At 39.3% G+C, this 72,089-nt stretch overlaps 5 protein-coding genes across 8 annotated transcripts in view; 1 reads left to right on the forward strand and 4 right to left on the reverse strand.

Annotated features, from left to right (window-relative positions):
- etaa1a (ETAA1 activator of ATR kinase a) overlaps positions 1 to 177 on the forward strand; it is a 5,188-nt gene extending 5,011 nt beyond the window's left edge. Inside the window, exon 6 of the mRNA XM_066660501.1 lies at positions 1 to 177. This exon is cut by the window's left edge and continues 374 nt beyond it. The gene's annotated coding sequence lies outside the window, so the exon portion shown is untranslated.
- A 7,367-nt stretch (positions 178 to 7,544) lies between these two features.
- Positions 7,545 to 40,128, reverse strand: ppp3r1b (protein phosphatase 3 (formerly 2B), regulatory s1ubunit B, alpha isoform, b). The gene is made up of 6 exons (XM_066662273.1): positions 39,971 to 40,128; positions 25,990 to 26,029; positions 14,340 to 14,516; positions 14,010 to 14,069; positions 12,804 to 12,988; positions 7,545 to 10,950 (listed from the first exon to the last, which is right to left on the reverse strand). The coding sequence occupies exons 1-6, from the start codon at positions 39,971 to 39,973 to the stop codon at positions 10,903 to 10,905; spliced, it is 513 nt and encodes a 170-aa protein (XP_066518370.1). The 5' UTR covers positions 39,974 to 40,128; the 3' UTR covers positions 7,545 to 10,902.
- Positions 40,129 to 42,163: 2,035 nt separating this feature from the next.
- cnrip1a (cannabinoid receptor interacting protein 1a) lies at positions 42,164 to 47,202 on the reverse strand. The gene is made up of 3 exons (XM_066660974.1): positions 46,758 to 47,202; positions 45,650 to 45,794; positions 42,164 to 44,842 (listed from the first exon to the last, which is right to left on the reverse strand). The coding sequence occupies exons 1-3, from the start codon at positions 46,934 to 46,936 to the stop codon at positions 44,678 to 44,680; spliced, it is 489 nt and encodes a 162-aa protein (XP_066517071.1). The 5' UTR covers positions 46,937 to 47,202; the 3' UTR covers positions 42,164 to 44,677.
- A 2,868-nt stretch (positions 47,203 to 50,070) lies between these two features.
- Positions 50,071 to 56,744, reverse strand: LOC136686127 (class I histocompatibility antigen, F10 alpha chain-like). Of its 4 annotated transcripts, none has more exons than XM_066659683.1 (7): positions 56,434 to 56,744; positions 56,179 to 56,330; positions 54,548 to 54,808; positions 52,449 to 52,727; positions 51,850 to 52,122; positions 51,571 to 51,687; positions 50,071 to 51,033 (listed from the first exon to the last, which is right to left on the reverse strand). In XM_066659683.1, the coding sequence occupies exons 3-7, from the start codon at positions 54,678 to 54,680 to the stop codon at positions 51,020 to 51,022; spliced, it is 816 nt and encodes a 271-aa protein (XP_066515780.1). In that variant the 5' UTR covers positions 54,681 to 54,808; positions 56,179 to 56,330; positions 56,434 to 56,744; the 3' UTR covers positions 50,071 to 51,019. The 4 variants fall into 4 exon arrangements, with proteins under 4 accessions (XP_066515780.1, XP_066515781.1, XP_066515779.1 ...); XM_066659684.1 differs by having other exon boundaries at positions 56,143 to 56,330; XM_066659682.1 differs by lacking the exon at positions 56,179 to 56,330.
- A 4,943-nt stretch (positions 56,745 to 61,687) lies between these two features.
- Positions 61,688 to 72,089, reverse strand: part of LOC136685717 (class I histocompatibility antigen, F10 alpha chain-like) — a 21,707-nt gene continuing 11,305 nt past the window's right edge. The window contains exons 2-6 of the mRNA XM_066659429.1: positions 69,563 to 69,820; positions 68,267 to 68,551; positions 65,855 to 66,127; positions 64,926 to 65,033; positions 61,688 to 64,477 (exon numbers count right to left, since the gene is read on the reverse strand). Of these exons, the coding sequence (XP_066515526.1) occupies positions 64,464 to 64,477; positions 64,926 to 65,033; positions 65,855 to 66,127; positions 68,267 to 68,551; positions 69,563 to 69,820 (938 nt within the window). The 3' untranslated portion in view covers positions 61,688 to 64,463. The remainder of the gene's footprint in view (positions 64,478 to 64,925; positions 65,034 to 65,854; positions 66,128 to 68,266; positions 68,552 to 69,562; positions 69,821 to 72,089) is intronic.

Genomic DNA, 72,089 nt, shown 5'->3' on the forward strand with positions numbered 1-72,089 from the left:
ATGTAGGCTGGATTTTTTTTTTTTAGTTACTTTACTGATAATGTCCTAAATTCTCTAATTTGTTTAAATGTTTTTTCTCTCCCTGTACATATTTGAAAAAAAGAGATGCAAGCCGCAAAATGCACTCATAATGTAATGTATAATTTATATTTCAGTTCAAACTGTTGAACATTTTATGTGCTCTTTATTTTTAAAATAATAAAAAATATATCCTGTGTTCTTCCTGTTCTTTGAAGAACTAAAAATTAATCTTGTGTGAAATGTGGGTGTCTTGTTTTCAAGCTTTGTTTTTGGTATGCAAAGTACACAGTGCATTAAAAATCCTGGGCTTGCAACCACTAGGTTTACTCTAGATGTGTTGATTGTTCATGTGTTGATCAATTACTTGTAAGTGATTTTATCGAAATATTAGGCCTTAAAGGCTAAGCACCAGCTCTATGAAAGTGTCAAACAAATAAATACAGTGGAATTTGAGTTCCTAACTTGTGTTTATTGATAGTTAGAAAACATGTTATTTCTTACTAATTCAAGGAATAAGGTTTAAAAGACTGTTGGTCCCCCTCCCAACGGTGTTCGGAAACTCTAATAGGCGTCTTGCCTGTGACGTAGATGGTGGTGTTAGTTAACGTTAGCTTGTCTTGCTAAACTCGGTGGCTCAGATTATACTCGGCTGCGTAGCTGCATTACGGAGGTTTATAGTGTCGGATGAATTCGAGTTCGACTTCGATCACATTTACAAGAATAACGGTACCTCTACATTTGAGTTTAGCTTATTGCTAGACTATTGTCATGAATAATGTTGGTTATTTAGCTATCAGCTAGATACTGTCATAACAGTCTGTCATAACGGTGTTTAACGCGGCGTTCAGCGGTTGTCCACCAGTGACGTCACACGGCTGCGTCCAAGAAGTTCCGTAGCGAGCTCGGGTTTTTCCGTCAATTTAATAAAATTGTCCGTTTTAAAGCAAATTAAGCTGCTATTTTCATTTTAATTCATACTTATATATGTCAGTAACTAAAATAATGTGAAATATTCATGGAGGTCCATTAAGTGGTGCTTAGCCTTTTAAGTTCATCTTCTAAAATCCTAACTAACTAAGCTTCTATTTGTGTTGGATCAAGGCTTTTGTCAAAATACCACATAGATCGAACACCACAGCAGCATTCTGCCCATGACTAAACAGCCCTGAACGACCAGTTTCAGCACCTGTTCCTTTAAATAATAATGAGCCACAGCTCAGTTCAGTGCAAGAGCCCAGCAGTGAGGAGCCGGGAGCAGAAGCTCTGTTTTTTTTTGTCCTTTTTCTCTTGGTTCTCTTTCTTTTCCATTCTCATTTTCTCCATATTTAATCAATACTCATGCTCCTCCATGATTGTGTTTGTGATTGTTTTGCTCCATTTAACCTGGTCCTTGTGGTCTCACAAACACGATTGCACATTCTCAGTTGAGGAAGTGGCACCTGCTGTTTAGGTAATGTCTGTTTTCTACGGCATGGTTTCTACTCGGCTTGGCTCTGCACTGATTTTTTTTAGTTTTTCCACTAGGCAAATCTTATACCTGATTCCTGACAGTGCATACTTTTTTTTGTTACAGCTTGTTTTGGTTCCAAGCAAACAGGGTAGGGACTAAATGTAATGTGCAAAGCACTAATTGTCCAGTTGTTTTTTCCAAAGCCTGCGGTTCCCATTAGAGACAGTGTTTCGCGACGTCACCAGCTACATTTTGGTGCTGGGGCCATTTTACTGGAAAACCAATCAGGGTCCAAGTGAGTAGAGAGCAGTCAGTGGAAAAATGCCAAAAGCAACGAGCAGCACAAAATCAGACTCGTTTTATCCAGACTTAGTTAGATCACAACAAAATGACAGGGTATGTGTTGGTAGGAGCACCACATTTCCAAATTAATGTGCTAATGCAGCCAAAATATATATTTTTTCTTATATCCCCTTTAATAATTAATAACATTTGGACAGCTATCAAGTCTGCTGCTCTAGACAGCCCGAGGTGGGCCCAGGTGAAGTGTCCTGAGGTAGGTGTGTGTTCTCTGTAACTCACTGACACCTGTGTGACGCTGCAGACTGTGGCACACCTGATCAGACCTGAAAACTGAGCAGCCTTATCAGGACGCAGGAGTGTAACTGTAGCCAACACACAACACTGTCAGGGCAAAAAAATATAAAACACACCGTGTGCTGCGGTCGCTTTCGTGGCCAGGTTGTTCTGTTTGGCCCTGTACAGTGGTGTGTATTATGTTTGCACTGGAGAATGTTGTATGTATTAGTGTAGACTTGGTTTTATTAATTTTTTATGTGCGACATGCTGAGTTGGTGGCATTTGAGGCGAGGTTGTCTGGGACAGTGAGGGCAGTACACAGGGAAATGTACAAACTGCTGTTACATTAATACGACTCAGTGCAAAAGCTGCACCACTTTCTCTTAATTATTATGGATTTATTTTTTAAAGATAAAAAAAGACCCATGGTTTACTCTCAAAATTCAGTGGTAATATGAACATATACATATCACATCATATTCAGAATGTGTCACTATAATATGGTTTGTTGTAGATCTGTATAGACTTGGTTTTCTTCACAGTAGTGTTGATAGTAACTAGGGATATTGATGTGAACAACACACATGGCCGTTTTATTTACTATTCAAAACCTGCACCTCCTCTTCAGATTCTGCAGGTAACAGAATCATCTTTAACTTACAATATTTAGCTTATATTTGGTTTACAAAGTGTTTTCAATTAAAAATTGAAAAATTCTTCTGCTCTTTTGTCATGTTTTGTAACGTTTAGTATTAAAATAAAGCGAAATAACCACCTTTAAAGCATTTAAACAAAAACTCACAGGTACTTTTAGATATGATATAATCCCCAACAACAGAACAGATTAATGAACATGCTTCTGCGCCTCTTTTTTACTTGATGGAGCCCATAACAACTGCAGTGACAAATTCATACTTGCCATATCCAGACTACAAATTTTCTTTTAAAAATTTACTTAAAAAATAATAATTACATCAATCCATCCATTGTCTGTAAGCTCTTACCCAGTTCAGGGTCGTGGTGGGTCCGGAGCCTACCCGGAATCACTGGACACAAGGCAGGAACACACCCTGGAGGGGGCACCAGTCCTTCAAAAAGTAATAACATGATACTTGTAATTTTTAATACTATTGACAATTACCATAAAATGACAAAAAGTGAACATATGAGTTTTGAAGTACAGTTACGATACATGACACAAGAACAGTTATTTGTACAAGATTTTAGTTTAAATTTAAAAGCATCTGATTCCTAAAAACACCACAGTAAAACACTCCTAAACATTTTTAGTGGAGCCTTATACGTCCATCAGAATGTCTACATTTTGACCAGTTAATTTGTCAGAAATCTGACAAATTTGTGGCATTCCCCTTAGATATTCAAAACGGTCCTTGCAGTTAACGGGGGTTAACTTACTTTTCATAGGCTGCATCTGCAAATAGCTTTTGTCGCTAGTTTGTCCCAGTGTGAGGATGACATGGGGTAATTATTTACTCTCAGACTGGACTGAAACCAGAATCTGAAAGAGGCCTAAAATAGCCCTCCCTTATCCCCAGTGTCCCTTTCCTTGGGATGATAAAGCAGCGTTATCAGAGAAATAAAGTCACCTGAGAAAAGGCCTGAACTCAGAGTGAACCCACTCTGAGATCCTCTCACTTTCATCAATGATGGCCACAGATACTGATACTGAACCACAGAGAACCATGATGCCCTGCTACAGTGTGTGGACAAGCGTGTAGAGGTAAAAGTGTATGCCTACATGTATCTACTGCCTTGTGGGAACCGGATGTCCCAGGATGAAGTTTTTTTAAAATATGTCTTAACATAACAAAAGAGTTTGAGGAGCGTGTGAAGATTTGGGTTTGCACAATAATAATTTATGGGCCTTTCCATTATTCTTAGCTACTTAACTTAATGAATATCTTTACCTTATTAATTAGTCGAGAATATGTTCAAAACACATTAGCAATGTAGTCCTACTTTTTTTTTTATCAATTAACAAAATATGTCAAAAAGTGAAAGAAATCACACAAGCAAATCAGAAACCACAGTTTGAAGCAAGTGTTTGATGATTGTATGTGCAGTTAATCGGGTGTTAGCCGTTATTTAGGTGTTTAGCCACATTCTACGCTTGGCTAATTGACTAGTTGTGAGATATGAAGGACATTGTTATTCATTTTGGGGTATTCTTTTCCCAAATATCACTACAGTTAAGCTAAGGTTGAATTAAGTATACCACAACCCCACAAGGACAGGAATACCAGCCACTATGTGTGCGCCTGTTTGTGTATAAGGGATAGCTGTAATTGATAGAGGTTCTAATTTGTCTGTTGTCCCTATAACCTGATGATGACTGATAGGACAGTATCGTGTCTCAGAGAACTGATCCATGTTATCAGCTCAACACTGTCCTTGTTATGGTGTTCACTCGGATATGAAAGAGAAAAACTGACCCTAGATCACTTTTACTGATATGCGTCTGATAAGCTAACATACATAATGTCTAACAGTTTCTGCAGCTAACTACAAGAAAAAATAAACACTATCAGAAAACGTAACCCGTGATATTGTACCCACTGAGCTAAGTTTACCTCCACCATATCACCTACCTCTGATAACCCAGGAAACTGAATTCATGAGGTAGTTGAGTTTAAACTGGTTAGCACTGGGGTAAACTGAACCTTATGCTTTCATTTATATACATTTCCCCCATCCCCCAATGTAGCTAATCGGTACTACCAAGCAGAATTTATGAATATCCTGTTAAACAGATAAAATATCCCTAAGCCTTTTGGCCACTGGACACATTTCATTTGAGGATTAATCTAGTAGAACTGAAAAATCCTGGGATGTGCTTAGTGTTGGAAGTTTGCTTTTTAGTTTTGTACTTGAGTAACAATGCTAATGTAGCTAACTAGCAAAAACATTCATCGTAACCTTTCATGTAAATTAATGTACAGAGATTTAATTACAACTGTTTTTGGACTTTGCTTTAAGCTGATTAAGCTGCTAGAGTTTGCAAAAATATAAAAATAATAATAATAATAATAATAAAATTGAGCCTTGTTTTGACAGTGTCTTGAGCCATATTGAGTAATACTCTGCATGGCATATGTGGTACAAAAAATAGACAAAAGTATGTTAAACATTTAGACATTGGATTTTTACAGTTAACGGTGTAATATAGACTTAGCAACTCTTTCATTTCCATGTCGTTTAGATGGTAGTTATGGCAATTTAGCTCTCCACAATTAGTAATCATTATAGACTGTTGTTCAGGTTTATATTTCTTTACTCCGACTTGCATTCTTTAAACACGTCTGCATTAGAGGCTATAGCATTTCTAAAGCACCACCCCTCTTGCAATGATTTATTGCTGCCTTCGTGTGAAGGATTCTGGGTTAAAATGTAGGCCGTTTAAGGATTTATAAAGTGTTTAAGGGCCAAAGTGAGTTGTTTGGAAATGAAAGTTCTATTTAAAGACTTGTGATAAAGCAGATAAGGAAAATGCTTAGATTAGACTTCACTATGTGGGGAGTTGGTGAAAGAAATGGGGGAGAAGGAAGACAAATTGATCCAAAGCTCCTAGAGCGGGAAACTAATGAGTTGTTTAATTGTCGGTGACGGTTGCAAAAAGCCCGCAGTCTGCAGGAGCACAATTAGGAGGAGTCCGGAAACACTGACTAATGATGTGGGTAATGGAGGAGGCCTCAGTGCAGTGGCTCTGAAGCAGTGGGGATCCTCAGGCCTCTTAGTGAAGGACTCTCTGGAGGCTCCATGTGTTTCTCAGCCCTGTATCAGATACCACTTTAATGAATCTGCAGTCGAGATAGCATCAATATCTTGAGGAATGAAGTTATTTCATATTCTCTGTGAACGCTAGGTCCTTCAGATTCCTGCACAGCTGCTTTGTAAGATTAATGTGGCTAAAGCCAGTGGAATAAGTGACTACACTAAACTCTGTCTTCGGCTGTGTATCTGTAAAATAATTTTCCAAACCCCTTTTTCTCACTTTGATTAAAACAGACTAGTTAATGCCTTTCAGGCCAACATTTATAAAAATTCTCTCTTCTGATTCGCTAACACGTACTGCACATTTTGAAGGCGTTTTTCTTACACTTATTTCATCATGTAAGTTAATGACACTACTGTTGTCCTGTAGATTTATACATGTGAATCACAAAATCAGTTACTGAGATTCACAGCTTTTTTAAAGACTGACCGAGGAGTGTCACATTATACGAACCATTTAAAACTCTGGAGGCAAAGCCAAGCCTTGAATGAACTTGTTAAAAGCCCATTTTTGCTTTTGGAAAGTATGATTTCTGCCCTGTAGTCAAACCCGAGCTTTACGAACACGCGGGACCAAAGCGGTCGGTTAGGTTTTGCTGCCGCCCTGTGGCTGACTTTAGTATTACATTTAAAACCTTACCATTATATGTATTGGAAGTGGATTTATACATTTTCAGTGACAATGATATGCATCCAGATGTTTGTTTTTAAATATGGTAAATTAATTATAAAAAGAGATCACAATGACATCTTAAGACTTTCAAGACAATGGACAGAACCCTGAATCTCTGAGGGCTAACTTCTACTGAAACAGACTGAAGCACTCTTTTGTGAGGGGTGACGTTTGGAATAAGCCTTTCCAGATGTTTGTGGAGGTGTACATCGATTTTAATAACATTTTGTAGGGGTCTGTAGCCTCATGAAGAACAACCTACAAAAAAAATAAAACCAATGAGATACAGGGGTTGGACAATGAAACTGAAACACCTGTCATTGTAGTGTGGGAGGTTTCATGGCTAAATTGGAGCAGCCTGGTGGCCAATCTTCATTAACTGCCCATTGCACCAGTAAGACCATATGCCTCCAATGGTTCAAACACTGTGTCCTGAAGGTGGTGCCGTGTATCAGGACGACAATGCACCAATACACACAGCAAGACTGGTGAAAGATTGGTTTGATGAACATGAAAGTGAAGTTGAACATCTCTCATGGCCTGCAGAGTCACCAGATCTAAATATTATTGAGCCACTTTGGGGTGTTTTGGAGGAGCGAGTCACGAAACGTTTTCCTCCACCAGCATCACGTAGTGACCAGGCCACTATCCTGCAAGAAGAATGGCTTAAAATCCCTCTGACCACTGTGCAGGACTTGTATATGTCATTCCCAAGACGAATTGATGCTGTATTGGCCGCAAAATGAGGCCCTACACCATACTAATAAACTATTGTGGTCTAAAACCAGGTGTTTCAGTTTCATTGTCCAACCCCTGTATGTGTATAACTACATATACAATGTGTATTTGTAGCATATATTTTTCCATAAGCTGTTCTTAATACATCTAAAATGGCCAAATTAACCTCCTCCTTGAGGAAACTTAAGCATGTCCACAATATTCTCTGTAAAAATGTGCCATAATTTATCAGAATAACATTAAAAAAAAAAGCTCAAATAGAACAAAGAGTTTAAAGTATAAAAACAAACATTTTACAAGTTTCAAATGTTTTATTTCTCATCGTCATGAGTGACATTTCAATGGTTCCCACGGCATATGACGCAGCATGCAGAGATGAAGAATAGGCCTAAACAAAAACAGAAAATCCTAAGACTGAAACGTTGTTTTATTTATTTTTAAGTTTTAAAACCTCCCTTTTCTCCCTCCCCCAAAAAAAACCCACCACCATCTCACCATTACCATAGACAGACAAACTGTCCAAACCCCTAACTTAAGTTATACAAAGCACTGAAAATCCAAAGCAAAGAGCACTAATCATACTACATATTAATAACAAAGTCTGTACAAAACAATTCGACCAAATCATGAACAAAACAAAAAAAGAAAAAAAACAAAAACAAAAAACAAAACACAAGAGACCCCCTTTTCAACAGCATGCCGCTTCAAGAGGGGGTGAAGGTGAAGCCTTGCTTAATGTGACACTGATTCAGATTATAATATTCATCTCATTATTATAAGAATTATGGATACATGTAGTGGAGTAAGGTTTTTTTAATAATCATTTCCATATTTAAAACATTTACCAAAAGTTTGGCAACATCCATATATTTATATGTAACTGTCATTCATAGCCTATAATATCAATTGTACAATTCATATGTAAACAAGAGGATCGTTTTCCAAAAGTAGGACCTACATGCACAACAAAAAGAACGAAAATGATTGATAAGATTATTAACAGAGGGAAAAAAAAAAAAAAAAAAACAAACAAAAAAAAAAAACCCCAGAAACACCCTCCCGTTGTCATGCAAAGCACATCACAAGACCTTCAGAGGTCTTATTCGGAAATTGACTTTTATAAGAGCCATCGGTCGTGCAGCAGAGAGAGAGTTAGAGAGAGAGAGAGAGAGAGAGAGAGAGAGAGAGAGTTAGAGAGAGAGAGGAGAGAGAGAGGGGGGAGAGAAAAAGAAAGAAATTACAGTTTTAAGGTGTTTAAAAAAAAAAAAAAAAAAGAGAAACAGGAGATAAATTAAAGGCTGTAAGATTGAGAAAATATTTTCTTTTTTTTCAATTTAAATTCATTACCATTCTAACTTAAAAAAATAAAGAAAAAAAAAAAATAAATAAATAAGACTGCGCTGTGATTGGCTACCATGCTTCCCGTGCTGCGACTGGCTAATAAGAGTGTCTCCCTGTGCTAGGATTGGCTGATAACTTACAGCTGCATCGAGTCATGACGACTCTGACTAAGGTCCACCTCAGAGTTCACACATTGATCTGAGGTTGTTGGGGAGGAGTGGAAGCTTTCAGTAACAAACTCTTGAGTTCTCCTTACACTGGAGCCGCCCTCTTCACACGACATCACAGAACAGCAGCTCAGAAAAGTCAGATCTGGGGTTTGATCCCTGTAGAGCTTCGTAATTTTCCCATACGTTAAAGTATCTTATAGCTCTGGTTTATAACGATCCTTCTCCGCCAAAGTCAGTGCTATTCCTCTCCCTCCAAGAGTCATCTGAACTCACTGGGGCTACAATCAGGTAATAGTTAATAGCCAATCCCAGCAAAGGAGACAGAGGTTCTCCTGAAACAGGTGGAGAGTCCCACAGTGGAGCACTAAGCAAAGGTTGAGAAGCCTATTTGTCAAAGCAATAAAGGCTAAGCAGAGTCGTGTTGTGTTAAATGAAAGTTATGCTCTGTAATTCTCTTTGAATCATCATTCAAGTCGATAAAAATTCACTCACCACTTTCAGTTCGCTTATAAAGCACCATAAAACAACTAGAGGGAAGAGGGAAAGCACTCATTTCGAACAGGCCCTATTCTAAGCCTTTAGTCAGTGTATAGAAACTAACACTTCTCCTTTACTAGCCTGCCATGATGTAGCCACCTACCATACACTTCCCTCACACGCTAATCTCTCCAATTCATCCCTCAATCCCATTTCCTCAAAGTTTCCAATATACAAATATGACTCAATCACATTTTTACAATGCTGCCCGCAGTCGAGTTGGAAAATTAAACGGTTATTTAAAAACAAACAAACAAAAATGAAAACCGTGTCTCACTGTGGGGTATCTGTGTGACAGTAGCCTATGTTTTGATCTTCCATATGTACTTTTTGAAAAATGAGTGGAAAAACAATCTGTTATTATTAGATTATCATAATGCTGCAAAGTGGATTGCAAAATACACACAAAAAAATTGTCGATAGGGAAGCAGATGGCACTATTCCATCCTGTAGCAGTGTATGTGTCACTATCTGACGGTTGGAAAATCTTTGCAGGGAAAAGAAACAAAACAAACAAATAAACAAAAAACCCAGCAACAAAACCTATGTATCATAAAAGTAAACCATAGAGTTTGTGTATGTGCACAACTTCAAATGTTTTTGCATTTTTATCTACTCCACTGGATATCAGAAAGCAAGGACTGCAATTTAACACCCTGACAGTATAAACAGTGCACACATACTAAACACTCGCACACACACTCACTCTCACACACACGCGCGAGTATTACAAAACACTAAACTTCTCTCATTCCATGATATCTGATGCAAAGGTCCAATGAAGAACAACCATCCTGCCTGCATGGGAAACAGCAAAACAACATTATGAACCTGTCAGCAAAGTCATGTTGGTGTATTTCGTGCAGAACGTTTCAGACAGAGCACAATATTATCTCCCAAAAACATTACACAGCTTTAGATAGTAATATTTATGCATGTGTTTTATATATAAGATTCGCCTATTTTTTTTTATAAATCACATATTTACGCTTGATTGGCACTTGATGCTCTATCTGTGCTTTGCGATGATATCAAATACGTGGTGTTGCGTCTTGACATTTCTGCCTGTACACCTCCATCCTCACTTTTAAAAAAAGACAAGACCAAAAATAAATATAAAAAGTCCCCCCTTCAAAAACAAAAAAGAAATAGAAGCAATAACTAACGCACACAAAATATTCAGACACACCGATATAATCAAACACAGACACGCACACACTCACTCGTGTTCTCTCTCCCCCTCCTCCACCAAACTGAAATGCTTGCTCAGTATCAGAAAAGCCATTTTTCCAGCTGTCTTTAACGCCATAACATCGCTAGTAGAAGATGCTCAATAACACTTAGAATGATTGGCGTCTGGAGACTTTTTGTTGGGTGGGTGGGGGGGACACACAAAAATAGGAGTCAAAAATAAAAGGAAACAAAAGGGCAACGCATTAGCTGGACATTCTGAGCTGATTCTCAGATATGGAGGAGAAAGCAGAGAGAGAGAAAGAGAAAGAGAGCTAGAGACAGCTAGTGCGAGAGAGAAAGATAGAGAGAGAGGGATAGAGAGAGACAGAAAGAGAGAGAGGCGTTTGGTGAAGGGGCCGTCTGTCTATTCACACGTCCACGACCATCTTTTTGTGAATGTCTAAACCGCCGACCACCTGAAAGACACAGAGAACAAATTAGTACAATATACACAGAGAGAGAGAGAGAGAAACAAAGAAAATCCCAAACCACATATCCCCAAAAGGGTAACTTAGATTACAACTTAAAGTAGTCTTCTGTAATGTTATTAAAATGTAACAAATTTTCTACCACAGATTTAGCCCTGGACCCTGAGGAAGCCCGAAACTTGTGAACAAATACGGGGAAAACTCTAGCCTGGAAAACTCCTTTGGCCTAGCCATTAAGAGGTGCTGGACAATCTGCGATAGAAAAAGTTTCAGTACCAGTAATAGGATTTTTAATCACATATACGATAACTCCATATACAATGTTTACAGAGGGGCTGGCCCCGAATATTCAGTTCATTGGGTAGGTATTCGGTTTATAACTGAGATTCTCAGATATATTTATAGATATATTTTATTTTTAAAAACGTGGCGATAAAGGCAACCCTCCACTCCACGTGTATTCAGCCTCGTCAACTTAAAAACCGAAACATCCTAAACCATCCCAACACGATACAGCTACCTACTTACAACGATGCGTGGCAAAGCTACAGTTCATTTTGTCAGCTTTACACCTCAAATTACACCTCCAAGAAGCTCTGGTTTATTTGTGTACACTCCGTGCTCTTAGCGGCACCGTGTATGCACAAGTTAGCGAACGTCTCAGCGAGCGGAGCCATAGTGTAGCTTTAATTTTACAGCAGGCGCTGAGAGCCGATTTTCTGAACCCAAAGTATTCTGAGTATTCAGATATTTGTTTATTGTGTATGCATTTGGTTTCTAATTTTGAAACCGATAAACTGGTTAAATTGTGTATACACTGTGCCCTTAGTTACCGAGCTAGTTAGCAGGTTAGCGAGCGAAGTCGCGCTTTGTGCCACGGAGAGAAGGATATTAAACAGGGGTCCGAAGCAGATTTTATTAATAACAACAACAACATACCACCACTCCACTCTCCAAGTATTCGAATATTCACTAATATCCCATTTGAAGCCCAAAAAAAATGGTATTCGGGTCAGCTCAAATTTACAGTGTGTGTTACTGGCTGACATTTAAGGGCTCTTCCGTCAGTTCAGTGTTTCCTCTAGGATCGGTTTCAGCAGTGACGGCAGCTCACACTCCCATCTCCTCCTTCCATCCCACGGTTAAATTCAGAAAGGATGTAGCGTGCATTCAAGGGTTACTCTCATGAGAGAAGCCCCTCTGTGTGCATGTGTATTAGAGAGAGTGTGAGAGAGAGCGATTGTAATTATATTGTATCAACCAAAATTAAGAAAGATACTGTGATATTAAGTTTGATCATCATTAAGCGAGAGCAGTAAGGGAGCTGGGTTCAGTCAGTGTTATGGACTGTTGCTCCACAAACTGGAGTTTATATACAACTCCCAAGGTTGCTGTTCAGGTTCAGCAGAGTGGGAAGCATCCCCTCGTCGAAGGGGAAGTCTGCTTGGTACCTCCAGCATGGTGACTGCCACCCACTGCTTAAGAGCAAGGCCACCACTTTTCTCCTGGTTGGAGTTTCCCCTGTGCAGGGTTCCCCCCCAAACACATTTGAATTCCTCAGGATCTGTGGCAGTGCAAGCAGACCAGTGTTTCCCTTGGTGACGCCACCTTTCAGGAGTTTTGAAACATAGTGTAATACCTTTAATACAACAGGTAGACTACACCTCTCCTCCAGACCTCTTATCAGCCAACCTTAATATTGCAGTAATTCTACACTATATTTCTATACTACGCATCTAGTCATTTTTTTGTGTGATTGGTAATTAAACGTGTAGTAACATACACAAACCTATACCTGAACACTGGGAAAACCGGCCTGAACCCACGCCCTCCTTACTCACCGCACAGAACTCCTCAAAAGATATCCTGCCGTCTCCGTCCTTGTCAGCGTTGATGATAGTCTTGTCGACAATCTGCTGCAGCTGTGTGTCCTTCAAGTTGTTGCCCACCATCATCTTCAGCACCTGGAATAGCTCTCCGTTTGATATGTATCCATCTTTATCCATGTCGTAAATCCGGAACGCAACTGTGGCCACAGGATTAGAGAGAATATACACAAATGAAAGAATGTTACACCTGAGGATACAAAGAAGGTGGTTAAGTTCTTTTTATATTAAAGTTTCTAAACAATACTCTATTATTTACTAATAATGTGGCTTTAAAAGTCTATGTGAATTCAGTATAATAAACAAAACTCGAGACAAGTGGTCAAATTAATCTGTCAAATATGATTATACTAATAGATCCATCATTCTTTCATTTAATTAAACCATCTTCTAGGTGAAACTAGGGCATTATTTCAGTCTTCAGGTAGTAGTAGTAATTTTTCCTAAAGCTGTATTTCTAGACCCTTTTTGGGTGAAATGAAGGAAGCCTCAAGAAGCAACCTTGATATTATGTCGCTTTTCCACCGCATGTGTATGTCTCGGCTCGGCACACTTATAGCTTGCTGCTTTTCCACTGGCGGGGCTCCCCAGCAAAATGAGTCGGTGACATCGCAAAACCCCATCTCTAACAAGAATCATTGGCTTTGAAAACCACAACAACGGCGGCGGCAGTAAAGTTATGCGCAGTTTACTCATCATGTATTCACGTGTTGTTTTTTTCTTTTTGGACTAAACATGGCTTTTACTGGAAATTATCGTTGGCCATCAGCCCAGAAGCGTATAAACCTCTTCAAAACACCTAGAGGTAAAGCTACGAGCTGCCGCTGTGAGTCCGATTAAAAATAAATGTTTAAAAAGCTGCTGTAATTGAAGAGATATTACAAGTGGTGGTTTGTGCTGGATTTGAGTTTAATGATGGGTTTAGGGTCCTCTGCACACCTCTACTCACAAAGCACTGATACATAAACCAAATCCATGTCTGTAAATGTGATTTCTGATTTTATTACAACTAAAATTGTGCATTTTGAATAGGTCGATGATGTCTCAGGAACATGGTGATTCCATTTCATTTCTGTGGAATGTGACTGTTAATTGTACAGTGAATGAAAGTGTTGTGAGATTTTTAGAGTAAGAGAATGCAGTCACAAGGTTTTCACTCACAACGTAATTTCTGCTCCTTGTCTCCTTTGACACTGAATTGAGACACTCCCTCAATAAACTCTGCAAAAAGAGAGGAAGAGAAACACACAGTAAAGGCAGAGTAGGAGAGGGGAAATAAGGTATAAACAAAAAAAAAAAAGGAGCAGAATAATTAAAAATTAATTAAATTAAACTATAAAAAAAGACAAAAATAAGTATACTATGAATGTAAGGTTTGTAAATAAACGCTGTATGGATCATAGCTAGAAACTCTCAAACATACAATTATTAACACAAACATTTTTATGGGCTGCTTATCAACCCTCTGTTATTTATATATAATAAGCCTACCTTTAAAGTCCACTTCGCCGTTCCCATCCGTGTCGAATATGTCGATGACTCGTTGGACTAGCGGGTTCTGCTGTAGCTCGGGCAAGGACATGAACTCCTCCACACTGAGAGAACCCGAGTTATCTAGGTCGAGTTTCTTAAACCTCTTCCCTAGTCTCTTAATCTCATCAGCATCGACTGAAATAGAGAGAGAGGGAGAGTCCTTAATGAGAATTGTCTGTCTACAGAGACCAACAGCCACAAACAAAACAAAAGAAGAGCAGCACATTTGGGAGCAATGAATAAAAACTCACACTCACATCACAGACTCACACACCCAATGCAAAAACATGTATTATGGACTGTGGGAGGAAAGCGGAGCACCTGAAAGAAACCCATGCTGATACAAGGAGAACACACCACACTCCTCACAATGACCTGAGGTGAGTGTCGAAACCAGGACCCCGAGACCCTTGTGCTGTATGGGAGCAACACTACCTTTGTATCATTTTGTTTCCCAATACCTTGCTCTGATGTAGCAAAGAAAGTATCGAGTCGTATAAACATTCACTCCCTGACAGAATGCACTCGGCAGACAAAAATCTTTCAATATCTTAAAATGAATGACTGGCAAGAGGCATTTTTGCTTACTGTCTGATTAATGAACCTTGTTGAAAAGGTACAGGCTCAAAGACTGGCTCTTGCCATAAAACTGCAGAGAAGTTCTAAAGTTGTGTAATTTCATAAGGGCTATCTTTGCTGAAATTGACTTGAGTGGATTCCAGTGGCAGTCCAGCGAATCTTGCATCATTAACTTGTTATTTAGCACATAAACACTTCAGGGTAATAATGGGCGTGCTGTATCTTAAGTGTCATCATCTGCCAGCACTCGAGGAACAGAGAGTGACCACGTCATGGAGTCCGGAACATACCAATATACACAAGACCACATACACTATTCCGCAAATGCAAAGTCATACACTGCAATGCTGCAACTTTCAGTGTAGTTTAATTGTATTTCATTTGATTTGGTTACAAAGCCTTTCATGCAATTTAAAGTCTCAAGTATGCAGAACCAACCTGAGTATTACTCTCTAATATTATAATCCCTTCCTAATCTAACAACAATATCTAATCTTAGCATTGGCAAGACCTTTACTCCACTGTCTGTCATGCTGATACCACCTTAAGTGTAATAGTAATAAAGAAAAAAGGACAGCAGTGCTTTAAGGTATAAGAAGTAATAGTCAAAATAAAAGAAAAACGAATACAACAGACCATTCCGCCCTGTTTTAGTTTGTATGGGTTTGACAGCTGCTGTTTATTCATCAGTTACTCCTATTACCTGCATACACACACACCACATTAACATTCTCTAGACTAACACACTTATATCTGCTGTCATACTCCTCTGCAGTTAACTCTGTGAGGGGATCTCACCTGATTTCTTGTGCCTGGTAGTTGCAGCCATCTCCCAAGAAAATGAGTGTTTGACTAAACTACAGGTGAAACTCAGGGGAAGCCTGTTACTTTACCCCACCCACACCACCACAGGAGTTGCTAAGCTCTCCAGATTTACTCTCACAATCCCACGTGGGAGACGCACACACCTGCATTTAGTAGCAACACAGAACACACTGTGCCACTGAGTTTACAGAGCGGAAGAGACAACAAACAAATGCCTTGTTCAATAGCATGGTGATTTTGATTTTAAAATATTATTATTATTTTTTTTTATTATTATTATATTGTCTACAGAGTACAAGCATAAAAAGCTTAATTCTACTTTTAAAAATATAAGAGCACAATGAATTCAACATTATTGAAAACAATAAACCATGAAAACCTGCCAAAACATCGTTGTCCAATAAATTAAATGCTGGAAATAAACAGCAATTACATGAGCAGGGGTTTGTTCTCAGTAGAGGAGGTTGGTGTTAGACAGCCTTTCTCCCCCAGGGGACCAAAGCCAGTCGGTCCCAAGCCTGCTTCTTTTAAATCCAGGATCACAGCTGCCCTTACATATACAACAAAGCTAAAGCCATTAAACATGAGACTATCCAGGGGGTATATGAATGCGTGTGTATATCGAGTCAGTTAAATGCTGGAAGTGTGTTTATGTGAGAGATGATGTTCATTAGAGTACTAAAATGAATACAAAACAGAAAGACTACTGCAGCAATCTAAGCGATTCCACACACCAGACAAGTAGTGGACTCTTGCGACAGCTACACCATGTAGAAAGCTCTGGCATTTCCTTTGGTTGAAACCAAAATGCTCTCAAACTGGCTTCCATTTTATAAAACGAAGACTGACAGTAAAACAAGACACTTCTTTATTTTCTGGGAGACTGAGAAAGCCTCAAGAGCACTGACTATTCCATATAAAAGTGGAAGTGCAAATCAGAAACGCCCAGCCCTTACACGTATATATATTACTTAATGGCTGAGGCAGTGTGAGGGAGTGTATGCATGTGTGTGAGGTGATTTCTTACTTTGAATGTACACATATGGGTGTGTGTTTAGTGTCAACACATATGTCCACAAAATCAGGGTATGTAGGGCATATGGGTACATGTGTAAATACATAAGTCTATGTACATACCTACAGGAGCTGTGTGTGTGTGTTTACATCTCGAGTTTAATTTAAGCACAGCTTTGAGACACATGCTACTCATGGTGAACACACAGAATAGGCCTAAAATAACTTGGAGATAAATCGTTATCCATTGAATTCCATTGAAAGCTAAGAAGTATTTTCCTTCCCTCCTGTTTATCATTGGACAGTGATAATATATTTATGTAATTCAACTTATCTATAGATGTATCACTTCTAACCAACACAATCTATATTTAAGCATGTGGTCACAATAAATTAAATACATCATGTCTTTTGCAACTGACATATTTGTTACGTGTAACATGAAGTCTGTGGCATTTGGCCTTTCTCACTTTTACAGACACTTTCTCACTTGCTTCAGGTTGATAACCTACACACCACTGCCCTAAGCCCTCATACTCTCACCACCACAGCTGCGGTTTTACATGTGGACATCTCTCAAGCCGTGGAGAGTGTAAAAGAATGTGACGAATGACAAACAACTTCTGTCTAGTGACTGATTCAGCAAACATTAACAGACTTTCTGCTGGTTACTGGACCATCCTCGGTCCTCACTTGACTAATGTGGACACATGGCTAATCTAACAGGCCCCAGTATTATTCAAAACCAACTGTGAGTTTAGACCTCTATTGAAGGAATCAACACCCATACTACATACTTTAACATTCAGAGTAAAGAATAAGCCACTTAAACGTTTGCTATTGTCTTTATACACAATTAACTACATTGTATTGGAAAATCAGTATCTGTAATATATATTTTAAATGTACTGTAAATCTATCAGCAATCCTAACACAGCAGCGTAATCCCAATACTAATGTTCTGTCAGTATGGATTGTTTCAGGGAATGTGTGTGTGTCAGTCTCCATGGCCTCCTTCATACCTGCAGTGGTAATGGAACTATTAAAACTCACAAAATGCTCCTGAGGTCTGGCCTTATCCATTATAACCCAAATCTGTCTCTCTGTTTCTCTCTTTGTCTCTAGTCTGAGACATTCGGCATCGACATCTGACATTCAGCAAATCACCAAACTAACAACAAATCAGAGACATCTTCATGAAGTGTTGAATTTCTAATATTGACGACATTGATTAATTTATCTATTTTTAAAAATAACTAAATTTAGAGAGTTATTCTCAGACGGAATGATTGAAATATATCAACATCAGGTATCCCCACTTCGAAAAAAAACACAATAATAATTACATTTCTTTTTTTTTATAAATTAAAGAGACAGAAACAGCCCAAAAGCTCTATGGCCCACTTTACTGTAATAGACAGCAGAAGGATTAAATGAATGATTTAAATCAGAGTCTGTCATACACAGCTCTTTAGTGATGTAAAAAGGTCTAAAGTAAGACACTATTCAGTCTAAGTCTCCAAGTCCTATTTACAGCTTTTATGAACAGCTCCTGGATTAGCCGAAGGCACATGATGTAACTGGTGAAATTCTCATTATCTATTAATAAAACAAGGATTGACCCTGATAGCACTGAAACCAAATGTTACAGGAAGCCATTTTGGATCTGTTCCAACTGACTAACCAATTCAGTCAAAGGAAGTCTGGTCACTGCATAAAGGGCATCATTTTGGATCTGGAGTAAATTTACTGCAATAGAGAAAAGGCCAAGACCAAGAGAGATGGGTCAGCATTGGTGATCCAGGCCGAACTCAGAATCAGAGCAGTTACTATCACTTATATAGGTGATAGGGTTTGAACACGCTACTGATTAACCTACGGTTAATAGAGTAGCGTGAACTGAGCAAGCAATCTATACACTTAAGATTCACAGAGAAGTTACATTTTATTGCATTTTTTTAAAAAGAAACACTGAATGAGCTTTGTATAGAACAAACTCTGGTTGAAGGTGTCAATATAGTTTTGCAGTGGCAAAAGCACAAAGGCAAATGAAAACCAACCACCCATTCCAGATGTGAAAGAGAGAGAGAGTGAATCCACAGGAGCTTTTTACTGTCTCACTGTGTCTCTCTTTGTCTCTCACACACAGTGAAACCCACTCCTTCAGGGAAACCCCCCCTAGCAACAAGAAAACTCATCTCCTATGAGAGGGAATATGTATGTGTGTGTGTGTGCGCGTGTGTGTGTGTGTGTGTGTGTGTGTAGGTGTTCGCAGAGCCCTGTGCGCTTCTGACAGAGACATGAAATTCTTCACACAGCTTTCATAATAGCTCTCCACTCTTTTTCCTCTGCTCTCCTCCAATCTCTCTCCTCTTGCAGCACTCACACAGCCACAGTTCAACACACATTAAAGTAACAGGGAACACAATGTAAAATAAGGACTGCAGCTTCACTCAGTAAAGTTTAAATAATTAAAAAAAAAAACCACACAACAGAACATCTGATCAAACATTTCTGAACGGTGTGGGAGTGGCCTAACACTCTAATGAACGAGCCTGACTGATATCCATCTTTTTCAGTGTGCAATACTTATCAAGTTAAATTTAACTGTTTTTAAAAAGTGTTTTTCTATGAAATACAAGTTAAATGTTTACTTGTTTTATTTTTATTTGGGACAGCAACTAACTACAGCGTTATGCGTGGAACAGTGGGATGTCCATTGCCTGAAGACCCGAGGGAGCAATCTTCAGCTATTCTGCCATTCCTATATTCCCTTACCCTCTGTTCAGCCGGCGCTCCTGTGTTTTACTCATAACGCAGTGCGAAGTGTTAATGCTCTTCAGCGATTCTGTTCATGAAGATGACAGCACTCGAAAGCTGATTTTCTCCCATGGGTGTTTTTCTGAAGTACCCCAATTGTACTGTGGCCATAGCTGCTAATTGAATGGGGATTAGGGGATGTCCTTGTGGTTGCTAAGCACCCAGCTGACCAACAGGTGGCTCAGTTTCACACCAGCCAGCTGATAATTGCCCTGTTAAAATAATGCATGTTTGATTAGTTTGGTCTGCTGAGGAAAACACATCATCGACAGAATAGGAGCTAATTTAAGCTTATTATCAGCTAATGACGATTAGCACAGAGTGCACACTAAAACCACCTAAAAGCCTTTGAGGACTTGGCATGTACTTCGGTTACTCAACAAGTACTGTCCTCTCCATCCACTCCCACATAGAGAGAGCGAGAGAGAGAGAGAGAGAGAGAGAGAGAGAGAGAGAGAGAGAGATCGATCAGAAGCTTGAGGTAATACTGTTGCCAGGGAGATGTTTCTAAAACAGAGCACAGCACTGTGGGTAATGTAGTCCTTGACAACCACAATAGGAATCATGGCTGTGTTTTTACTTTACCAACAGAGGTTGGATGTGTTACATCACTTTCAACATTCACACATTCAAGCAACAAAGTAAGGAAGGAAACGAATAACACATCAATGTATGCAAGTACTGTGAGCAGCACAGTGAGCAGCGAACGTTAATGAGCGTAAACGTGTATTTATCTGAACGTGTTAAACCTTACTGCCGCATTAAACTCATTATTTTATCTGTACATTCAACTGTGATGATGTGGTCTAAAATTTCTTGAAATGGAAGTGACAAACTAATCATTTAAGTTGAAGAAAGAAGCTTCCTTCTGCTACACACACCATCTAACACATGCACACACACGCCCACATCAAATGCCAGACATAGTTAACCTGATGTTTCATGATAACCCTAAAACATTCACATTCTCTCATTCTCTCTCTCTCTCTCTAGTAGAGGAGAAACAAAATATAGGTTATTAATACAATAGATATAGATTAATATAATATATTTTTCTATATACATTTCAATTCACAGAGCTACAATATGTTAAGGAACAAACAAATACAGTGTCTTTTATGTGCTCTGTGCATCTGGATCAATCATGACTTCTCAGGAGCGTTCCTGCAATTGTTTATAAGTAACAAGGTATTTATGAAATCCAACCAATGCATTAAGGGTATACTTATGTTTTAAACCTTTATTTGTGTAACGTATAATTGAAATATTCTCTTGCTGTTTTGTTATTTTTTAACTGCTGTGTTATTTATAACTTTATTTCTTTGTATTATCTTATAACTGCTGTGGTTATTAAAAACAACATTTGTCATGCAAAAATAAATAAACAAACAAACACACACACTTAAAAGTACATATAAAAATAAAATAATTTGTTATTGCTAACATCGAAATCACCATATTTAAATCGTCGAAACCAAAACTCACTTTCAGATACAAATTTATCCCCAAGAACATTTTTGCACATGTTTTTTCAGCACTTTGTGCTTGAGGGAACTCAAATATAAGGATGAATAAGTCCTTCTCGCCTTGCCATTTCCAAACTACTTTAATTTTTCTGTAATCTTCTGTTGAATAAAGTGACAACTAAAATTTTTAATACCATGCAACAATTACCATAAAATGACAAAAGACTGGAAGAATGTTGAATTCTAAATTACATCTTACACCAAAAAAGGCTTTCAAATTTGTGTGTACACCTAATACATGTAAAAATAAATCAGGCAATGTTTTAATCTCTTTAACACATTGATATGCGTTAAACAACCTGACATATTTCAGTGTTGATATAATACAGGAATAGAAACATAGGTGCTTGCCTTAATATTAATAGGTATTTCCCCAAAGAGTACTCAAATACTCACTCGAAGCCACCCTTGGGGTTTGTTAAGGCTGATGTGGCCAAACCAGTCAGTGTAGAATACAATCTGGGAACTGAGACATTTTAATACACACCGGTCAACTCTGACGACCTCTGGTCTGAGGGCATTAATCCTGAACTTCTGCAAAAAAGCTTACTCAGTAGTGTTTACACACTCCAACTGCAAGGTGGCGAATGTATTAAAAACCATGTGGCCCCTTACAGCCCCACATTTTCTCTCCCTCTCTCTCACACACACACACACACACACACACACACACACACACACACACACACACACACACTAAAAATAAATGAGGCTGTCACTCGTGTGACCTTTACCAGAAAGAAGGCATTTATAGCCTCTGTCACCACACCAACGCCTTTCTGTCACTCAGCCTGGTCAGTGCACATGCTCCAGTTACCCTCCACACCTGCATTTCCTACCGCACACCCACTCTTCTACACTTGCCCTTGTTAAGCTTGGTTTATACTTGACGCATGGAACAAGGGCATGAAGCTGTGTACGCTAAAAGTGACGAACTTGCGGCAACTCGTGGCACATGGTCATACATCTCCAAATTTTCGTAACTTGCCGCCCACTGCGTGCACCGCACTCCATCCATGTAGTGTACTGCCACACCTGTTCTTTTGAAGAATACTCCACCAACGGTGCAGTTAGTTCCGACCTTGCGATGTGATTGGATGTGAGACGTTCCAGGAGCGCCAATATTACACGATAACGGCACTCTGACCGAAGTTCTTCAGGTATCACTCCGCAAAATACATGTAACCTAGCAACGATGCAATCGTTTACAAAGCAGCTGTGCCTGGTCTTTTTCACCCAACGGGGAATCGGTTCATTCGCACACATTAATTTGAACAGAGTAAAAGGTTATGGTGCAGTGGACCGTTATCTGCTTTCTGATTTGTAAACAAAAAGAAAATTAGAATTAAATAAAAAGTACTTGGCTATGTCTATATGGTTTCTGTGATTGTGTTTAACTCGAGTCAAGGTACGTCTTTTTTTCTCCGCTGCTCTCGTTCACCAGCTCAGCAGCACGGATCTGGACCGATACTTCAAGGTACTCACTTTTAATTTAAAGAGAGAGAACCTGGCATCGTTTAGTGTATGATATAAACCATATCATGATATATATCACTACAATCTGAATCTGCTGTAAACAATGATTAAACCATGACATTTTCTTGACTTGATGCATCCATCTCTGCTTCTATCCTGATAATGCAGCCTTGTTTCCCAATCTGGTGTGAACACGGACCGGCCCACTGTTGAGTCCAGATCCAGGGTTTGTTTAAAAAAGCAAAAAGGAATGTGTAATGGAACGGAACGATTCTTCCTTGCAAAAGGTTTATAAAAACAAATAAATTTTCACGTCTTCTTTATCTTATAACCTAATAATAAAAGGGTGATAATGAACTGTGATATAATCGCAATAATCCACTGGAGGTTCGTGCTATAACGTGAGATATTGGTCATAATTATAAAACACTACACTAAAAAAATCTACACTCGCCCTCATTACCTGCCCCCCGCCCACTCCCCTACACTCGCCCTCATTACCTACCGCCCGCCCACTCCCCTACACTCGCCCTCATTACCTGCCCCCCGCCCACTCCCCCTAATTACCTACCGCCCGCCCACTCCCCTACACTCGCACTCATTACCTACCGCCGCACACTCCCCTACACTCGCCCTCATTACCTACCGCCCGCCCACTCCCCTACACTCGCCCTCATTACCTACCGCCGCACACTCCCCTACACTCGCCCTCATTACCTACCGCCGCACACTCCCCTACACTCGCCCTCATTACCTACCGCCGCACACTCCCCTACACTCGCCCTCATTACCTACCGCCGCACACTCCCCTACACTCGCCCTCATTACCTGCCCCCCGCCCACTCCCCCTACACTCGCCCTCATTACCTACCGCCCGCCCACTCCCCTACACTCGCCCTCATTACCTACCGCCGCACACTCCCCTACACTCGCCCTCATTACCTACCGCCGCACACTCCCCTACACTCGCCCTCATTACCTGCCCCCCGCCCACTCCCCCTACACTCGCCCTCATTACCTACCGCCCGCCCACTCCCCTACACTCGCACTCATTACCTTCCGCCGCACACTCCCCTACACTCGCCCTCATTACCTACCGCCCGCCCACTCCCCTACACTCGCCCTCATTACCTACAGCCGCACACTCCCCTACACTCGCCCTCATTACCTACCGCCGCACACTCCCCTACACTCGCCCTCATTACCTACCGCCGCACACTCCCCTACACTCGCCCTCATTACCTGCCCCCCGCCCACTCCCCCTACACTCGCCCTCATTACCTACCGCCCGCCCACTCCCCTACACTCGCACTCATTACCTACCGCCGCACACTCCCCTACACTCGCCCTCATTACCTACCGCCCGCCCACTCCCCTACACTCGCCCTCATTACCTACCGCCGCACACTCCCCTACACTCGCCCTCATTACCTACCGCCGCACACTCCCCTACACTCGCCCTCATTACCTACCGCCGCACACTCCCCTACACTCGCCCTCATTACCAACCACCCGCCCACTCCCCTACACTCGCCCTCATTACCTACCGCCCGCCCACTCCCCTACACTCGCCCTCATTACCTAACCCCCAGCCATTCCCCTACACTCGCCCTCATTACCAACCACCCGCCCACTCCCCTACACTCGCACTCATTACCTACCGCCGCACACTCCCCTACACTCGCCCTCATTACCTACCGCCCGCCCACTCCCCTACACTCGCCCTCATTACCTACCGCCGCACACTCCCCTACACTCGCCCTCATTACCTACCGCCGCACACTCCCCTACACTCGCCCTAATTACCTGCCCCCCGCCCACTCCCCCTACACTCGCCCTCATTACCTACCGCCCGCCCACTCCCCTACACTCGCCCTCATTACCTACCGCCGCACACTCCCCTACACTCGCCCTCATTACCTACCGCCGCACACTCCCCTACACTCGCCCTCATTACCTACCGCCCGCCCACTCCCCTACACTCGCCCTCATTACCTACCGCCGCACACTCCCCTACACTCGCCCTCATTACCTACCGCCCGCCCACTCCCCTACACTCGCCCTCATTACCTACCGCCGCACACTCCCCTACACTCGCCCTCATTACCTACCGCTGCACACTCCCCTACACTCGCCCTCATTACCTACCGCCGCACACTCCCCTACACTCGCCCTCATTACCTGCCCCCCGCCCACTCCCCCTACACTCGCCCTCATTACCTACCGCCCGCCCACTCCCCTACACTCGCCCTCATTACCTACCGCCGCACACTCCCCTACACTCGCCCTCATTACCTACCGCCGCACACTCCCCTACACTCGCCCTCATTACCTACCGCCCGCCCACTCCCCTACACTCGCACTCATTACCTTCCGCCGCACACTCCCCTACACTCGCCCTCATTACCTACCGCCCGCCCACTCCCCTACACTCGCCCTCATTACCTACCGCCGCACACTCCCCTACACTCGCCCTCATTACCTACCGCCGCACACTCCCCTACACTCGCCCTCATTACCTACCGCCGCACACTCCCCTACACTCGCCCTCATTACCTGCCCCCCGCCCACTCCCCCTACACTCACCCTCATTACCTACCGCCCGCCCACTCCCCTACACTCGCACTCATTACCTACCGCCGCACACTCCCCTACACTCGCCCTCATTACCTACCGCCCGCCCACTCCCCTACACTCGCCCTCATTACCTACCGCCGCACACTCCCCTACACTCGCCCTCATTACCTACCGCCGCACACTCCCCTACACTCGCCCTCATTACCTACCGCCCGCCCACTCCCCTACACTGACCCTCATTACCTCCCACTCGTCCATTTCCACTACACTAACCCTCATTACCTACCGTCTGGCCACTCCCCTACACTAACCCTCATTACCTCCCACTCGTTCATTTCCACTACAATCACCTGCATTAAAAACACTTCAGGACAAATAGTTACATACACCTGGGCTAAAGAAAGTATTTCAAAATTCACATATTTCTAAAATTACTGATTAAACAGTTTTTGTATCTCAGCTTCAAATCATTACAAAATATTTTCAGTGGTTCTTTTCAGCCAGTGTCTTTTTCACCTTTGTTACAATGGGAAATTCCAAGCAACCAAGCCAGGACCTCAAAAAGAAAAAGAAAAAAGAAAAAAAAAAAAAGAAAAAAAAAAAAACAAAAAAAAAAAAAACAAAGCGAATATCAACAAGTCTAGTGCTTCCTGTATTTCCTACCACAGGGTCAGTTCTAGACCCCCTGCATTACCTGCTACACACAAGAGTTCTAGCAGCATTTTTTACTCATAACACAACATTAACAAAGGAGTAAATGAAGGTGAAAAAAGACTAGTCTAAATACTTACAGTGCGAGCACATCTCCAAGGGATAACTTGCTTCATTTCCCTAAAAAGTAGGGAAAAAAAGAATATGTTACAAAAATAACAAAAAAACAAAACCAAGTACATTATAATTACTTGAAAGACAAACAAGGTCAACATTCATTCTAACGAATGAAGGGATTAATTGTCTTCATTTATCTGCAGAGAAAACACTGAGTATATTCAGTATTTAAATAAGACTGCCTCACAGCAAGTGCCCTCACATGACCACTAACTGTTAAATGGGACACAGCCAATGGAACACTCTCGAGACAGAAAACTCCTCCATGGCTAACATGGCTTAGCTGACAGGCTAATCAGATTTGGCGACTATTTTCTAAACAGGTCAGAAGAGCTGCACCTGGCCAGGAGAAATAGGATGTGACATCACAGCACTGTGAGTCTCTTTATCAACATGGTTGCCCAAGTGTGACCCACAGAATGTGCCAAAAAACTGCTGGTGATTGTTACAGTTCCCATGGAGCAACCTGGGGTTAAGTGTCTTGCTTTAAGTTACAACAGCAGGAGCCATGAGGCAAACCTGGAGGAGACTAACTCCGTTCCATTTCTGTAAAAACTAGACATTACCGTAAAGGAGAACTCCTATGAAAGAAAAAGAAATTGAGTGCATGTGTACACTGATGGTCCACCAACTGTGAAAAAGACCACCAAGTTTTCTGTGGGTTGCTCAAAAAAAAAAAAAAAAAAGTAAGACTATCACTGCGCTTGACCCACGTTTGTGAGATAAAGACAAGGTTAACCAGAGCAAAACAAACACAATAAGAGCAGAGAGATAAGAGCACTGATTAAATATGGCAAAAACGAGAACAAAGAACAAAGAAACAAAACGAGAACGGAGTGAAAATGGTTAAAATGCAGAGCTTCTACTCATCATTCCTGGACTCACACTGAACTGAGCTGTAGCTCAATCTCATTTAAAAGGAACAGGCACTGAAACCAGCCATTCTGATTGATTCTGATTGTTTAGACAGGGGAAGAATACTTCTGTGGGTTTGATCCTTGTGGGATTTTGACCAAAGGAGATCACAGATGTTTCATTAGGAGCCCAGTACTGTGTCCACTTGTATGAAAAGGGTTAGAATATGTGCACTGTAAGCCTAACAATGAATTGCCACAGTTGTATATTTCATCTTGTGATGATGACGCCTAAAGTGCTTCAGCTAAAAATAGATTTGTATAGATTTACAAAGGTTTTAAATGGGGAAAAAATAACATTAACAATATCTGTATTGGTCTGGAGAAGTTTCAGACAAAACAGTGGTACTGTGCCACTGAGGCATGCTATTTTTAAAAACACTGCCATGTTTTTAACAAATTATTATTATTATTATGCTTTATTGTAATCGTTCAATAATTAAATAAAGAAAAGCCTATATTTATTATTCATTCATTCATTATCTGTAACCGCTTATCCAATTCAGGGTCGCGGTGGGTCCAGAGCCTACCTGGAATCATTGGGCGCAAGGCGGGAATACACCCTGGAGGGGGCGCCAGTCCTTCACAGGGCAACACACACACACACATATATATTCACTCACACCTACGGACACTTTTGAGTCGCCAATCCACCTACCAACGTGTGTTTTTGGACTGTGGGAGGAAACCGGAGCACCCGGAGAAAACCCACGCAGACACGGGGAGAACACACCAACTCCTCACAGACAGTCACCCGGAGCGTGAATTGAACCCACAACCTCCAGGCCCCTGGAGCTGTGTGACTGCGACACTACCTGCTGCACCACCGTACCGCCCCCTATATTTATTATTAATAATAATAATGATAAAATCATTGAGAAACCATGGCAGCTCTGGATTATATCCACAAACCATGATTTTACAAAACACCAAACCCAATAACGAGCATCCTGACATTTCAACCAGCTCTTTAATAGATGTTGCCGGATTGTAAGCATAACCCCCCCAAACCCCAAGAGGCTCCAGTGTGTGTGTGTGTGTGTGTGTGTGTGTCCACAGACGTGCTTATTTCATTATGCATGAGAAAAGCACAACACTCTGCATTTCGCCAGGGAGTGGAAATTAGGCCAACCCACCACCGCCTTACTGCATCTCTCTGGGACAATGCTGAAAATAAGGAAAGAACGACAAAGAAAAAGAAAGAGAAAAGGGACAGAACAGAATGGAGAGAGGAGGGATAGAAGGATTTGATGAAGATGTAGGATAGTTGATAGTGCTGGGGTAAAATTCAAAAACTCATTTTCACAATATTTTCCAATAAAATATAAAAAAAAGTAGCTGTATATTCATAACGTGCCAATATTGCTCTATCAATTCCTGACTGATATTTCATCCTGCACAAGGTGCAGAGAGAGAATACGAGGGAAATGCAATCATAAGAAGATCTTACTCTGATGAGTATGCAGATGACCTCTTCCTGCCATACTCTAGTTAACCCAGACTTATTTAAATAATCCTTTAATGAAAACAACATGTCTTTGCTGCTTCCTCTGACAAGCATTCAAATCTGTTCTCTACAATAACTAGCACCACACTCGACTTCACTTCCTTTCCAAATGCCCTCTGAAAGCTCAAGGTGCCAAAAATTAAATAAAGGATACAGAACTCACCAACACGTTAAAATTATGATCTCACCTTGTTTTTTTTTTGTTTGTTTTTTTTAAATATCATCACAACAGAGAAAAATGTGCCTGATGCTGACAGATTTATACATAAAATACAGCTGATTTCAATATTGGACTATGCTGAATATCCGAGGGCTAATAAACTGCAGAAAAAAACAGGACTGCTAATATCAGTAACAGCATATCTGCGCCTCTAAAGTCTTTGATCTAAAGTCTTTGTTTTTAGCCACAATATGTGGTAACCATACCTTAATGATGTAATTATGGAATGGATGTATATTTATTAATTCATTCATTCACTATCTGTAATTATCCACTTATCCAGTTCAGGGTCACGGTGGGTCCAGAGCCTACCTGGAATCAATGGGCGCAAGGCAGGAAATACAGTCCTTCACAGAGCAACACACACACACACACAACTACGGACACTTGAGTCGCCAATCCACCTACCAACATGTATTTTTTGACTGTGGGAGGAAAACAGACCACCTGGAGGAAACCCACGCGGACAAGGGGAGAACACACCAAACTCCTCACAGACAGTCACCGGGAGCGGGACTTGAACCCACAACCTCCAGGTCCCTGGAGCTGTGTGACTGAGACACTACCTGCTGCACCACCGTGCCGCCCATGGATGTATATATAACATTTAAATGAAAATTACACATTTATAACATCCTGAGAATCCATCCATCCATCCATTGTCTGTAAGCGCTTATCCAGTTCAGGGTCGCGGTGGGTCCAGAGCCTACCTGGAATCATTGGGCGCAAGGCAGAAATACACCAAGGAGGACATCCTGAGAAAGATATGTTTTAATTTCAGGTGGCTTAAATATGGATAAAGTAGCTCAGACCTTGATCTAGTTTTCAATATCCGATTGACGATCATGAACAAAGTGAATTGAACGATAATTTCACTCCTGTTGTATTAAAGTAAAAAGTAGAGCTTGATGGAGATCGTTTTTTTTTTTTTTTAAAGCTTGATGGTTTCTTTTTCCAGAGCAGTGTTTTGAAAGGCCTTGCAACGCTTCAGAAAATCTAGCACCCCTCCCCTTTTTTTTTTTTAAATTAATGTGATTACTCAACTCCTGATATAATTAACAATGACAGCCCTGCTCGGAAGTGGAGACGTAGGATCAGTATTGCCTTTTTGCATATTAACACACTCAACAGCATAGAAACAACACAAACTGCTCAGAGATCAGCCCTTTTATTCAAATATAGCTGATATGTACAAGCCTTGGGCTGTAAACCAGTCACCGAGGATGCTGCAGACACACAACTGTCTCCATACATTGGACATGAGTCTTATCTTCCCTGCCTGTTCTGCTAGATGCTCATCACACCCTAAGGCTTTGTTCTGACAAGAAGAGCAATGCATACAATGTACAGGCTTTTCTGTATTCACAAACTTCATTGTGAAAGTCATTACAATAAAAACAAATACTGATCCCTTATCAGCAAGGTTCAACACACTACCAAATGCTTACTCAGAAGTAGGAAATATTGCTGAATTTAGATTTAGAGATGACACTCATTTAATGTAACTGGCATAAAACAGTGTTCATATTAGGGCTGAACACTTCTGTAAAAAAAAATAAATAAATAAAAAAATAAAAATAAAATATATATATATATAAAATTCTGATTTATCTGGCCATAATTTGGATTTCATAGAATGCTTTTGCTCAGGTATGTTTTTATAAACAAGGAGCCCAAGCAAATCTGGCTCTAATTTTGAACACTAAAAGTCTGTCATGTAGTCTTGTTTGTTAGTGTATAACCAGCACAGTGTTTGGTCTAAAACTGTTATAAAAGCTAAAATCTCCCAACGTGCAACATGTTAAGCCATTGTTTTTGATAGTCCAGGCTAGAAATAAAATTGCAGCTCTGAATATGAAAGTTACACTATTTCGTCATCATCATCTTTTCCGTTGTCCATTTAATGGTCACGGTTGGGTTGCACTATTTCATATCATTATAAATATGAAAAAAAACATACAATACCAGATACCTGGTATAAGATCATTTTTGCTAAATTACTCATTTGCATGGCCTTGTCTCCAGGGATATCAGTCCTACATAGGTCAATGCCACAGTTCAAATGTACTGTGCAGCCTTTATACAGTCACTAAGCATATGTTGAAGTCTGGGTAATGTCCAGGACGAACGTTGCGGTTGTTTGCGTGCATACCTACAGCTCCTCCGCATAGTGTCTAGAACATTTCTGGATTAATGTGCATTGTGTAAAAGGGGCATAAATTGAGATGAGTCTAGTTGCAGTTGGAGCTCCACAGTGCATGTGTGACATAAACTCATCCCTAAGCCCCGGAAATGCACTGTGAAATGCTTTGCTGATGTTGCCATGGCAGCAGACGCTCTGCAACAACTAATCACAGAAGAGGAACAACAGATTTTGTCCTCGTTCATATTTTATTTTGTTAATATGAGTGACATGTGGATATATTAGATGGCAGCCAAAAACACTGAAACTAGACAGTTTATTTAACAATTACTGTCTAACACTGGGGTAGAGCCAGTGCCTGTTCAAAGTGGATACACTGGTCTTTTTATCTGATATTTAATAACGTCTGTCACCAAAACTGACTGAGCAACCACTGAATTCTCTACTGTTTCTGAACATATCTTGGCGCTTCATGTGCACTCACGGCCACTGTTCTAATACTATTAAGTATAGAATGGTGTTTACTGCATCGCTAAAATAGGCTTTGTTTGTTAGCGTCACTGCAGTTAGCATTTACTCTACCTACAATCAGATAAATAATGGGTTAAAGCTCAATCATAAGCTCTTCAAAAAGGTGTTTGCCTCTGAAACAGCCAATTTCATTGGTCACTGACAGTGCATTTTTGGTGCACGGTTGGTGGTGAATTTTAGTAACACATGCACTGCGGATCTCCTACTACAACCAGACACTCGTGCATAAGTCAGAAAACATGAGTTAAAACAGGGACTGGAGCCAAATCAGAATGTACCATGTCAAGTACTGAGACTTCATGATTGCTCCGCCCTGTCTGAGTCTCTCCAATCACAGCGCTGGGACAGTGTAAATGTGAGGGCGCAATGACAAGGTTAAAAGGAGCAATGCAAACAAAAGAATTATGGACAAATAAGAGCACTGAGTAAAACCAAGAACAGAGAAGAAAGAGAACTAAAAAGAAAATGGGTAAAAAACAGAGCTTCTGCTCGCGTTGGTGTGAACATCATGAAATGGTTTTATTTTCAGTTCTGTTCAGCACTAGTCTTTCCCATTACAAGAGAAACAGAATCTCAGTTCAAGTCAGGGTTGAAGAGCCAGCATTGAGTTGCACAAAGCAATCTGGTGCAGCGTTATCCAACGACACCGAACACAGCAAGGTCAAGTATGAGGTTACAATGACAAGTGAGTTTGTTTATGAATGGACTACAGCTTTTTTTTTTTAAAACAGAAAATACATGAAGCCAAAAAAGCTTCTCTTAATGTAATAGAAGGCTCAGAAGTTCAAGCATGTGCTCTGGCGAGGGATAATGAGCTGTAAAGCAACAGAAGATCTAAAGTCACTGGTGTATTTTGGGTTCTGTTAGCATGCGTATATATATGCTGTAGGCGGAGATTGTTCTAAAGTGGGGCATGTGACTTGTGTCACTCCGTCAACAAACTTTACCACAGCTATAATTGTTCTCAGGGTTAGCTGTGCAGTGGTTGGTTGACTTCACTTTAACATGAGCGCCAAATAAAGCATCATGTCGCACAGAGGCCATTTCTTTTGTCATTCTATCACAATTATAGAGTGGTGTTAGTCACAACATAAGGCCACAAATAACTTACAATACATACTAGCGAAGTATGGCATGATAAAACAAACCCATAATCCATCCATCCATCCATCCATTATCTGTAACCGCTTATATGGCATTAATAATAGTGCAATATAGTGACTGAAAATTATTCAGTGAATATCATTAAGAACTGTGTTTTATATTAGAAATGTAAGCGCTCCTGTTAGTGTCTCTAATGTTAGTGTGAGGAAATACTACAGCCTTGCTAACATTAGCCCAGACCAACTGCCTTGTGCTATTTTGACTTTAAGGTTACACAGACAGCAAATTAAGTTAAAGTGGATTGAGGGTTTAGGATTACCTCATCTGAGTATAAGGTCTCAACCAGAAGGGCAGAAAACACCTCTAAGAAGCCTAACCCTCCCCAGAAGGGAAACATAGTCCTGGAGCCTAAAAGTGACAACACCATCCAGTGCAAATGAACACTGTATTCACAGTAGTGCAGCTTATTGTTAAATTATAAATAATATTTAAATTATTAAATTGTTATTTTATAAAATATGACTTTATAACTTATGACCACTTTAGCACAATTTTTTAAAAGCACTCCACAAATATATAATTACTGTCTACATGTATCTTCGTTTTTGTGGATTTTTATGTGTAACTAAAGCTTAGCATAGGTGGTAAAGCAACTGAAAAATGGTTCTGTTCACTAAAATGACTGTATTGAATGCAGCTATGTCCCTGACATGTAATCAAGCAAACTTCCTCTCAAAGCAGTAAAGATTTTGAAAGCTAGCAGGAAGTGGTATGCATTATGCAAAAATAATCATGCCAAATGGTCCTCAATCACAATCAGCCATGTAAGCATTTTGGGTAAAACATGCCTGAGATTTCATACTAAGGCAGTGCCATATCATATCATTCGCAATATTATTGTCATAATTTTTAAAAAGATATTTATAAAAATGAATAGATAACAATATTGTTTATGTAATTACCCATAATATGGCATACATTCTTTACTTGAGTCATTTAGGCACAGCGAAGTACGGTGGAAAGGAGAAATTTGGAGAGTAACTTCAGTCGTGTGGAGGTGGTTTGGATACAATCAGATGTACAGTAAACCATGGTATTAGGTAAGATTATATTTAATTAAAAATAATAATAAAAAAAACATTTATTTTGTGGTTTTAGAGTGTTTTTGAAATTAATAAAAGTATGTTTCAGTGTTGTTTCATATCACAGAAAATATCGTTACCTCCGAAATACCCTGAAATACCGTGATGTTATTTTACGACCATATCGCCTAACCCTATTTCATACACAGGTGCCTTAGTAATGATTGTTTGTAGTGTTTTATGGAGATTCACCAGGTTACTCTATAATCAGGACAGGGGCTGTAGATGTATAGCTAAAAATAGAGAAGCAAAGTATATTCTTGTTTTTCATCAGCTGGAAACAATCCATACTTAAATGTATTTTATAGGGAGTTCAATGAGGTTCAAATAAAGACATGGAGATGCATCTAAAAAAAAAGAATGCCACAATGGAAAACTCGTTTCAGGTAGTGCAGCAGGGATTGTTATCGTCAACCAACTGATAAAACAATATTTATCTGGATACACATAATAAAAAACATGATATAGTGATCATCATGATGAATAATATTTGTAACTCTGCCATGGTGAACTAGCATATATGTGAAGCACCGCTCTAGGTGTGTGTGTTCACTGCTATGTATGGGCTAAATGTGGATGCACAAGTTCGTTGCACATTGTGAAATGACATAAAAGCATGATAACACTTTTTTTATAGGCACTTTAATCGCCAAGTGTCAAGAAAGTGGCTCTGTATTACTGGCTGTGTATAAACGGACGTTAACAGAGGAACCAAACAGAACACTTAATACTGCATTGGAACAGATCTACAGAGCACTGCACGTGTATAAACGATCATTTCCATGCTGTTAAAGATCAATACCAATCAATTTAGAGGTCTCAGGAGATTTCAGAGTCCTGACCCCCCTCGAGAGCAGGAGGTGATCAGCTCAACCTGGATCTACGGTCTCCATGGAGACTATTCTTGGGGCCTGAGAAAAAGCGAGCATCTCTGTAAATGGGCCACGCAGCCTAGGGGTTTATAAAGACTCCTGCGTGGCCTATTTCAGCGCAGACAAGTACGCCAGTCGCACACAGCCAAGAACGGACCAGGCTTTTCCAGAACATTCTGGTCCAGAAGGTTGCAACCAGTGAGGTGTGCACAGAGGTCAGGCCTTCCATCAGACGCAGCTGTTTCAAGGCCCTGGGAATGCCAGAACAAGACACACCATAAATAGATAAATAGCTGCACTTCTGAGAAAGTGTGTGCACAGATAAATGGCACATAAAAGCAATGCTGCTTATTTCATCCTCCCCTGCTCATCCTTGCTTAACTCTAAATGGTCTAGGCAAAGGACTGCTATTTTTAATACAGCATTGCCTTTCATCCAAATTTGGTGAAATTGGGTGAGATTTCCCCATGAATATAAGCTGCATTAGAATTAGGGATATGTTTAAATTATTAGTTCTGCACATCTGCATGCCAAGTAGCAAGTGTAGTGGTTATTTATATCACAACTCGCTTTTAAGACCAGTTTTGATTAAATGTACACTGTGCCTGAATCAATATTAATCAAATCATCACTAATCTCCCGACACGAGTACAAACAAAACTTTCTGGAGTGATATTTAATATAACATTGTGGTGAAGTCCACAATATGCAGGGTAACGGTATCAAACAGATGTACAGCTAAACCTCACTCCTCCTCCTTGATAACAACTAAAGTCTAAACACGCCATGGCTATTTTATTTTATGAGGCGTTGGCTTTTGAAACAGCGCTTAAAAATTAGACAGTGGCTGTAATATAGTAGAATCTTCTATAAATGACTGTGTCCTAAATGTTAGAGAAGTAAGCAAGGGGACAATTGTTCGCTGTTTCAATGTCCTGAAAAAAAAAATGAGGGGAAAGGGGAGTGAAGGAAGCTCAACATCCACAGCTGAAAGTCCTTGAGCAAGGCAACTCATTCCCTTGGGTGTTGTAGCTGATGTGCCTGTCCCTGAGCTTCAGGTATGTGTGTGCCCAATGACACAAGCGTCTGTCGCTGAGTGCCATGGGTGGGCTAAATATGTAGCCTCATATTCCCAAATCTGATTAATAAAGCAATTTAATATAACAATTATATCCAAATAACATCTGCTCATCCAGGATAGCTCTAAATTGTCTGTTTTTTTAAACATAGAAATAATTTGTATGACTTCCTGAACAATATCCACACTTCCACTGCTCATCCTTCACTCAAGCCCAAACGGTACATACAAGAACAGCAGTGCTATTTTAATATGGCATTTGTCTATGAACCCAATTCTTCTCGATGCTCACTATAGCAGAATTAAAATAATGTCTGTAGCGCACATCCTCACCCTTCCCACCTGTTAAAGAACAGGTTCCTGGAAGCACTACATTTGCTGTTTTATTAGTGTGTAGAATCAGTGTGATGTACTCCATATGCACTGTATCAGACCTAAAGAAACATCCAAACTACTGTAAGCACAGGGTTCTGACATTTAATACAATGTTTTGTCAAACTTTGAGCATGAGTTGTTCACTGTAGCAGTGCCAAGGTGTTAATAATATACACACACAATACAAATTCAACAATTCTTCAATTGAACTCCATCAGTTCTTCAAAAGCCTTGCACAAATAAATCATTAAAATGTAAAACCATGTAAACAAAGTCATCCGGAGCAGTTTGATGTGCAGCACTCCATTCTGAAGAGTCAGTGCTGTCCACAGCGTTGGTTAGAAGACCCAGACGTCTGATGTGTTTAATGCCTATTAAGCCTATCTCACAGAAAGCAATTATATTAAAGAGTCATGAATACACTGCCTGACGACTGAGACACTGCGCTAGTTTTGAGATCAAACGTTTTAAACCTCTGTATATGGCAGAAAAGAACTTGGCATATGGATAGAAGGTAAAATAATCTCCAAAAACATATTTTGTTATATTTACCAGCATTTATTTAACCATTATCAACATTACGTCTATCAAATCCATGCACATCTTTAGCTTCACTGCTCAGTTTGAAGAGAAATCTAAAAAAAGTCACTACTTTTTGTCAAAAAAGGTTATAAACATAGGTACAAACTTTTTTCAAAACTTGTCTCCAATGAAATAAGACAGCAATTTAACTACGAGCAAGTTTCTAATACTAAAGACATGCTGTCTCTGAGTAATAACTTAACATCCCATGATAATGACCATTTATTCATTCAATTATTCATCATTTACAACAGCTTCCTCCTGATCATGGTTGCGGTGGGTTCAGAGTCTATCCTGAAATCACTGTAGAAAAAGTAGGAACAGCTTGGACAGATTCAGACTCTCAGCTGTCACACTCACCCAGTCACTCACACACCTCTGTGGACAGTTTCTGTTTTGACTGCGATAGACTAACACCAAAGATGAGGATCAAACCCAGGACCCTATAGCTGTGTGACAGTGACGCTAACTGCAGCGCCCCCATGTCACCCATTATAATAATAATAATGACTTAGCATCTTAAAAAATTTGAAATAAATATGATCTCATTATTTGGAGACAGCGTCCTGTAACGGGTTATTAAGCCAAGTCAAAGTTATGGTAAACTTTCTCATTATTATAACACAATTAACAGCTATATGTTATTGTTGAGCATCAGACATAAGCTTTCAGAGTTTTGGACTAATATTTTTACAATATGCTGTTAGTTTTACCCTTAAAATCACTCTGTAATTATGTAGTGAACATAGTGTAGTGAATAGATTAGAGTGTATAATGTATAGAGTATCCCTGTGTCCAAAATGGCTCCCTACTCACTATTCCTTACATTACTGACTATGCAGTGCACCATTATATGCAACTGAATGCAAGTGGGTGCAGGTTTTTACCAAAACAACACAGTGGATTATGGGTATTTGCATGAGTATTACACTACAGTTTGCTGTGCATTGTGAGACTGTTTGAGTGCACTATACAAAATTGTCCAATACGTTTCGGACACTACAAAATGGCATAACCAAAAATAGTGCACTAGATAGTGAATAGGGCACAGATTTGGACAAAGCATGTGTGTGCACTGTAATATATACTGCACTGTATAGTGTAAAGCCTCCTCCAGGGTGTGTTCCTGGGTAGGCTCCGGACCCACCACGACCTTGAATTAGATAAGCGGTTACAGATAATGAATGAATGAATGAATGTATAGTGTATAAATTGTAGTGTGTAGTATATATAGTGTAGAATTTAGGTAGTGTGGATAGAAGTGTATATTGTATAGAATGTAGTACATTATAAGCAGGATATAGTGTGTATATGTAAAGCATAATGTATATTGTATAGTATGTAGTGTATTGTGTACAGCATACTGTGCAATATATTGCATAAAGTATATAAACTGTAGTGTATGGAGTTTAGTGTAAAGTGTATATAATATAGTAAGTATAGGGCAAAGTGTGTATATTGTGTATAGAGTGTATATATTTTGAATAGAATATAGTTTATATAATGTGGCATAAAACTACTGAATGTAGGGCACAGACTGCAGTGTTCAAAGTAGGTTATTGTGTGTGGTGTTTAGAGTGTAATATACATAGTGTTATACAGAATGTAGTGTATAGACTGCTGTGTGTACTGTAGAGTTCACAGTGCGTAGTGTACTGACTAGTGTGTCACGTACAGTGTAAAGACTGTAGTGTGTAGCATACAGACTTCAGGGTACAGACTTTAGTGAGTAGTGTAGTGTATACTGTAGTGTATAATGTACAGACTATAGTGTACAGTGTATACTGTAGTGTATAATGCACAGACTATAGTGTACAGTGTATACTGTAGTGTATAATGCACAGACTATAGTGTACAGTGTATACTGTAGTGTATAATGCACAGACTATAGTGTACAGTGTATACTGTAGTATATAATGCACAGACTATAGTGTACAGTGTATACTGTAGTATATAATGCACAGAGTGTGGTGTACGGTGTATACTGTAGTGTATAATGCACAGACTATGGTGTACAGTGTATACTGTAGTGTATAATGCACAGAGTGTGGTGTACGGTGTATACTGTAGTGTATAATGTACAGACTATGGTGTACAGTGTATACTGTAGTATATAATGCACAGACTATAGTGTACAGTGTATACTGTAGTATATAATGCACAGAGTGTGGTGTACGGTGTATACTGTAGTGTATAATGCACAGACTATGGTGTACAGTGTATACTGTAGTGTATAATGCACAGAGTGTGGTGTACGGTGTATACTGTAGTGTATAATGTACAGACTATGGTGTACAGTGTATACTGTAGTATATAATGCACAGACTATAGTGTACAGTGTATACTGTAGTATATAATGCACAGAGTGTGGTGTACGGTGTATACTGTAGTGTATAATGCACAGACTATGGTGTACAGTGTATACTGTAGTGTATAATGCACAGAGTGTGGTGTACGGTGTATACTGTAGTGTATAATGTACAGACTATGATGTACAGTGTATACTGTAGTATATAAGGCACAGACTAGAGTGTGGTGTACGGTGTATCGACTAGAGCAAGTCATAGTAGCAGAGGCCGTTGAGCTCGGCTCGTGGCGGAGGGTACGGCGTTGTAACGGCTCTCAGTCTGGTTTTAGACTGTGTGCAGTCTGCTCCTGACCGCGGTCACTGCGGTCTGGGTTGGGTTTAATGTTGCAGTCGTTATAAGGTGTTGGTTATATTCTGATTTACGGGTGAAAACGAGTGTTTGTCCGTTAAATGCGTCGTGGGCTCGTCGACATTAACACTGGGCCACGGCTGTGTTGTTGTCCCCGTTAGCGCTGATCACGACTCGGCACTAGACCCGGTACAATCTCCTCGTTAAAGCGGTGACATTAAATGGAGCAGACTCCAGCCCCCGGTCGATTTACAGAGCGTGATTCAGCGCGAGTTTCAGCCCAAACGCTGAATGTTTGACGGCTGAAATAACGACCACTACGCTGCACGACACAGGGCTGGCTTCCCTTTCGAATTTTTCGTTCCACCTTAAATGGTGCAGCAGCTACAGTCTGGCGTATCGCTTAAGGAGGAAAAGGAACTTCCAACAAGTTGGCCAATAAATAGACAACAATGTAGGTGGTATTTGAGATGCAAAGCCCGAATAAACTGTACGATATGCTGGGTTAGGACCCGTAAATTCGCTCAGTTTAAGGTGGATCGGAAACTTCGAAAAACATGCAAGCGGTTAAGTCAAAAACTTGAGCCTCGAAAAGACGGATGTTTTAAGGTGGAGCGGCAAATTCTGATAAGAACCTACCTCCAGCCCCGTAAAGACGCTTAAATTAAGGTGGAACACAGAATTCGGATAAGTACCTAATGTACCGCCAGCCTCGTAAGGACGACTATTTAAGGTGGAACGAGGAATTCGGATAATGAGCGTGTCTCAGCTTCATAGCTGTGTTGTAATGTTGAATATCAAACCAGGTTCATGTCTCACCATTGTGTCGGTCGGCTGCTCTTCGCCTCGGAGTAAATTTCACTCGATGAAGAGTGTTACTTTACGGTAAAAGAGTCCGGTTCAGCGCCGTCTCTCTGCTCTGGGCCGACGGATGACGGATTCACTGCGGTAGGTTTCTGTAGAATCCGCAGCGAACACGGCAGAGTGGGCAGAGCGGAGCAGGAGAAGCGGGCTGCCACTTAAACCAAACAATGCTCCCTATATAGTGTACTACGCAGGGGTTAAATAAGTGTTCCTACTCCTAAGTACAGAATGTACAAGTCCCTCTCGGGATTCAATCCCACATGTCTGGCTGTTCTAATTAACCTTCAAATGTGCTCAGACAATCACAACAAAGTCCTGGGGAGGATTTTTAATTTTTAATTTAGGTTCACATCTTCGGTAAAAAGCACACAACCGCACATTTAATAAGCCAAAATAAACTACTGAGTAAATATAGTGTATATATATATATATATGTTAAATAGAGATGTTTTCAGTAAAATTGCAGCAAATAAATATTTCTATAAATGGTATCATATTTACTCTTAAAACATAGAATCACCCCATATATATTTATTCATTCATTATCTGTAACCCTTATCCAGTTCAGGGTCGCGGTGGGTCCAGAGCCTCCCCGGAATCACTGGGCACAGGGCAGGAATACACCCTGGAGGGGGCGCCAGTCTTTATCACCCCATATAATTGACCTATTTTATTAAACACGACTACAACACAGAACAAATATTAATAATAAAATGTACTATTTTATTACATATACAGTATAAAAATTCAGTTTTGTTCCTTAAATTTATTTTCTTTGTGTTGTCTGCAAAAATATAGAAATATGTCAAAAGTGATAAATAAGATATAATTCAGCAGATATATGAAGGACTATTTAATATAGTTGTTGTATTTTTCAGACAAATAGGAACAAATTTTGGCTTTAAACAGCCTTCTACTCAAGCCTTCTACCCACCTGTAGTACACAGGAAGAAAATCAAAGCCAGAATTTCACAACTTACAAGTGCACTTTGTAGGGAACAGGGACTCGATCTGAGACACAGCCCGAGAATGCGAGCGAGAGGAAAGAGGAGCAGGGGGAGGGGCAGTATAGTACAGTACATCCGGGGACTTATCTGTCAGTGTTCCCCACGATCAATACTGTGTGTGTGCGTGTGCGCATCTACGCGTGCGTGCGTGCGTGTGTGTGTGTGTGTGTGTGTGTGTGTGCGCGCGCATATACGTGTAATATGTTACTCTGTTTAAACCTGTTTAACCGTTCCCATTGTGGGGACTCTTGTTAGTTGTGTGGAAACAAGCTGATCCCTACAAGGTAAATCAGTAAACTGTGTTAAAGTTAGTGTAAGTTTAGGGTTATACTAGTAATAATTATATGTAAGGTTAATATCCACATCATGTCTCCACAATTCACAGAAACCAATGTGTGTGTATTAGAGGGAGCGTTTTCAGCTGATCATTTATAAGTCCTCGTACACATTCTTACACACTAAACCTAATTAGTTTTTCCCCTCTCTTTCTGCAGGAGATATGAAAACTTTAACTATATCCAAACATTTAATTTCAAGACCAGCTTTAGACAATTTCCCATGATGCATTTTAATTTCAATTGATAGTCCATCTGTCGCTCTTCATTCACATATTGTTTGCCCTCTTACACCCTCCTCTTCACTGCTCTGGACCCATACTGGACCACCATAGGGCAGGAATGATTTGGGTGGTTCTCAGTACTACAATGACTGACACACACACACAAACACACACACACACACAACAACCACATCAGTGTCACTGCAGCGCTGACAATAATCCATCACCCAAATCATTCCTGTGCTCTGTGGTGCACCCGATCATTAAAGAAGTGTGTAATTACAATCTGTAATTGTAGTACTACAAATTCCTCCTGTAGGGTCATTGGAGCTGAGAGTATGGACAGTGAGTACGGACAATATCGCAGCTGTCGTTACACAAACATTTTTCAACTTTTTTTACTTTTATGATCACATCATAATATCTATTTATACTGTGTGTATATTTCAAAAGTCAAAGACTAGAAAACATAGAATCCAAATAATAATGAACTTTACCATTTTGGGTGATTTAGAGGTGATTACGCTAGTATTTTATTCATTTAAAGAAATCACTTAAGACTTTTTCAAGTTTTATGGCCTTTTTATCTTAGAAAACAAATCAACAGTTTGGCTCAGACTCACACAAAATCTAAAATAAAAAAGATAAAATACTCATAGGGAAATGTACACAATTACCACACAAGCCAATATAATAATAGCAAGAATTCAAGCAATATGTCATGAGAATAATAAACTCTTAAAGGCCCACTCCAATCTTTCTGCTTTGGTTTTGATGTGAAATACGTACATACGATATTTGATCACCTTAAATTTAAATAGCATTTTATATGTAGCATCAACAGGTCAATTGGCATTTAAAATTATCTATTTAATCTTAAGTTGTTGAGAAATTATCCTATCCTTTAACATTTTACATTAATATTCAAATTTAGGCACATTTTTTAAAACTCATTGTTGACGACTGTGATTTTGGGGTCTTCAATAGTCATCAGCTGAAAACACACAACAGCAGAGAGGAGTGGGTCTACAGTTCCTTGTTACTGTACGTGGCGTGAAGAGGTAGGCAACGTAAAAAGCACTGAAGAAGCAAACGACATCTATAAAAACAATCAGAAAACAGTTCAAATACTCTTTCACACAATAAATACACTCACCATCCACAAATAAATAATGATCAGTGCCAGTCCCAGAGGAACATAGATTACAATGTCCACCAATCAGTCTTTTGTGTTGCATCATTTCATATTAATAATGAGTTTCAAATGTATAGATATATGCAGACAGCACCCTTTATTGAGCAAGTATTACTGAGCGCTGTAGTACAGCTAATAAACTGGAGTAACTGCACGCCTGTCGTAAGGCATCATCAGTGACACTGAAAGGAAGTTTCACTGCATGGGTAACCATGACGGGGCAGAAAATGTACAGTGGAATATGAGTTTAGGACCAAATCTATGCATATCTCCTTCCCTTAGGCCTTTCTCAGGTAGCTGTGCCACCAGCAGTAAGGCCTCGTTACTCCACCCACATATTCAGTCTGTGTTAATGCAGTTAGGTTGGGCAAGCGTTGTAGATTGTTAGCAAAAAAAAATTCACTTTAATGAATTTGTGCTGGTGCTGAAGCCACTATATTTAGGGTTAGTTTTAAGTTTAAAACGCTAATCCACTGAGCCACACTATGTTGTCGTAGCTAATCAAAACTATAGTGAACAATGATAATTTTGTCTAATCCTAATCTTAATGCTAACTCACAGCTAACTGTTGAATTAAGCTAATTAAACTACGCTAAATTGTATTCAGCAAATTGTTGCTTATTTTTATTTAAATATTTAAAGCTAACTTCAGAGTTTTTAAGATTTTACAGGTCTTTTGGTATTAAGCGCAAAATATATTTATTTTGTGGAAATAAGTGTCAAAAGATATACATTTAGGACAGGACCTAATTTGTAAATCATGATGGAAGATGATATTTTACTACACAAAAACACAAAGGAGAGGTGCTGGTTCAATATAGAATACATTTGATGTATATTTCTTTTGTGTGATCAAGCTAATGCTAGCATGCTAATGGTATGCTAATGCTAGCATGCTAATGTCTCCCACTTAAGTTTGGATTCGCTACAACAACATGGTTAAATATAGCAACATGGCATTTGGACTTCAGTTTAGACATCAAAATAAATTTTGTTAAATAAATAATATAAATGATATAAATTGATAAATAAATAAAAAAGTTGTAAAGTTTGCCTAACCTAACAACAGTTGCTATGAAAGCTGCATTTGTGGGTGGAGCATGGATAGGTTAAGCCACAGGGTACATATCTCAAACATGTCAGGTATCCTGTAGGTATTGTGGTTATGGGAAAGCAGCTGGAGTTTGTTCTGCTTTATCAGCATGAATTGTGCAAAATTATTTCATTAGACAGAGTGGATGTCTCTTGGAAAACTCTCTCTAATTGTTAAAATGATTGTAATACTTAGAATACTCCAGAACCCTTAAATCCTAAAGGTCTGTACTGGGCTCACACTTAAGTTTCTCACTTTAATAGTTGCATGTTGTTGGTGTTGGAAGAAAACCCTGTATCTTTTAATGAAATATAATATCAACATTAATTACATTTAATTACAATTAATAACATTTCTATTGGTTCTTTCTTCAAGAAAACTGGAGATACAAGGCTTTGCTCTTGAAAAACTACCCGCATTATAGGTCTAGGATTGAAGTAGTTTAAAAAAAGTGGTCCTCAGTTTACTAATATGTACAAACAGTCAGCATGCATAATCAATGACACACAAAACACACCTTTTGCAGGTGGACCCTGCGCTGGTCACAGAGCTGATTCCACTAAGTGAAGGCCCTCTTTCTCCTAAAGGAATACCTCATTCAGAAATGCTAACATGCTAAAAAGGAATGGAAATATAACAGGTCCCCACCACACATTTTCCACAGCAGTGTAAGCATCTTTGGCTCAAATATTCCTTTACCACAGAGTCCTCTGTCCGGTACATAAACTGCCCAGTGATGGTTACTGTCCACTCAGCTGTGGTGCTGCTGTGCTGTGCTTCAGCAGGTTATTGCTGCGCTGGTTAACTCTTACTGGAAGAGCTCCTTGTTGATCCACATCAGGCTGCGAGTTTCGTTGGGTTTCACCTCGTAATCGATGCTGCTGAACTTGTTGCCGTACTGACAGTGTTCACGCTTGTAGTAGTTGTAGTATTTCACCTGCCACACGGTCTCAAAAACTCCAGCATCCTTAAACTGACAAGAACACAACACGACCAGTGTTTAGTGTGAGCCACAGACTGTGTTCACACGAGGACAAATTACCGTAATGTTTATAGACAGGTGCGATGAACATTCCGTGGTTCAAAGCTAATATTCTCATTTACTAGTTTACTATTTATGCAAAAAACAAAAGTAGAGACGGTTAGTTTCCTCCACCACGCCATTTCTAAATCAAGCCCTGTTTGGGAAGAGCCCTGATCTAAGGACTCTTGTTGTTTTCATCTTGAAAGACAAAGGTGTCTTCCAACCACAGAGTCAGTGACTGATGTTGAGCATGCGAACATTCCCTAAGCATTCACTCGCTAGAGGAAGAAGAAAAACATTTTAATGCAAGGTACAGAACACCCAGTTTGTGATGGTAATGGCATCTGTATAATGTACTAACAAATATGGAGTAATTCAATTTGTGAAATAGTTGTGAGAGAGCAGAGTGCACCATGGAGGCCAGCTACTATGATGGTGTGTCTGTTAAAACATGGGAGAATAAATAAAAATGCAGAGATATATAGACAGTGCCTCTGTATTTAAATGGATGACATTTAACACAAAACACCTTACAGCTCTGGAGAGAAGAGGGGGATAAATGGGATAAATAAAAAGATGAGGCGCCAGTCCTTCGCAGGATGACACACATTCACACCTATGGACACATTTGAGTAGCCAATCCACCTACCAGCATGTGTTTTTGGACTGTGCCAAGCACTGTGGGATGTCCCAGAGCTATAGCCCACATAGTCCCCTATGTTCAGAAACTTGTAAACGTTGTAAACGTTAGCTCACCTGTATAGACACCTGCACTGGCTGCCTGTCTCCACTTTTGGTGTGCGGCACTCCCTCAGTGTCGTAAAACCCATGGTACACGATCGTTTCATCATCTTGGGACTTTTGCTCCAGAGGAAAGTTACTCGACCCAATTCCCATGGTGCTGAACGGAACAGCAACAGGATGTTTATTTAAGAGAAGATGGTACTGAGGACACCTTTTATGTTTTAAAAGACTGTAAAGTGATAGATATGATCCATGGCAAGGAGCACACACATCCGGTGTGTGTGTGTGTGAGGGGGGAGGGTCCCAAGCCCACTCCACCACTATTAGGGCTGTTCCTTAAACCTGAATCTTTACACTATGTGGATGTTCATTAAACCCTTAAATAAACAATATTTACCACACTCACACCCTGTTAGTATCTAAGAGAGTATAGAGATGCTATAGAATGGTTATAGTTAGAAATCAAGTCATTCAAAACAGCACAGACTAAAATATTTATATATTCAATTTCGTTTGCATATTTCAAACTTGTGAAGGCTGTACATGAATCATAGTATTAGCAACATCAGCTTTTTAATGGCCCCTAGGTGTGGAGTATCCTTTATAGGATGCCCTTTATTATTAGGCCCACAAAACCTGAGCAACCTTCAGAATGCTTCTAAATGAGCTTTGAACTGGACAAACAGACGAAGACGACAGCGTATTTAATGAGTTTTACACTACAAAAGCGATCCGTGTTTATCATGTATCTGTCCCGATAAGCTGCTGTTCACACACCCTCTCAGGTGCCGACTCCCTGGGTTAAAAGCAAATGGCTCCACAGTCCCTAAATAGTGCACTCTATAGGTCACGAAACGATGGCTCCTGCAGCTCAAATAGTGCACTTGTTGTAAGCAAAAGGGTCGTGTATATATATGTTACAGAAATAAATGTTTTACATGACGTATGGTGCATTTTTTGGGGGTGTAGAAGCCGTTATTTTCGTGTTACCTAGTTCACTACGTAGGGAGTAGGGAGCGAACTGGAACACACACTTTAAGAACATGAGCGAAGAGAACGCTATTCTGAGGCTGGTTACCGTTATTTTCGCGAATGAAGGAGAAAGTATCTGGACTCTTACCTGGCCTCGGCGTTTCCCGGTTTGATTACGACCTCGAGTTTGTACTTGGAGCCCGTCAGCAGTTTGATGGTCCTTGTTTGTCCGAAGCGCGACCCGTCCGCTTTATAAAACACCGGGCCGTCGTTCGGTTCCATCTTTAACGACACCGAGATATTTATAACGGCTGGGACGTCGGCCATGGCACTGTATTAATGAATACAACTATATGTAACCAGTGGGTAAATTAAATAATACAATTTATATAAAAAAAAAACTCCCTGTGATCTGATTCTCTCGCAAGGGTCCTGCGGGTAAAGGGACGGTGGTAGTCGCTGGAGGATGGAGGATATATATTTTTTCTCTCCACCCGTTTTCACTCAAGGCCCGCCCCCTGAGACAGGATTGGATGAAATATGTTAGACTCGGCATTAATTGGCTAGTGTCGGCTAGGATTTGTTCGTGAACACCGTTCGGCTGTCCAAGGACAGATTAGTCCGTATTAACTTCTCTGGAAAGACAGAACAAACTGGGATGGTGTAGAGTAGCTGCACATGAGGCACAGGTAAATGCCAAGCGTCAACTAGAGAAATAACGTTATATACTCCAGCATTTATCAGTGCTCTGGAACTGTGCTCTCTGGGGTAATAAAGCACAATCTATTATACCTTAAATTATAATTCGGTTTATAGCACAGTTAGTCCGAAACCTGCAATGTGATTGGCAGAGAAACATTTCAGGAGTGCCAAAATTAGACGATAATGGCACTCTGACCGAAGTTCTTCAGGTATCACTCCGCAAAATACATGTAACCTAGCAACGACGACAGCGCTGTGTCTGGACTTTTTCACCCAACGAGGAACCGGTTTATTTTCATTTCACGCACCTTATAACATAACATGAATAAACACACACACACAAACATATACATACATTATATATATATATATATATATATATATATACACAGGGGTTGGACGATGAAACTAAAACCTGTCATTTTAGTGTGGGAGGTTTCATGCCTAAATTGGAGCAGCCTGGTGGTCAATCTTCATTAATTGCACATTGCACCAGTAAGAGCAGAGTGGGAAGGGTTAATTAGCAGAGGGTAAGAGCAGAGTTTTGCTCAAAATATTGAAATGCACACAACATTATGGGTGACATACCAGAGTTCAAAAGAGGACAAATTGTTGGTGCACGTCTTGCTGGCGCATCTGTGATGTATCAAAAGCCACCGTATCCAGGGTAATGTCAGCATACCACCAAGAAGGACGAAACACATCCAACAGGATTAACTCTGGACGTAAGAGGAAGGTGTCTGAAAGGGATGTTCGGGTGCTGACCCGGATTGTATCCAAAAAACATAAAACCACAGCTGCCCAAATCATGGCAGAAATAAATGTGCACCTCAACTCTCCTGTTTCCACCAGAACTGTCCGTCGGGAGCTCCACAGGGTCAATATACGTGGCCGGGCTGCTATAACCAAACCTTTGGTCACTCATGCCAATGCCAAACATCGGTTTCAATGGTGCAAGGAGCACAAATCTTGGGCTGTGGACAATGTGAAACATGTATTGTTCTCTGATGAGTCCACCTTTACTGTTTCCCCACATGCGAGAGAGTTACGGTGCGGAGAAGCCCCAAAGTGTACCACCCAGACAGTTGCATGCCCAGAGTGAAGCATGGGGGTGGATCAGTGATGGTTTGTGCTGCCATATCATGGCATTCCATTGGCCCAATACTTGTGCTAGATGGGCGCGTCACTGCGAAGGACCTCCGAACCATTCTGGAGGACCATGTGCATCCAATGGTTCAAACATTGTGTCCTGAAGGCGGTGCCGTGTATCAGGACGACAATGCACCAATACACACAGCAAGACTGGTGAAAGATTGGTTTGATGAACATGAAAGTGAAGTTGAACATCTCCCATGGCCTGCACAGTCACCAGATCTAAATATTATTGAGCCACTTTGGGGTGTTTTGGAGGAGCGAGTCAGGAAACGTTTTCCTCCAACAGCATCACGTAGTGACCTGGCCACTATCCTGCAAGAAGAATGGCTTCAAATCCCTCTGACCACTGTGCAGGACTTGTATATGTCATTCCCAAGACGAATTGACGCTGTATTGGCCGCAAAAGGAGGCCCTACACCACACTAATAAATTATTGTGGTCTAAAACCAGGTATTTCAGTTTCATTGTCCAACCCCTGTATGTATGTATGTGTATATGTATATATATATATACACACACACACACACTTCCCTATGTATAAACTTAAGCATGACTAGCAACCTTTGCTCATTTTATACAATGCTAGCATTAGAGAAGAGAAACAAATGTATTAATAAACTCAACACCTCCTTAACACAACTACTGAGATAATATCCCTCATGGAAAAACAGGAATGTAATTAAACTTACATTCCATCAAATTGATGCACACAATAAATATGAGCTGTGAAGAATCACTAGAACCAGTAAGAATTTCTGCATGAAATTCTTTATGTAGGATAAGTTTTGAGACCTGTCTGAGTGAACATGTCCTACAAGCTCACCTCCCTGAGACCAAATATGCATTTATTTTTATTAAGTCTGACCTTTACCTTTCTGGCCCTGTCCAGAATCTTTTTCAGATTTTTGTCATGTTATTATCTCTGACACATAATAATGTTGTCTACAATTGTAGCATATGGGTATCCAGCGAATATTTGTTCCATGGCACCTTGGAAAACTTCACATACAAAGGAACAGTGGTCAACAAACTGCAGGAATTCAGACCTCTAATCCTCTAATTTGTATTACAACAGCATCTGACTCAATTAATAGAAATACATCATAGTCCACCTCCGCTATACAAATGTGTTTAAACACCTCATTAAAGACGTCCCAGCTTACTTCATGAAAATCAATTGGTTAACCTTGTTAGCCTGTAAATATGGTGTTTTTAACATTAGAAGACATATCATAAATAAAAAACAATTAGTGAAAATACAGTGCTGGGTTTCTTATGTCATAAATTTTACTGGGTCCAGTCCTGTCAGTGCTTGTGGAGCTATTGAGTTGTAGACCAGTGATGGAGGGCTGGAGATACAGGTGATGATTAATTGCATATTCATAGATCCAATCATAGAGACTCTTTTAAAGTGCAACACAAATGCAGGCATTTTATTTACTATGTAAAACTATCAGGGAATCACCATGTATTCTGAGCTCATTTTGGAGAAGATTGGGGTCTCTTCTGGAGAAGATCTGGTAAGTATATAAATACATTTTCTATATGTTGGCAAACCTCAAGAGAGAAAAATGAATAAACTGTTTGTATTTTAGTATGTTTAATGCTTGGTAACTGCATTTCACAATAGTCTCAGGTTCAAACGTTCAGGACAAACGTAACATCATTTTGAATTCAAATCTATGTTTGTCTTGTGCTCAGGTATTTCAATGGAAGTCACTGTAAAAAATATTCCAAGTACTTTTGGAGCATTTCTATTGGTCCATTCATTATGAAAATTTCACACAATATGTATCATGGCTGCTGTGTTTAAATGATGTAGAAAACAAAATTCACAAATAGAAGATACAGTACATGTTTTTCAATAGAGAGTAATGATATAAAAATAATCAAGTTACATCAGAAGTGTGGGAAGATAGTGGGCAATATGTGCATTAAAAATTGCAATGTTGAATAAAATTATTAAAATATTTTATTGTATTATACATAATATAATAATAATAATACAGTTACCAGTCAAAATTCTCCTCATTAGTCATTGATGGAATAGGGCTGTTCACTGTATAGAAATGTGTACCAGCCCCTACCTCTGCACAACCCAAGTTATGGTCTCAAACACATTAAGAACGTGAGTGATTCTACAAATTAACACTTGACGACAGCTACAGTTGTTCACTGAAAACCGTTCCAGGTGACAACCTCATGAAGCTGACAGAGAATTTCAGTAGTGTGCAAAATTGTCATCAAAGCAAATAGTGGCTATTTTGAAGAATCTAAAGTATAAAATATTCTGGTTTTTTTTTTTTGTTTACTACATAATTCCATGTGTGTTCCTCCATAATTTAAAATGTAGAAAATAATAGAAAACAAAGAAAAGACATATGACTGGTACTTTACATTCACAATATGTGGAAAGTGGCCCAAAACAAAGGAAACCCTCCCTGAGTGGGCGTGTCCAAATGTTTGACTTTGTACTTTGTACTATATGTATTCAAAACAATTATACAAAATACATGAATGAGTCATTTATCACTGTGTTCAAAGATGGCAGTTTCAGATGCCTGCACCTACAGGAAATAAAATTTAAGACAAAAAGTATGACTGCTTGAACCCATGGTATCTTCAAACATTGTATGTTCACAAATTCACAAATATGTGTGAATTTAATATAAAACCCAACCTTTGCTGACATCAATCAAAAACTTAAAGACTTGAGATTTCAGAGGCAGCCTCAAAAATGAACCAAATTGACTAGTTGTGGGAATTTATTAATATGAAACTAACAGTGTTGAATGTTTCAGAAGGTCATTCTGTAGTCATGTACACTCAGTAGGACTGAGTGAAACTTTAATCCTCCTTTGAGTTTTATCATTTAGCTTTTGGCTTCATGAACTGACAAATGATACAAATTTTATTTGTTCTTTTTTTTCTCATGTTAATTCATGATGCCTCCTTTCAGGCCAAATGTGGATTGGAGGGCAATTACCCTCATGTGCAGGCATTTAATGAATGATGTGTTCAATATATAAAGTTTGCTATTAACTCCTCAAATAATATTTTTTAAACCTTAACAAGTGATGGCATATTCCAGTCTGTTTACTTACCCTGAGCTCTGTGGTAACAGCATTTTACAAACACAGCAACTGCTCCAATAGTCAGCATCAGCATCAGCAGGAGGAGCATAATTTTCCATACGGCAAAACTACTGTCTTTCTCTCCACCTGCAAAATAACACATTCCCGTATTCATTCTGAATTTTACACCGGTTTAAGTTCAGTAATTGCCAGACTTCAACTAGTTTTGCTTTTTATTTGATAATTCTTCCCATTTTAAAATATGAAGTATTCAGTATCAGATGAAATAATGTGTTAACCAAGTCGTACCCCAGAATTTGGTGATATTGTGAGGAATGCTGCTGTGAAGCACTACACAGCTGTAAGTGTGTTTTCCTACATCCTTTTCTGGAACTATCACATTCTTCCTGGTCTGGTAGGTACTGTCCTCGTTGGGCAGGATATCACTGACCTCTTTATCCACAGACTGCAGATCTGGACCCAGCCAGTATACCTGAATTGACCGGGGGTAAAACCCAGTGGCATGACACGTTACTTCAACTGAGCCGGCCTTCTGTTTCTCAAAGATCTTGACTTCAGGAACTGAAACACAACATAAATCCATTAGCCTTGTATACAAACTAAAGACTACCTTAACTATGGAGTCTAGGACACTGTACGTGAAGTGTTACCAAGAGAACTATGCATAGTGAATAATAATCCTTAGGAAGAAAGCCTGGAAATAAAAATATAATTAGTAAATTCAGTATGATTTACTATACATCTATGGTATACTAAAGAATTTAATAATGTGTACTAGAAAGAATGTGCATGTGTGTAACTTAACATATGTCTAGGCAGGTGTAAGTCGTTATGAATAAAATCCTTTAATTCTGGTAAAAGGAAAATTATACATATGTTAAACTGACCTTTTTTTAGGGAGAGCATAGGAGCATGCTTGAATATGTTAATTCGCTCCAAATTATTGTAGTGCTTTGATAGAACATTCAGATCAGATTTATCTTCATCTCTTAGACGCTTATAATAAAATGCTTGAGAAACTGGAGCCACAAATGTCTCTCTGTCAAAATCAAAGCTTAAGAAATCCTTTCCATTGAACGAATGAGTTAATGATAACTTGTAGGTTCCATCAGGAAACAGGGAACAGCAGCCCCAGGCTTGGTATATGTTACGATTTGACAAAGAACCTAAACACAGTGGAAGACAAGAGAGGCATGGAATTATAATATTAGTATAAACAAATATTCACAGTTTTGCTAGTGATAATGTTTATTTTTTCGACATTCTGCGTAATTATATTATAGTATGGTCTAAAGTGAGCAGAACTCCAACAATCTTTGTCCTTGACACCTGCTCTGTTTGATTTTAAAATAACTCCTTCAGCATTTAATATCTATAGTTACCTCAAATGATTCAACTCATTAAAAACTTAATTGCATAGATTTAAAGGCAAACTTTTAGATCCAACATCCTATCACACAGTTACAAAACTGAACCAGTTTGATACAAAATCTAGCAAAAGGCCTGAAGGAGAGAGTGGAAACCCATTTTTTGCATCTAGCAACATGCGACACGGTGGTGCAGCAGGTAGTGTGGCAGTCACAAGTCCTGCTCCAGGTAACTGTCTGTGAGGAGTTTTGTTTGTTCTCTCTGTGTCTGTGTGGATTTCCTCTGGGTGCCCCGGTTTCCTCCCACAGCCCAAAAACACACTTTGGTAGGTGGATTGGTGACTCAAATGTGTCTGTAGGTGTGAGTATAGTCTTATGATATAAGCTTGTAAATAAAATTACTACAACCACTAACCTTGAGTTAAGAAATTGAAGTGTCTTGGAGAAACAAAAGTGGTAGACCACAGTAAATGCAGCTGCAGTAAGGAACCATGTAAAACATTATAACAACCTGTCCTGCCAACTTTCAAGGCTATCTCGCAGTCCAGCCCTCAGGCTCCTTGAGCTTCATAAGTCACAAAAATGCATGGTCAAAATGGCACTGACTGAAAGCTTTTTTCCCCTGCAGCTTTTTTCAATGCAGCTGCTGGCTGCACATTTTCTGGACACCTGTAGTTTCCTAGCCATGATGTGTGCCAATCGCAGTGTCAGGAAGCACTTCGGGTCTCAGCAGAGACACAGCGGCACCCATGTTTGCGAGTGTGGCTAGCCATTTCTTGCTCACACAGCACCTGAGCCAAAGAGGCAGCTAATCCTAGCTGAAATTTTGTCGACCTATGAGTGGAGCTCACTGCTTGTATCCCAACTGGCCTCAGCACATGGCACTGATTAGCATGATGACTTCACCAGCAGATAATCTGCTCACCCATAGTTAATGATGGGGCCACCTTTATGGTGTCAGATCCAATTAAAAAATCTTGAGTGCAGAAAACCACTTTGCGTGCAGAAAAAGCACCTCACATGAGCTTGCACATGCACTGAGAACCGTTCACGTACAAGGAACATCAGACAAGTGGGTTTCCTCCGGGTGCATCAGTTTCCTCCCACGGTCCAAAAACCACCTACCAATGTGTGATTTGGCAACTCAAAAGTGTCCATAGGTGCAAGTGAGTGAGTGAATATATCGCCTTGGTGCCCCTCCAGGGTGTGTTCCTGCCTTGCGCCCAGTGATTCCGGGTAGACTCCAGACCGGCCACGACCCTGAACTGGAAAAGTGCTTAAAGGCAATGAATGAATTAATGTATTTATTACCTGATTTGCATTTGTATTCCATTGTTCTGATGTACATACAGATTGCAACTTATTTATGCAGAAACCTGTAACATATTGAGATCACTACCCAGATTTCTGCTAGCAATTTTGTATTTAGCAATGTAGTCATTTCTACTGCAATATCTATTTCAATACTATTCTGCTGTCCATGTATATTTGTATTTGTTAATACAAATCCTGCTGCCAGGAAGACTGTCAATGAAATTGCGTTATACTTGCATATAACTACAATAAACACTCCCTTATCTATCATCTTATCTCTTATAAGACTAAATTCATCACGATACCTGTCTTGTTGAATTGCTGAATAGCTGACTCAAATCCCAGGGTAATGAAATGTCGGTTACGATTCACCCAGGACTTAAGATTTTTCCAGTGTTGTTGTCCAGCAGTAGTATTAATCCATTCAGGACAGGACATTGTATTATCCACATTACTGTCATGGTAGAAGACAGTCACGTCATTTATTGAGGTCTTCTGTATATACTCAGGGAGATTATAACCACGAGATAAAAACCCATGGGCACACAACGCAAGAGGCTCTGGATCTGCAAGGAAAAACAAATGCGATTTATAGGGACAGTAGACATTTTTTTATTTATGCTATATCAGTTCAGCTGTCAGTGAACTAAATAGTGCATCTGTATAGCACAAAACTACGGAGCCCCTAAAGGGACTGGGGAGAAAATAAAAAAGGACCATTGATTTTGCATTCCCTCGCAAAAACATTGCGCTCTTTTGTAAATGTTTTATGATACACAATTGTCTTTGTGGCTCAGTCAACACATCAGGACACTGCAGTTTCCAGGGAAATCCAGCCACTTGAAACAGATATTATATATGTATTTATTTATCTCCACTAACACACAGTTTCGTTGCCAATGCGATAGGGGTCAAGCTAAGAATCTTAACGGAAAACCTTTACCAAGCAAAGACTCTCTTAAAAATCCAGTCATTCAGTAACAAGATGAAGGGTGTAAGGTAGCGGCTCAGCGCACAGAGATCTCAGGGCACGCTGCGGACTTATTTTTACAGAGACGTGGCTGAGCGTGCGCACTCCAGACACGGCTGTGGAGCTCGCGAGCCGGTCGTTACACCAAGCATTTCGTTTTATCTGGGAATTGTTTTTTTAAAGCTGCAGTAAAATCAGGATATTATTTTCTACCAGAACTGACTTTTACACACATTACTCCAATACACTAACAATAGCTACACATTTATTCAGGTGTTCACTCCCCTTTCTCTCCCACTGATTGGAAACTGTGTTCATTGTCTGTATCTCTATACTGTTCACGTAACCTTTGTCCATGCGCTTGCACTTTAAATTCTCTCATCCTCATTTCATATCAGTTAACATTTAAGTCCAAGATCAAAGTAAAATTCAACGAGCTGCTCCATAGTTCACCTGACACGCACAGCAAGCACATAATCAACAGCAAGCACAGTACTGTACCATACGAGCCCACAAAGTATTTGAAAGAGAACGAAAAATCAATAGTCTTTTTTTCCCCCTAGTCCCTTTAGGGGCTCCGTACAAAACTAATGAGGGCGTGTAGAGTTATTTCGTTCACAGCAATTAAATGTATCAAATAAATAAAGAAATACATTTAAAGAAATAAAAAATACGTTTCCCAGTAAACAAGGAACGTCCCTGGACGTTCAAAATAGGTCTAAAAGTAGTCTGTCCGTCAAGGACATATTTTAAACGTCAATGGACGTCCAAAATCCATCTTAATAAGTTAGTTAAGTGGTGACCAATTGATAACGTCAGTGGACGTCCAAAAATACGTCTAATAGTCGTCTTTTCAATGTCTGTGTTTGGACGTATTTTCAACTCTCATTTTCAACCTTAAGAGAACGTTGATTAGACGGCAGTCATTACGTTATTTCAACGTTGAATCAACGGCTAAATGTTTACTGGGTTTGCTCTCTCCGTCGACGATAGCAGCAGACCGACACTGGCGTTTCCTCAGGCTTCAGACCAGAAGCGGCGAAAGCAAGCAGGCATCTGCGTAAAAGCAGGCTCAGCAGGCCGCGCTATCAGCATCAGCGATGGCAGGCAGCTTCCGCCTAGCAACAAGAAAGAAGGCTCAGCAAACAGCATCATAAGAGGACTGAGGATATAGATAATTTTAAAATAAACAACAAGTAATGCCTAGTGTCGTGCACTCACCAATCCACCCTTGCGCAAAGCCGAAAAGTAGAAGTAAAAAACACTGACTGTTCATGTCTTTTAGATGTCAGAGAAGACTGAGGAGTAGAGGTGGGCGGGTCGATCCAAATATCGATAAAATCTATACCAACGCTTGTATTGATATTGAGCAATACTCGTGTAAAAAGATCGATACTCAAGCTGTTTTTCTCTTCCGCACGCGGATTCATCAGACTACTAGTGATGTGTCGGTCGCGAATGAACCGGTTCAAAGAGCCGGCTTCCGTCTAAGAAAAAAAAGAGAAGGGTCTGGGCGCAGATCTCACTCTTGAGGCTACCTCTCCTGTGGTACCTATCTAAGGCGCCAGAGAAGAGGTGGCGCCGTTTCCATTATCGCCATCTAGTGTCATAGGGTGGTTTTGCCAGGAGACCCAGAATTCAAACGCCGTTTGTGTGGGAGCGTGTTTGTATGTGTCAAAATTTTGTACGGACAGATCTGGAGTTTTTGACGGTACGTTACGAGATGTCTTTGTTTAGTTAACGAATATACTGGGTCGCTGGGATAACTTTTTTTTCCGAATTAATGAACTCATGTTAGCTCTGCATCTACCTTGCTAATTTAGCAACGACAATACAGGTACGACAATCATTAGACGCTGTTTGTCACGTCAGGCTATATATATATATATATATATATATACAGTGAGATTATTTATATATATATATATCCCATATATATAAATAATAAAGTATTTTTGGTTTTGCATGAAGTAGATTAACCAGTTGGCTAAATGTGTTTGGTTCTTAGTGACGCAATGTGTTTTAACACAATATATTTTTTTGCCATTATGTAGCATTTTGTACAACCTTTATATATATCATTATTTATTTATACATTCATCTATCTATCGTTGTGTCTGTATGTCTATATCTGTTGTTTTATGTGCATATACTGTCCTGGTCCAAGGCAAATGCATACACAGATCAACCATAAACAATGTATACAACGGAGCAACAGATGGACACGAGTCTGTAATTTTATAACTACAAAGTGCTCCTGTGGACAGTGGAGCTGAGAGAATAGACAGTGAGTGTAGAAACAAGGAATTGGTCACAATACGATGGTTGATCAGTGTATAACTGTCTACAAAACTTTCATTAGTTCAATTATTAATGTATGTTTTTTCATTTTTACTTAGATGCACTCTTCAGTCTGGCTTTGTGGTTCAGACCCATCTTTAAACAGATGCACAACATACTGCAAAATGTTTCATTGTCCTTTGTGCCCTGTGAAGTTGTTTAAGCCTACCGACTTGGCAAGAGTTAAGAAGCACATTGAAATTCACTAGAAAAATGCAATAAAGTTTAAAGGTAATGTAACCCTGCTATTTTTATTTTTATTTTTATTTTTTTGGCAGCACAACGTTCATGTTGATTCATGTGTTTTATTTTAAATTTATTTTCACATTTTTCACAGAATATCAAATTCACAAATGTCATAAGAATTGCAGATCAGAAGGACACTATCACTGCCCTCTTTGCTCAAAAACCATTTTGAGGAGAGATAATATGGAAAGCCATCTTCAGGCATGTCAGGTTACTTCCTCTGTGGCGCCCACACCTTCACCTGCAGAAGTACCTTGCATATCTGCTATATTCACTTTCCTTAAAGGAAGCACCACCTCATTTGAAGTCAACCACACCCCAAGCACCTACTTTAACAGTTGGTGCTTCTGAGATTTCATCATCTGCTCTTGCATTTTCCTCTACATCATCCACTCCTCTGTCACTTCCTTTTCCGAAAAAGGCTCAAACGGCATCACCCCAAAGAGCAAAGTGTCCTCACTGCACTACAATTGTATATGAGAAGAATTTGCCTGGTCACATTTTCAAGAAAACATTCAGAAGCAAAACCAGATATAACCAGCACATCACATTTGAAAAGTGTTTGTGTGGATGCGACCAATGGTGTGTGTGTGCTGTTCAAAGAAACAGGCATGGTTTTTCTATACCTGTTCATGTATAGAGAAAGACATGGGGCAAACTGCACTTTACTGGATGTGACTTAGAAGAATGTTTTCAGTACAAGCTTCTAGCACTACGGAGTGGTTGTGCCTTCAGCCACTGCGAACACATTCGTTCACTTGACTATTGTTCTCACACCATAAGTGAAGAGTTCCTTCAAGAGGGTGTTCTAGATGAAATGGTGCATCATAAGCTATTTGGTGTATCAAAGAAGAGTCTGTGCTTAAAAAGACAGAAAGCAGCCATGTCAGCCCATGTACCTCTGTCTGTAGAAGTAACACTCAGTGGTTCATCCCAAGCAATATGTCTATCTATTTATGAGCCAGTGAAGAAGCACTTCAGTCGTCTTGGCAGAATTATGGTGACCTACAAGACAAAGAAGAACTCATGCCTTGTGCTAAGGCAAGAATGTCTTGTGTGCACAAAAGTATAGCAAAATGGCACTTATTCCAAACTCAGAAACACTTATTTGAGACAGATTCACATACTGCTGTGACAGACCAGCCCACTACCCAGCCTATCTACCCTGTAACAGACCACTTGGAACGTGTAGTACAGTATATTTGTACTCAGAAAAAAATTCCCACCAGACTCCCAGAAGACGTGACAGCTCCCAGAGCACCATTTAATTACCCAACAGAACTTCTCCCAACAGAGACCAATTGCAATTTCTGTTCGAGTCATCCTGGTTTGGATAATCCAGTGATGATAACAAACAAAGCCCGGATTGTGGGTATAGGTGGCATTATTGACAGTAAGTTTAAGCCTTTGATTAATACCTCAGGTAATTTGAAATTTTCATTCAGTAACACTGTAACCTGATATTTCTTCCTTAGATGTGTCAACTTACTTTAAACAATGCACTCTGTGTCAGATGGTGTACCGTTATCAAGAGTGGAAAGCAAGACTCCATAATTTTGATGATCATGTTGTGCTTACCTTGGAACTCTGCGTTTTTCTGAGGCAGAACCTTCAGGTAAAATAACACATTGAATAGTACACTTAAGTTGTTGAGTATTAAATGTTGTCATAGCTTTTTTTTTTTAACAAAAATGTCATCTACAGAACCATACCATAAATTCACTGGAGGGACTTCGGGGTGTTAAATTTCCATCAAGAATTTTTTTCTAAGGCTTGTCATTCAACCAATCAGAGAACAACAAGCAAAGGTACCAATCAGCGAAGGTTTATACCACCAAGCAGGGAGGGGTGGGTGGCATCCACCCCTTCCCTCCTTGCTTGGTGGTGTGTGCAGTGCTCACGCGTGGCAAAAAGTGTAAAGAGAGAGCTGGAGGGAGAAAAATGACCGAAAGGAAAAGAAACAGTATTTGGCTGCACTTTAAAAATCATGATAAGGTGATGGCAGGGTGACTGTGTATTGTAGCGACATCAGTATCCTCTGAAAGAATCTTTTCAAAAACTGGGCAGATAATAACAGAGAGAAGAAACCGGATCAACCCCTCCAAGCTGAGAAACTTGGTTTTCCTGAATGCCAATCTGCCTTCCAAAAAATAGTTGAAGAAAATGTTAAATCAGTTAAATGTTTGTTGACAGTTGTGGTTGTTTTAATCACTACAACTGAATGCTGCTGTTTTGCACTTTGCAGAGTATTTGTTTATTTTATTACCCAGAAATGGATGATTATTTAATTTAATAAGCTATTTTGTACTTTTGGGTTCCATTGGCTATATTTCAGAGTTTACATGTGATTTTTTTTATTAAAATGTTTAAACAAAAATCCAGTTATTTATACAATTGAATGTGTGAGTGCAATCAGTGAGTTATTATAAGACAGCCATAAAAACAATTGGCCATTGTAACACTATTAATTATTTTTAATATTGAACTATAATATTTTGTCCATATAGTCATGTAAAATGTAGGTAATATTGTTCTGTACCAGTGGAAATAAGTGGTAAAACAAAGAGCCATTTAGGAGCCGAAAGAGCCAGCTCCCCAAAAAGAGCCGAAATTCCCATCACTAGGTCACACCACAACTACATATCTCTGCAGGCCGGAGACCAGCAAGTGGGAGGGGCGTACGCAGCAAGTGGGTGATCTGTGTTTTGTGGGAAGGCGAACGTAGGAAAAGCAGCCTTTGTGATTTGAAAAAAGGGCATAGTTTCTCTCCAACAGAACTAGGTACCCTCTACTAGATATATAGTTTAAAATATTAGGTTTCTTTGAAAACGAAATACATAGCACTCCTGATATTTTATTTAATGATATATTTTTGGTAATTTGATTAATGGGTGAACTGCAAACTTATGAAATCCATTAGGTCTCTCATGTCTACAATCATTATTTTAATTTGATTACAGATTTATAGGACTGTATTATTAGTTTTGTACTCAGCACAGTATTGGATTATAATCAGTTTAAATGTGTAAACCCTTAAGAAACACTGTAGATAATGGCCCACTATTCAAATGAATATTTAAAGCAGCTCCTTTCCATTAATGGCCATGGGAGAAATGGTGCTAATAATTTGCAAATAACCATAATATTCAGCAACCCTACCATGAGCACTCAGTCATAGAGGGTGTATATGACAGTATAGTCAGTGCATGTAGCTACAAGTTAGGTGAACTTAGTAAAGTGGAAATTCACTGTAATGTAGTTATGATTTAATGAATTCCAAGATAGTGGTGGAACCTTTCAGGAAATTTGGCTCAATTAAGAATATAAACAGACATTCAGAGAAGTTCACTGTACTTCATTTAGTTCCTTTTAATGGTTTTAAATTATTCTTTATAGAAGTATGTCCTAGTTGTAGAGTGTTATATATTACTCTTTGTGTTCAGATGATCACATATGCTTTGATTTGGCATCAGAACCAGGTCCTGGAACATCCTACTCACAAAATTAGTTGAATCAAGTTTGTTTGAACAGGTAGAATAGGTTTAGAGTTGGATAACACTGGATTAGACTGTCAGAAATCCTCCCTTTATTATTACCTGGATTGTGCATCTGAATTTGTTGAAGGACTATCATTCATTCATTGTCTGAAACTGCTTATCCAATTCAGGGTCGTGGTGGGTCCAGTCCAGAGTCTAACTGGAATCACTTGGTGCAAGGCAGGAACACACCAGTCCCTCACAAGGCGAGACACAGGCACACAGACACACACACACACACACACACACACATGTGCTCAACCTCCAGGTCCAATTTATTTGTATATAGTTCATTTATTCAGTTTCATTTATTTCAGAAATACACCATATGTACAAATATTTGAGGACAAATTTGTAATTAATGTGTTCTACATTAAGTTGCACCCATTACTAACACAGATGTGCAAACGTGCACACACTGCCTCTCTAATCCCTGTAGAGAAATACTGACAATAGAATAGGATTCTCTGGAGTAGAGAAACACGAACCTAACGCCAGGTGAAGGATATATAGCACCCCAGCACTGAGCTGTGCTGATGAACCCATATTTACTGTCATGTCTCTTGTTAGAAAGTGAGTAGTAGCCTATATGTGAGCAAACATTATCATTCTCTGTACATGTGGTCTCAGTTAAATGGTTATTCTCTTTATTTATTGCAAGAATTTCACATATTAATCCAACCACAAACAAGTCTGTAAATCACATGATGCTGAACATGTACTCCATATAATGTACTCAATGTTTACAAGGTACAATATTAACACTGTAAACAAAACAGTTATTACATGGTCACCAGGCATACAGCTGTACTACAAAATACACAATAATCTTACACAATATCCCAAAGAACTCACTGACATTCTCTTAAACTTCCAAACAATGCTCAAACAGAGCAATATGTTCAGATAAAGCTTACTTGTAGCATTAAACAACTGTACAATAATGAATTAGACTGAGATTCATAATCTCTGACAACTGCATCATTACATACACTCTCTGAAAAAAAAAGATACAGTAGAGGTACATCATTGATCAAACAGTGTAAAGGCACCTTTAAAAATTATATTACACTTTCTTCTCCAGAAGGAGAGGTGAGTATTTGTAAGATTTCATTTTATAAATATAACTTCTAAAGATAAAATTAGTCATATGAAATCAAAACAAATTTAAAATCTACAGTTATGATGGAATGTTCCCTAATTAAAGGTACGAATATGCACACCCTTAAGAGTATCACCACAGAGATGGCAAAAAACAATATTCAAAACTAATGACAACATACCAAACATAATGTAAACTTTAAAAGGCCATTATTTCATTGCCTGCACATTGTTCAGGTAGTTGCCAGTTTTAATCTACAACAGAGTGTACATAAAAATAATGATTATAGGCAAGTTTATTACCTTCTCATAAACTGAAGTCATTCAAAGTGCTTTACAAATGAGGAAATGCACAGGTAACAAATGTGACAGACAAAAATACAATTAAAAATAAAATATCATCAAGACAAATAGAAATAAACATGATTCAAACAAAAAGGGAAAAGAACAATACATCCAAATATAAAATATAGAAATGTTAGTACTGAGCTGAAGACCTGCTGAAATAGGAATGTTTTCAGTTTGTATTTAAAAGTGTCTAATGTCATGGCTCTTCTATATGGAAGTATATTTGGTGCAAAACCCCTGAGCACATGTGACAGTGAAATTTGTATTTGCAGAAAATAGTTACACATGTATCAATAAATGAAGCCATAGAGAAAATCTCTTCAGAAAACAAACATGGAGGACCGAGGGTCTGTGTAGAATATGCAATGGAAAAATGGGAAATTACTCTTTGCAAGCACATTCTGCTGCGTAATTTGAATATAAAAACAGACCCAACTCAATACTCTTTCAAAATATGTATCACTCTGAACTGCTGTAAACAGTGTATTAGTCATGATTCTGTCCTGACTCTATCAGTTTCATCCCTGGCTATGTCCTGTTTAATATAGACAGTAGCTATATGAACAGCACAGTAAATGCGGCTTGATTCGCCCAGAGCACAGCCCCAGAAACACACTGAGAACTCTCCTGATTTATCTCTTTGCTACTTTATGTTTTCCATCAGAAATCTGATAAAGAGTAATTTCCTGTTTTCCATTTCCATATTATTGATACACGTGTGACTATTTTCTACAACTACATATTTCAGTGTCACATGTGGTCAGGCGTTTTGCAGCAAATGTACCTCCATACTTCTAAACCTTCTCTGAAAGCAGAGTAGTCAAATACTTGTGTAGATTTCACCAGATGCAGGACTTACTGACCAGTTCCTAAAGATCTAAGAGTTCTGCTCTGCTATAAAGGACATGTGTCTGTAATAACAATATATAATAATAATTATATTATTATAAACATAATAAACATAATAATTATACTTATAAAGTGTCTGTCAATGACCCAAAGCTACTGCTAATTACAATTGGAAAGGACAATTAAAAATGAAAAAATACAATTTAAAGATTGTCATGTTTTTAGGGAGAGAGACAGTAGCATCATCAACCGAAATTGTATACATTAAAAAGAGAAATGCTGACTAAATATATTAAAACATATATTCAAATAAATGTCATAAAAAATACAAGAATGAGAGTAATTTATCTGTTTGTGTAACGGTTGTGCAGGGAGGTGGACATACACACATGTAATTTTTTTTAAAACAAACAAATAAAACCAGAAACAATACAATCTGAATATAAATAGAAGCAGGACACTGGAAACACAAACTAGAATAAATGAAACGAAACTGAACTGCAACAACTGCGGGCCGACATGGGGTATGGTAAACACATACTACACAAAGTAACACTGAAAACAAGGGGCTAGATAAACACAGGACCATAGACAAGAAACACCTAGGAAGGATAAAGAGAGGCAGGACCACAAAGGAGGCACAGGTGGGAACACTGACGACAAGGTGGGGCTAAGACGGGACTAAGGCAGGGCTAAGGGAGGAGACAAGAACAAAACAAAACAGTGCCATGTGCTAAAGAAGCACATGACAGCCAGCAAAGGAAACTAAAACAGAACAGGAAAAAAACAAAACAGGGCAAAAGTGTGACACTGTGTTCAGTGATGATGGGTTTAGACGACAGAACCTGTAGGGAAAAAAAAATATGACTGAACTGATGTCCTCTTCAAACAGTGTACAGTATGTAAATGCACATGTATTAATTTAATATGAAACCCAAATTTTTCTGACATCATTTAAAGACTGAATGAGAACTTACATTTTAGAGACACGATCCAGAATTAAATAAAATTAACCAGTGGTGGTTATTAACCAGTAATATGGTTATTAGTGTTGAGTATATCTTATTTGGCTGCATGAAATTATTAGATCACTAGAAGTTTTTTTTCTCATAATACTCCATAATGTCATCTTCCAGGCCCAAGGAAAAATAAGAGGGGAATAACCCTAATGTGCAGGCATTTAAAGAATGTTTACTTTATAATTTGTGATATTAAATGGAGAATCTCCTCCAATAATTACATTGATTTTTAAACCATGATCATTCATTGCACATTTTCTTTTCTTTCACTTACCCTGAGTGCAGCAGTGTCGCCATATCACAAACCCAGCACTTGTTCCAGCAGCCAGCACAGTCACGGCAAGACATATCCATGCTACAAAACCACTGTTTTTCTCCCCAGCTGCACAACAACACATTCCTGTTTTCATTCTGAATTGTACTCTTGTTTAGGTTGAGTAATGATCAGTCTTTAACTGAGTAAACTGTGTCAATCATCCCCAGTGAGTGTCATGTTTGAATGAGAAAAGGAAGACTTTATTTTTCTTTTAAAGGATCATTCTGTATTGCTCATATTTTCTGCATAATTGAGTTCCTGAAATGTAAATAGGGTCAATAAGTTTAATGTGAAATGGTTTACTGTAGAGAAATTAAAATGTTTTTACAGTAGTGGCAAATCAAACAGGGGATCAGGATGTCAATAACCTAATACTGTTTTCTCAGCAACCAGTGAACCTAAACATGTCTTCTGAGTTTGTATATGCGATATTGATAATGATAAAAGAGTGGTGAATTATTTATTTATTTTACTGCATCCAAAAATAACAATAAAGACTGAAGACACACAAAGTCATTGTTAATAATTCAAAATTAGTAATGAATAAGACTGCCCCTCTAATTTTCACTGGGGACTGTTTTTCTTACCACTTCCTACATGTACCTCTCCAGTACAAAAGCATTTAAAAAATACTGTATGTTCAAGACCAAAACCTCAGCTCAGTTTGTAAGTATCATAAAACACATTGGTGTAAGGCAATGTATACTGTAAATTAACTTGTAATATCTCAATGTAAATAACATTGATTCCTCTAGAAGTTCCTCTAAAACAGAACATTTAGCATAAAACCTACTCTCAGTTACACTCTGTTATTTTTGAAACATTTTGAAATGCTTTATATTTTAAAAGATCTCTTTAAAATATCAAATGTGCTGAAGAGCTCATACCCCAGACTCTGGTGATGTTGTGAGTAACGGCGCTGTGAAGCACTACACAGCTGTAAGTGTGTTTTCCTACATCCTCCTCTGGAACTATCACACTCTTCCTGGTCTGGTAGGTGCCGTCCTCATTTGGCAGGATATCACTGACCTCTTTATCCACAGACTGCAGATCTGGACCCAGCCAGTACACCTGAACTGACCGGGGGTAAAACCCAGTCACATGACACGTGACTTCAATGGAGCCGGCCTTTTGTTTCTCAATGATCCTGACTTCAGGACCTAGAAAATAACAAGAGGCCATTAAAAATATGTTTAATGACTTTTCTTTCCCATTTGGTATCTATATTGGTCATAAAGTTGGTGTGTTTGTAACTTTCACTTCTAGTCACCCAGTCACGTCTGCTGTGTAAAATTCAGTATGGCACATTGCAAATATTTCAAGTGTTTCTATTTAAAGGAACATGTTGTATTTCTACCTTAAAATTACAGCTTCTAAATGATTGTGATGTTCTACAAGCTGTAATAGGGAGAATACTGCCCCTGTGACTGCTACGCCACTTCCTCTGCTAGTCTACTGCACTAAGCAACTTCTGAATCATGAGGTAGAGGACTCTCACGAGAAATGGGTAACGCTTTATGGTACAAATCTTCTAGCTACAAGAAGGCTGGCTTGGTATTCCCGGTATGGACATAATATGGCAAAGAGTAAGGAAGAGAAAAAGAGAGAGAGAGAATGAGCGGCCGTACAAGAGTTAATACTGAACATAATTTACACAGTAGAGGGAGCAGAAACAGACATAAGGACACAAGTTGGAGCAGTACGTATTTGTGCTTACGAAATTGTGCTAGTTAGTGATAGTTTTGTTGACAAAAGTGTTATAATCTGTTTTTGAGAATGACTGAGTACTGAGCCAGGGCTCAGCTGCTAACTTTAGCTAACTTTTTCGTGTTAGACATCGAGTTTGGTAATAATTGCTTTTCGCCAGTTGCTATGTGGATTAAATGACTGAAGTTCAACTTTGTGTCTGTGGAACCCAAGCTTTGTGGATTATTATTATGAGCGATATATGGGGTTTGTCATGTAGTCAACATCATTTTATTTGATTACACACATTTCCCCGGCTCAACATCAGATGAAGTCCCTAGAGCTGTTTGCTACTTTTGTAAACATCACTCAATGAGTAAGAGAGAGAGAGAGAGAAAGGTGTGTGTGTTTGTCTGTGAGAGAGAGATGTGTGTGAGACTTGATTTCACAGCAGTACTGTAAATTACACTCTGCAGCAGATAGGAGGTGCTCAGGAAACAAAAAAAGCCAATTACAATGAAACCTTGACTTAAAAGTGAATCCACTTGTGAATTTTCCGAGATATGAGCCATGGCTCTGTCAATTTATTCCTTTATGATGCGAGCCAAGATCTGAGTTACGAGATAGTGAGCTTACGGAACCCTCCACTAAGTGGCCCAGTGAGTGTTCAGTTCACTTGGTTATATTGACGTGCATCTGGAATAACCCCCCCCCCCCACTGAGTCGTGTCTTCTTTTTCACCATCTGAGATCTGGTCAGCCTACTAGCGAGCAAGTTAAGCAATAGAGCATGAAAAGAAAAACTCCCCCAACCTCCTTCACCTCCGCTAGCATCTTCGTCTGACCTTCAAGTTAAACACACTTAATAGAACCAGTTTATTTATTTACATTCTCTTTTATTATGTATTATTATTTTTATACCGTATTTGTTATTTACAAATTACATTTTTCTTCTTTAAAAATTGTGTCGTTTTGCGGGGCCTGGAATGGATTAAGAGTATTTCAATTCATTTTAATGGGGAAATTTAATTTGAAATACGAGTAAATTGAGTTGCGAGCTCAGTCACAGGACGAATTAAACTGATAAGTCAAGGTATTACTGTATTACATTGTATTCCTTTAAGCATAGATATCACTATTACAGGATCCCTGTGTAATCTAGACTGGGTCAAGAAATGTATGTTTCTAATTTGCCACTTTATGTATCTGAATTGACACTTTTTGTTTTCAATCCTTGTCTTGTACTACCAGATAAGGAGACAGCTTCATAACGTAGCTTCCTTATCCCTAAATCCTGCCCACCCCTGGACGGGGCACAATCACAAATATTTAGGTGGGATGTGTTGATCTCCTTCACCCAGACACTATATTAACCTAGGTTAATGATTGATTATGTAAAATAAATAATAGAGGGATATATGTGAAATGATCCATTCAAACAAAAAACCTAACACAAACCAAATTTTAAATATTTATTGGACAACACATATTGTCCCTGATTTTTCTTCCCTCTGTTCTAACATGAAAAATATCATTTGGACAGTGACCCCAATGAATACGTGTTTGAGGCCCCTACTTCAGATAAAGAACACATTCAAAAATAAGGGAGCTGACCTTTTGTGTTGTTCACTTCTGGAGCATCCTTCAATACATTCAGTCGTTCTAGGCATGTTTTGCTGTAGTAGTGTACTACCTTATCAATATAGACTAGGTCTCTCTCCCTTAGATGCTTATAGGGGACTGCCTGAGGAACCGCCGCTACATATGTCCTTCTGAAAACGTCAAAACTTAAGAACTCCTTGCCATTGAATGCATGATTTAATGAGGCTTGGTAAGTCCCATCTGGATACACAATACAGCATCCAGCTCCTTGATATATATTACGGTCAGTTAAAGAACCTAAAACACATAAATAAACATAAAAAAAACACATAAACAAATAAAAGAGCATATCCAAATGCAAAATAGAGATCATGCATAATTCCATCTGCTGCTGTGTCCCTCCTTGCCTCGCCAGAAAACACAATACTCAAACCTCTTAAAGCCACTGTCCACTAATTTTCATAGTTTTCTTCTGACCATGACCTGTATGTTTAATAATGAATGTTCTCTTATGTGACACAGACTGAGTGACGCAGCCATTTTCCTTTTGAGAGATTTTTAAAATAATGTTATCAACAGTTCTTTTCTGTTGGATTTGAGTTGGGCAAGACTAAGTTTGTCCTGATCCCAGGTCTGCCACAGAACCAAGTTAGCAATACATTTATATCACTCAGCTAAATAAATAAACTGCCTTTAGTCTCTACAGCCCTGCTGGGACTGATGGACTGGTTTAACAGGAGGATATGCAATGAAACATTTTAGATTTCTCCTCAGAGATGAACCTCCTGTCCCTGGACTGCTTTATAATTACCACAGAAGAAAAATTACCCAAAAACACGCAGCAGGCTCACCCCTGACCTTACTGTGGCACCTTAGCAGCATTCAAGCCTTTAGAAGTGGCATGCAGACACTCTCACTACTCACCGCAGATCTGCCCAGTGCACTGGAGCAATGTAGAAAATGCACCCTCAGTACAATATCTCGGGGGCAGTGTTTTTTCTTTATCATACTACAAACTACAATTTTGTCACCGACCACTTCTCAACTCTCAGAATGTCCATACCTTGGCCAGTCTCAGTTTTTTAACAATGGTATTGCACTAGCACTTTTCTACTGGCACTGTGTTGTTTACGCTGTCATGGTAATACCACTTTTTAAACTACTATTAAACTGCTATTGTATATTTGTTAAAAATAACAAGGTTAAAAGTTAGAAATGAGACAATGGGACAGTGACTTTAACATCTGCATTGAGAGACACCTCAGTATTTTGTATTGTTTGCATGAGACAACACCAAATGGACTTTACCTGTTAAGTTGAACTGCTGAGTTGCTGACTGAAGGGCAATCGTAACAGCATGTATATTGTAGTCTGACAAATCATGGATAGTATTCCACTGTTCTTTTCCTACAGAGCTGTTGAGCCATTTAGGACGTGGCATCTTAGACCTCATATTGCTGTCATAGTAGTAGACAGGAATGTCATTCAGAACTATCCTCTCTATAACGCCAGGCAGGCTGAATCCTTTAGAACCAATCCAGTAGACACAATGCTTATATAGATCATCTGCAAAATAAGATATAAACGCTAAAGTTTATAAATACTTATATCTTACAAATGGGATTCATGTTACAGCCCTTTCAGACATTACATTACATTCATTTTCCTGTCTGTGACTTTTGGCTTTTCTTTTTAAATCCGTTCCCCTACAGACTCTTACCATAATGTCCAGAATACGCAGTTCTACCAAAACAATGAGGGGGCTAGTTTGACCAAGCTTTTCCAAGTGGAGGCTGGCTTGACTCTAGTTAAGAAACTGGCTGGCGAGGCGACTGCCATTGCAGTTAGCACACTACACTGATCAGAGCATTTTATTAAACACAGCGTATTAATTGTATGTGGCACACATCTAAAAATAAAAGACAATACTGTTAACTGCACAGCAAATTGTCCAGTATTAAATTAACACTGTTAGTGTAATAATTTAACACTCTCAGTGTTAAGATAACACTAATAGTGTTGATTTAACACTGGAGAATTTGCTGTGTGTCAGGAAAACGATGTAAAAATGTTAAATAAACAGAATCATTATATAGGTATATTATATAGGTAAGCTCTGTTAATATTGTAATATTTTAGAATATTGATGTAATGACTGGAACACGAACGACAGTCTGAATGTAAATGGCAGTTCTTAGGGTGCAAAACCAATTGTTTCTTTGAAAAACAGTATTTAAATGTTAATTGGATTTAGGAAATCATGATACTGCCCATTTCAAATTTCAACACCAGTTACAAATGTATTTTCTATTTATTGATTTTATGTACTGTTTGTATACATTGCAACTGCTGTATGTTTACATTGTTTCAAGGTTGTATGAAAAGCACACTCAAATATTACATCGTCAGAAAAGTACACAGTGAAATTCTACCAAAATCATACAGTTAATAGCCAAGAGGTCCATCTGTGTAATGACAGTAGAATGGTTTAGGCATTATGGGTAATTTTTGAGAAATCCATATCAGTAAGTATGTAATATGATTTTATGAGAAAAGTACACAGTCAAATTTTGCCAAAATCATACAGTTAATAGCCAAGAGGTCCCTCTTTTTAATGGCAGTGGAATTGTTTAGGCATTATGGGTAATTTTTGAGAAATCCATATTGGAAGGTATTCGGTATAAATTCATGAGAATATTATACAGTGAGGTCCCTCTGTTTAATGACAGTAAAATGTAATCTGTATTTCTACATGTCCACCAGGATTACTATTCAAAGCCAGTTAAGTGTTTATAGAAAAGTAAAAAAAAAATACGTAAATGTATGAAATGATCAAAGCGTGTTTTGCCTCTTTAAAGTGATTTAAAACGAAATATATTCCTAATGGCTTGTTCATTTTAGTCCATTTTAGCATTTCGTGCATTTATTTAGTAACAGAGACATCGCTGCTCAAACGTGGGTTTCAGGCGCTCTATCTGTCCCAAAGCGGACGTGGCGCATTCGGATTTGAAGCGCGGATGACTTGACCGTCAGTTTCCAAAGTGCGGATAGCTTGACTCCAGTATTTCAAAAGTGCAGATATGAGTTTTCTTATTGGCCGCAAGATTATAATAGAGTTGTGTATAAGTTTATACGGAAGTCATACTTATTCCAGTTAATGGTAAAGTCCAATTAATGAAGAACATCGATGTTTAAAAAAATCATTAGCTTGGTATCACCAGTGGAAAACTGCGGTTAAGCCAGCCGCCGTTTGAGAAAACACGGTTAAACTAGCCGCACGTCAGATTTTAGTGCGCGTATACTAGTGACAAACCGGTGTTGTGGCCGATTCAGTTCCCCGTCCATTTAATGTTTCTTGAGTCTGCGAGAACGCGCATTCAAGAAATCACCCTGCGCGCGACCGAGTGCTACATCTACGGAAGCCAAAACACAACAAAAAGTACTAAATAACGGATAACACAATCCGCTTTGAAAAAAAAGAAGATTTATGCAGACTTTTCTTAATAATATGTTGACTAATATGATTAAAAAAGCTAACGGAATGATTTGTGTGTTTTATTAAGTACAATAAAGGCATTTTATGGAGACAGTGAAATACGATTTTAATATTTTTAAAATGTTAATTGAGTGAATGAAACATTTATGCACGACTGTGTAATAGACATTTACTCAGGGATTATTATCATTAAAATAAAATAAAACAAACAAACAAAAAGGAGGCTGGATTTTAGTCAGGTGAAATAGTCTGTCCAGATCTGTTCCCCCGTCATAATCACTCTAAAGTAATCTTTTGTGATCTAGTACTGATATGTGAGACATTTAGTCATTATTAATT

Source organism: Hoplias malabaricus, chromosome 2, assembly GCF_029633855.1.
Source record: "Hoplias malabaricus isolate fHopMal1 chromosome 2, fHopMal1.hap1, whole genome shotgun sequence".
Lineage (NCBI taxonomy): Eukaryota > Metazoa > Chordata > Actinopteri > Characiformes > Erythrinidae > Hoplias > Hoplias malabaricus.

Bases quoted from the DNA above. Each gene is read 5' to 3' on its own strand.
- LOC136686127 (XM_066659682.1), bottom strand. From the start codon at position 56,488: ATGAACAGTCAGTGTTTTTTACTTCTACTTTTCGGCTTTGCGCAAGGG. The intron at 54,809-56,433 runs GTGAGTGCACGA...TTTTCCTTGCAG, and splicing joins CTTTGCGCAAGGGTGGATTG to ATCCAGAGCCTCTTGCGTTG. The intron at 52,123-52,448 runs GTCAGTTTAACA...GTTGTGTTTCAG, and splicing joins TATGCTCTCCCTAAAAAAAG to TTCCTGAAGTCAAGATCTTT.
- ppp3r1b (XM_066662273.1), bottom strand. The intron at 14,070-14,339 runs GTAGGCTTATTA...CTCTTTTTGCAG, and splicing joins CGGCGAAGTGGACTTTAAAG to AGTTTATTGAGGGAGTGTCT. The intron at 10,951-12,803 runs GTGAGTAAGGAG...TGTGTCTTTCAG, and splicing joins CTTTTGAGGAGTTCTGTGCG to GTGGTCGGCGGTTTAGACAT.
- cnrip1a (XM_066660974.1), bottom strand. From the start codon at position 46,936: ATGGCCGACGTCCCAGCCGTTATAAATATCTCGGTGTCGTTAAAGATG. The intron at 45,795-46,757 runs GTAAGAGTCCAG...TGTTCCGTTCAG, and splicing joins CCGGGAAACGCCGAGGCCAG to CACCATGGGAATTGGGTCGA. The intron at 44,843-45,649 runs GTGAGCTAACGT...TGTTCTTGTCAG, and splicing joins CAGTGCAGGTGTCTATACAG to TTTAAGGATGCTGGAGTTTT.